Here is a 72,089-nt window from a genome sequence, read left to right as displayed (position 1 = left end):
TTGAGCATCTGTGATTAGATTGTGTTCCCTAGTATGCTTTGGGGACTGTAATTCAATCTGCAGTTTGAACTGATGACTTTTCTGTAGAGGTTTAGGGGGGGAAAAAATGGAATTCTTGTTCTTAATGTCTCAAGTTTGTCTTTAAATGGCCATTTATTCCATCTTGAAGTGGGAAAGGGGTTTTTACTTTAAGAAAAGGAAAAGTGAGATTATTTTGATGCCATCCTGGGAGGTGGGCAGAGAATGAGGCGGGAAGGGTAGCACTTAGAAACACATGGTCTTCATTCTGTCCTGTATCATGAAGATGGTGTAGGGTGACCAACCGTCTCCATTTATCTGGATTGTCAAGTAAATGTAGGGTCTACCACTTAAAACTCAGCATCCTGGAAATATTTTGGTTCTGGGTAAATCAGAAGAGTCAGCCACCCTGAGTCTGGCAGGTACACTTGTGTTCTTTATGTAATAACTTGAGCTTCCAAGGTGGCACATTGGTAAAGGATCTGCCTGCCAGTGAAGGAGAGGCAAGAGATACGGGTTCAATCCCTGTATCAGGAAGCTCCCCTGGAGGAGGAAATGACAGCCTGCTCTAGTATTCTTGCCTGGAGAATCCCATGGACAGAGGAGCCTGGTGGGCTTCTGTCCGTGGGGTCTCAAGAAATCAAATACGACCGAGCAGCTGAGCACATGTAATGACTTAGGGTAGTGGTTCTCATACTTAGTAGAGGGCTTCTCAAACTAGCGTGTCCTTAGATGTTACCTGGGGATCTTGTTCAACACAGATTCTGACTGAGGTCTGAGGGAAACCCAAGGATTCTGCATGTCTAGCAAGCTGCCATGTGATGCGAAAGTTACCCATCAACATATATATGGAAACATCTTCCAGAGGTCATAGTAATAACTATAGTAATAACCTGCCCATCAATGTATGTATGTATGGGGACATCTTCCAGAGGTCGTAGTTTTAACCGACTTGTTAAAAAGCAAATTCAGGATCCCCCACTTATTCTGATTCTTCCCAGCTCCTGCCCTTTCTCTCCCTAGAATCTTGCTTTTTAAACAAGCACCAGGGTTGGCCCTTAGACCATTCAGTTTTAACTAAAAGTACTCTCCTTACCTTTCGGATAAAGTAAGATGTTACAGGAAAACCCGAATGAACCTTTTGGCCAACCCAATACTACGTAAGGCTCTCCAGAAACTAGTAGATGACAAAGTGAAAGTGTTAGTCGCTTTGTATTTCCTTTTTACTTTTGGGTGCCCTGAGTCTCCGTTGCCGCACATGGGCTTTCCCTAGTTGCAGCAGGTGGGGACTCCTCTTTCTCATGGTGCCTGTGCTTCTCATTGTGGTGGCTTCTCTTGTTGTGGAGGACAGACTCTAGGGCGTGCCAATACTTATGGCACACCGGCTTGGTTGCCCCACGGCGTGTGCGATCGTCCCGGACCAGGGATCAAACTCGTGTCACTTGCCTTGGTGGGTGGATTCTTAACCACTGGACCATCAAGGAAGTCTAGAATAGGTTTCTAAACTAGTATCTCATGTGAGTGATTCTGTATAAGTGGAATACAAGATGGGGAATTTTTTTTTTTTTTTCATTTTCTTCTGGTTATTTTGCCATGGAGTTAAGAAATCATTTCAGTTCTTCAAGTGGAAATCCTGTAGATACCTCACTAGCAGTCTTACCCCGTATGAGTGTCTTTCCGTGGTATCTGATGACAGTGTGGGCAATCAATAAATAGTTGTTGAATCAATGAAAAAGTGAGAGGTTTATCTAGGGCAGGGCTTCTCAAATTTTAGTGTGCAGAGGAATCACATGGAGATCTTGTTAAAAGCACAGATTCTGAGTCAGTTGTTGTTGTTGCTCAGTAGCTAAGTCATGTCTGACTCTTTGTGATCCTGTGGACTGCAGCACACAAAGCTTCCTTGTCCTTCACCATCTCCCAGAGTTTGCTCAGACTCATGTCCGTTGAGTCAGTGATGCCATCCAATCATCTCATTCTCTGTTGCCCCGTTCTCCTCCTGCCCTCAATCTGAATCAGTAGATCTGGGGATTAACCTGAGGTTAGCCATTTCTAACACGCTCCTGGTCAATGCTGATGCCCTGGATGGTGCTTCTGGCAGAGAGAATCTGTATTAAACATGAAAGAAAAATGTAAAGGTGGTATTCATATATATTTCACCATACTGTTAAATTACTAAGTGTGATGGTACTTGCATATTCAGGATATACAAATAAGACCTAGCATTGAGATAAAACCATGCAAGTCTCTTGCAATATTGAGACTTGTATATTGAAAATACAATTGCATTTAACTTATGCAAGCTTGTTTCCACTGGGGATCTTCCAATTCAAGATAGTTATGCAAAGTGAGACATACATATATAGCCTGATAGTAAATTCAATGCAAAATAAGACACACATATATAGCCTGATAGTCAGTAAATTTAAAGATGTCCGAGCCAGTTCATGATGACCCAATAAAAATTCTGCTTATCATTTATTAATATAAATGAAAGTTAGTATTAGTGTTAGTTGCTCAGTTGTGTCCCACTCTTTGCAACCCCATGGACTGTAGCCTGTCAGGCTCCTCTGTCCATGGGATTCTCCAAGCAAGAATACTGGAGTGGGTAGCCATTTACTTCTCCTAGGGGATCTTTCAGAACAAGGGATTGAACCTGGGTCTCCCACACTGCAGGCAGACTCTTTATTGTCTCAACCACCAGGGAAGTCCCAAACGAAAGTTAATGCCCTTTAAATTAAGATTTTATTTTCTTGGGCTCCAAATCACTGAAGATGATAACTGAAGCCATGAAATTAAAAGACAATTGCTCTTTGGAAGGAAATGTATGGCACACCTAGACAGTGTATTAAAAAGCAGAGGCATCTCTTTGCTGACAGAGATCCATATCATCAAATATGGTTTTCCATCGTCAGAGTCATGGTTTTCCTGTAGTCATGTGTGGATTTGAGATTTAGACCATAAAAAAGGCTGAGCACCAAAAAATGGATGCTTTTGAATTGTGGTGCTGGAGAAGACTCTTGAGACTCCCTTGGAAAGGAGGGAGATCAAACCTATTAATCCTAAAATAAATCAACCCTGAACATTCATTGGAAGGACTGATGCTGAAATTGAAGCTCCAGTGCTTTGGCCACCTGATATGAAGAGCCAACTCATTGGAAAAGACCCTGATGCTGGGAAAGATTGAAGGCAAAAGGAAAAGGGGGCAGCAGAGGCCAAGATGGTTAAATGGCATCATGGACTCAATGAACATGAGTTTGAGCAAACTCTGGGAGACAGTTAAGGGCAGGGTAGCCTGGCATGCTGCAGTCACAAAGAGTTGGGCATGACTTAGCGACTGAACAACAGCAACGTTATTGAAAAGACAAGGAAAGAGGATTCTTAAACCAATAGGACTTTAGCCAAAGAATTATTCACCAATACTCATTTTCCCTCGTACAAATGTGCAGATGTTTTATCAGATAAGGACTAGAGACCTGGGCCTACTTTTTTTAAGAGTAATTATCAGAAAATTATTTCCCATAGTAAGGAGAAGTCATTGTATAATTACACAAGGAAGTTCAAGCCTATATTTTGAATTTTTTCTAAAGAACTCCCATTACAAAATAAGATGATGCTATAAGCTGTAAAATATTATTAACTAGTAAGCTGTTCCCATTAATATAGACCTGGGATATTGGTCAGAATCCAGAATCTCCTCACACCTCTGTGTTATATCCTACTTCTGACAAAATGTGTCTTTGGACTTCCCGAATGGCTCAGAGGGTAAAGAATCCACCTACAATGCAGGAGACACAGGAGACTAGAGATCAATCCCTGGGTCGGGAAGATCCCCTAGGAGGATATGGCAACCCACTCCAGTATTCTTGCCTGGGAAATCCCATGCAGAGAGGAGCCTGGTGGGCTACAGTCCGAAGGGTCACAGTCAGACACGACTGAGCGACTATAAACACACATGCACACAGGTTACACCTGAAGCTAACCTGTGTATGCAGATTTACACTCGAAAATATATTGATAAGATTTACCTTGGAGTGTGCCTTGATGTGATAAATTTAATGAAGTCAAGTAAAAATGCTTGTCATATCCCTATCATTTTAAGTACTTCGATCCACAGCAGTGGACAAAGATAAAATTTCCTTCCTTCATGAAGGTTGCATTCTAACCAGATCCACCCTTAGCCCCTCATCTAGCCCTGACACGTTACAGGTGAATATGTGTTAATTGAAGACTGACTGAATAGTCCATGCCCTGTAATAGAACTGACGATGTCAATAGCTCTAGACACATAAACAGTTTTCCTTCTACAGGTAAAGATTCCTAAACGGGACTCTAGACAGTGCAGGTGGTTACTCTGGAAGTTGCGAGATATCAATTGGATGAAAAATATCAGATTTCACCCTGTGTTTTTTCATGGGTGTGTCAATAATGAGAATGCACTGTTCATTAGAAGAGCTGGTTTCCTAAGGAGTACAAGCCTCAACGTTGCAGATGGCTGAGGCAGAGTGCTGTGTGCTCATTCACACACACACACACACACATATATATACTACATGTGTAAATTAGATAACTGCTGAGAAGTTGCTATATAGCACAGGGAGCCTAGCCGGGTGCTCTGTGATGACCTCAATGAGTGAGACTAGGGGGAGGGAGGCTCCAGAGGAAGGTAATGTATGTATAATTATGGCTGATTTGCATTGTTGTAGGTGGAAACCAACACAACATTGTAAAGAAGTTTCCCCCCAATTAAAGATAAATTTAAAAAAGAGGGGAACCTTGGCACCCAGGAAGCTAGGGTGAAGGTCCGTTCCCTTCCCTATTGCCAAGTATGTGCATTTGTCACTCTGACTCCTCCTAGATAAACTGTTCATTTCAGTTCAGTTCAGTCGCTCAGTCGTGTCCGACTCTGTGACCCCATGAATCGCAGCACGCCAGGCCTCCCTGTTCATCACCAACTCCCGAAATCCACCCAAACCCATATCCATCGAGTCAGTGATGCCATCCAGCCATCTCATCCTCTGTTGTCCCCTTCTCCTCCTGCCCCCAATCCTTCCCAGCATCAGGGTCTTTTCCAATGAGTCAATTCTTCACATGAGGTGGCCAAAGTATTGGAGTTTCAGCTTCAACATCAGTCCTTCCAATGAACACCCAGGACTGATCTCCTTTAGGATGGACTGGTTGGATCGCCTTGCAGTCCAAGGGACTCTCAAGAGTCTTCTCCAACACCACAGTTCAAAAGCATCAATTCTTCAGGGCTCAGCTTTCTTCACCATCCAACACTCACATCCATACATGACCACTGGAAAAACCATAGACTTGACTAGATGGACCTTTGTTGGCAAAGTAATGTCTCTGCTTTTTAATATGCTACCTAGGTTGGTCATAACTTTCCTGCCAAGGAATAAGCGTCTTTTAATTTCATGGCTGCAATCACCATCAGCAGTGATTTTGGAGCCCTAAAAAATAAAGTCTGACACTGTTTCCACTGTTTCTCCATCTATTTCCCATGAAGTGATGGGACCAGATGCCATGATCTTAGTTTTCTGAATGTTGAGCTTTAAGCCAACTTTTTCACCCTCCTCTTCCACTTCATCAAGAGGCTCTTTAGTTCTTCTTCAATTTCTGCCATAAGGGTGGTGTCATCTGTATATCTGAGGTTATTGATATTTCTTCCAGCAATCTTGATTCCAGCTTGTGTTTCTTCCAGCCCAGCGTTTCTCATGATGTACTCTGCATATAAGTTAAATAAGCAGGGTGACAATATACAGCCTTGACGTACTCCTTTTCCTATTTGGAACCAGTCTGTTGTTCCATGTCCAGTTCTAACTGTTGCTTCCTGACCTGCATACAGGTTTCTCAAGAGGCAGGTCAGGTGGTCTGGTATTCCCATCTCTTTCAGAATTTTCCACAGTTTGTTGTGATCCACACAGTCAAAGGCTTTGACGTAGTCAATAAAGCAGAAATAGATGTTTTTCTGGAACTCTCTTGCTTTTTTGATGATCCAGCAGATGTTGGAAATTTGATCTCTGGTTCCTCTGCCTTTTCTAAAACCAGCTTGAACATCTGGAAGTTCATTGTTCACGTATTGCTGAAACCTGGCTTGGAGAATTTTGAGCATTACTTTACTAGCATGTGAGATGAGTGCAATTGTGTGGTAGTCTGAGCATTCTTTGGCATTGCGTTTCTTTGGGATTGGAATGAAAACAGACCTTTTCCAGTCCTGTGGCCACTGCTGAGTTTTCCATATTTCCTGGCATATTGAGTGCAGCACTTTGACAGCATCATCTTTCAGGATTTGAAATAGCTCAACTAGAATAACATCACCTCCACTAGCTTTGTTCGTAGTGATGCTTTCTAAGGCCCACTTGACTTCACATTCCAGGATGTCTGGCTCTAGGTGAGTGATCACACCATCATGATTATCTGGGTCATGTTGATCTTTTTTGTCCAGTTTTTCTGTGTATCCTTGCCACCTCTTCTTAATATCTTCTGCTTCTGTTAGTTCCATCCCATTTCTGTCCTTTATCGAGCCCATCTTTGCATGGAATGTTCCCTTGGTATCTCTCATTTTCTTGAAGAGATCTCTAGTCTTTCCCATTCTGTTGTTTTCCTCTATTTCTTTGCACTGATCACTGAGGAAGGCTTTCTTATCTCTCTGCTATACTTTGGAACTCTGCATTCAGATGGGAATATCCTTCCTTTTCTCCTTTGCTTTTCATTTCTCTTCTTTTCACAGCTATTTGTAAGGCCTCCTCAGACAGCCATTTTGATTTTTTGCATTTCTTTTTCTTGGGGATGGTCTTGATCCCTGTCTCCTGTACAATGTCACAAACCTCTGTCCATAGTTCATCAGGCTCTCTGTCTATCAGATCTAGTTCCTTAAATCTATTTCTCACTTCCACTGTATAATCATAAGGGATTTGATTTAGGTCATACGTGAATGGTCTAGTGGTTTTCCCTACTTTCTTCAATTTAAGTCTGAATTTGGCAATAAGGAGTTCATGATCTGAGCCACAGTCCGCTCCCGGTCTTGTTTTTGCTGACTGTATAGAGCTTCTCCATCTTTGGTTGCAAAGAATATAATCAATTTGATTTCAGTGTTGACCATCTGGTGATGTCCATGTGTCTGTGATAAAGTGTAGGGACTGGAATTATGTTCTTCAGAGTCCATTTTATCCCAAACAGGGAAGTTTGGTTGTCACTGAAAAACAGAAAGTCAGATCCAATAATGACTTGCCTTGTTATGATAACACACAAATACAGACCATCTGACATTTTTAGTGCATCAGATTGTTCCTGGTGTCTCTTGAACGATGTTTACCAAGGGGAAGTCGACTATTAATTATGCTGAGAACATCTTTAATGCTGTCTTGACCCATCTTGTCCAGTCTTTTGCATCCTTCATGCAATGTACTTTGTTTCTCTCAGAAACATTTTTCCCTCCACTGTGTATTCCCAAGACTCCCACTGTTGCTGTTGTTTAGTCGCTAAGTCGTCTCCAGCTCTTTGTGACCCCATGGACTGTAGCCTGCAAGGCTCCTCTGCCCATGGCATTTCCCAGGCAAGAATGCCAGAGCAGATTGCCATTTTCTTCTCCAAAAAGATCCGCATACTCATGCCATCTGAAGCCCTTCCACACCCTCTTTTTCCTCATTGTCCAGACCTTCTCTCTTACCCTTTCTCTGATAATAAACTTGCCTCTTTGCAAATGAATCTTAGTCTTTTCTTCTCCCAGTCTATTTTTATTTTTTTTTTAAACCATTGAGGTAGTTCTGAGCAATGAAATTCCAAAAACAAAACTGGAAATGGAGGTATCTTTGGTAGACTGGGGAGAAGAAAGGCTGTAAATATCTTTATACTAATAATATTCCCTTGCTATGTCTACATAAGATATCATCTAGCATCTCGGAGATGTATATAGTTTGCAAAGATGACCCAGACAAACACCTATTAGAATATTTAGATGATTTAGAATAGAATTAATTGGAGTAGAAATCACCGTAGAATTGTCACAGGTCACAATATAAGAGAATAATTGGTAAACTAATTAACTGGATGCTCTTCCATAGCTAGTATTTGTTTAAAGATTTTCATGAGTACTCTTCTTTCCTGAAAATCATTACAAAGCTTTATATTAGTCTGATAATGTTGAATACTTAGTTTAATATCACCAGAAAATCAATGTTTCCAAAGATAGAAGGGGAAATTGTCCTTTATAATAAGAAAAATCTAGATCCAGAACAAATATAGTGTTCTAAGAAAGTGCATTTCCATTCTTTTCAAATTCATATACTACCTTCAGCTAATAACTGTTAAATGATTTCAGAAATAATTGTTGCTGGGCCTATTCTGAGGAGTAAATAAAACCATTTGTATGTATTCACCAGCTTAGGTGGATAGTATTTGAAAAAAAAAATACTTTTTATGGAATCTGGATTGCTCCCTGCAAATGTTATCATTTATTGCTTTTATATATGTATATGCATATATATATATATATATCCTTTACTTATATATAGTACTGAATTTGGATTATGACATATGCTAAAATAGTACAGTTTATATTAATGAGATAGTATTGTTTTGTGTTAGTAGTGTGTGTGTGTGTGTGTGTGTGTGTGCGCGCGCGTGCTCCGTCACTCAGTCATGTCCAACTCTTTGCAGCCCCAAGCCTGCCAGACTTCTCTGCCTAGGGATTTTCTAGGCAAGAATTATGGAGTGGGTTGCCATTTTCTCCTCCAGGGGATCTTCCTAACCCAGGGATTGAACCCACATCTCTTGAGGCTCCTGCATTGGCAGGCGGATTCTTTACCACTGAGCCACCTGGGAAGACCTATGTTACTAGAGGGCATTTTTCTAGCTTTGTGATTTCTTCAGCTCTTCCTCCCTGTCCTCCTCCTTCTACTTTAATGAAGCACTGGTTTCAATTTCAGAAATACGATAGATTCTAGAGTAAACAGAAAGACCAGTTAGTCTGTTGTTGTTGTTGTTCAGTCACTAAGTCGTGTCTGTTCCTCTGTCCTTCACTATCTGCTGTATTATATTAGTTCAAACAAGAAGTGATGTTGCCTTAGACTAAGATGTTGGGAGAGATGCAGAGAAGTAAATGTGTAAATATATGCAATAGACCTAAGGAATAACATTAATAGAATTTGGTATTGATTTGTAATAGCTATTTGGGGACAAAGATGAGTGAAAGACAGTTTATGCTTTCTGGTTTCTTTGGTGGATCATGGTTCCATTCACTGAGAAAGGAAATGCTAGAATAATGTTGGAATTGAGTAAAGGAATCGTGAATCCATGTGCTCATTCACTGTTGTGAACTTGCTTGATGTATGACATCAAGATGCTTATTCTAACCCTATGTGTCTATCTATCAATGGCTTCCCTGGTGGCTCAGATGATAAAGAATCCAGCTGCAATGCAGGAGACCTAGGTTCCAGTCAGGAAGATCTTCTGGAGGAGGAAATGGCAACTCACTCCAATATTCTTGGCTAGAGAATCCCATGGACCGAGGAGCCTGGTGGACTACAGTCCATGGGTCACAGAGAGTCAGACACGACCGAGCTTTCTTGTGTCTATCTTTCACATGACTAACACTTTCTTTCTTCCATGTGTCTATTAGTCCTATTGAGTTATCTAGCAGCTTCCAGCAGGTGGTGTCTATATTCTGCTGAGGTCTCAGACCTTTGGAATTGCCTCAGTTCTTCCCCCCTCCTTCCTTGCAGCTTCTCCTTCACTCTGATTTCCTTCTGATTATGCCCATGTTACTGAAGCAGCCTTTTAATTCTCCTCTGGCAGGGTTAGTTTTCTAAAAAGCCATCCAAGTAGAATTTCTTTTCTTTAAGTGAGTAAACTGTATTCTGATGAGCTTATCCCCACAGCTTCTTCAGTGAGTGACTGTTAGATGGAAAGAACAACAGCATCATTTTCTCTGATCATCTTGAGAGTGGCTGTTGTGGATACTCAATAAATATTGCTGATGGGCATTGTTCGCCAGATGTATCATCTCGTTTTTGGGTTTGGGGTGGTGGTTATTATTTTAAGTTAAACTTTAGTAGATAATGCATTCATGTGTATCTAATTTCACACTTTATAAAATAATACACAATGGATATCAATTCTTCTTCCAATCTCTGCCCCCAAATATCCCTATTTCTCTTTCCAGAGACAAAGTCTTTTTTTTTTTTTTTTTTAATTGGGGTATAGTTGCTTTACAATGTTGAGTTAGTTTCTGCTGTACAACAAAGTGAATCAGCTATATATAAATGTATATCCCCTACCTCTTGGGTCTCTCTCTCACTGCCCCATCTCCATCCCATCCCCTGGGTCACCACAGAGCACTGAGCTAAGTTCCCTGTGCTATACAGCAGCTTCCCACTATCAAATATTTAGAAACGAGTTAGAATTGCAGAGGAAGGAACATTCCTAAGCTCATTTTCCAGGCCACCATCACCCTGATACCAAAATAAGACAAAGATATTACACACAAAAAAGAGAATTGCAGACCAATATCAGAGATGAACATAGATGCAAAAATCTTCAATAAAATACTAGCAAACAGAATCCAGCAACACATGAAAAGGATCATACACCACGATCAAGTGGGATTTATCCCAGGGATGCGAGGATTCTTCAATATACACCAATCAGTCAATGTGAATGGATACAGAAATTGTAGTACATATATACAATGGAATGTTACTCAGCTTTAATAAAGAATGCATTTGAGACAGTCCTGATGAGGTGGATGAACCTAGAGTCTACTGTACAGAGTGAAGTAAATCAGAAAGAGAAAGACAAATATTGTGTATTCATGCATGTTTATAGACTCTAGAAAGATGGTACTGATGAACCTGTTTGCAGGTCAGCAATGGAGACAGACAGTCTAAACTCCCTGCCTCTGTCTCCAAGATACTGAAAATCGTCATGCCTTGCAAATATGTAGCCATCAGAGTCAATACTTCCTGTGACACCCTAAGTAGGAAACAGTGTCAGATAACCCCAAAGCATGGGTAGAAAGAAACTAATGTATGTTTCCCCTCCGCAACAGTAACTGCACCAAACTTTTCTATGTGCTCTTGCATTTAATTAGTAAGATAGATACTATTTTATAAAAGAGGAAACTGAGGTTCAGAGGTTAAAGACTCAGGGAGAAAGGAACGCAGTAAGCCAGGTCTATGTACTTCCAAACCCTTTGTCTTCCCCATCTTCACTGGAGAGCTATAATTCATTCTAGGAGGCAGAGTTTAGGAAGTTTCTAAGGACCCAAGACTTCATTCTGTTGTATATAAAATCAAACCAGAAGTGGCATGCACCTTGGGACAGAATCACTATCCCATCAGACATCTTTAGGAACAAACTGAAATCTGAGAAGTTTAGATGAGGTCTGTGGAGCTGTGGAAAGGAGTTTTTCGCTGTCTCTGAATTGGTCATTCTCAGCAGCAGAGTCATTTATAAGATGGGGGCAATCATAGAAAGCAGTGGCTTTTTAAAAAACACTTTAGCTGCCAAAAAATCTCATTCCAGTTCTCTGGAAGAGTGCTGTTGTACCAAGTATAATTCAGCAGCCCACTGCCTTTCTGGAAGTTGTGAAATTGGAGAGAGTTGCTTTTGTCCAAATGAATAAACACCACCGAGATGAGCCGACCCATTCGTTTTGAGTTGAGCTTGATATGATCAGACATCTAGAGCTGCTTCCCTGGCTAGGCTCCCTTGAGATTCTCTCTCTCCCTCTCCTTCTGCCTCCCTCCTTCTCTCTCCCTCCTTCCCTCCTTCTCTCTGTCTTCCTCCCTCTGTCTTTCTCTCCCTCCCTCTGCCTTTCTCTCCCTCTCTCCCCTTCCTCTCTCTCCCTCTCTCTCTCCTTCCCCGCATCTCTTTCGATAACCAAATAAGGTCAGCTCTGAAAGATCCCAGGAAAGAAATAGCTATCTTTTTCTTCCTTCACAGGTATTAATTTCCAGAGATGATAATTCATAGCAAATGCACCTTTATATATACATAATTAGGGATTAAGTCTCAATTACCTTCGTTGACTTGGATGTCTTTGTCCGTACAATCTGGAGTAAATTATGTTGTTTGGCCTTTGATTTTAGCTATCCAGAAAATAACCAGCCCTACTCTTTAATTTTTTTATTCTTATTATTTTGGAGAGATTACCTTTCTACCACACTGTGATCCAAATGGGTCTGACAATACAGATGTCCTAAAAACACGAAGTCCCCTAAGGACCATACAGACAGCTTCTATGAGTTCCTTCTCCTTCTTGACCAAGTATGGTGAAGAGATGAACACAGAATCTAAGCCTGGCCAGCTGTCCTCTCTCTCCTGGGACTCTGACTCTCTAGAAGAATGGCTGATGTGATGATGAACAATGGTATTTATTTCTGCATGAACAATACCCTTTTATGAGTCTTAATTCCATAAATACCCCATATTCTTCTATAAATCCCCCTTTTTTCTTAAGTTAGCCATAGGTTCTATTGCTTATAACTATAGAACTGCCAGATAATTCACTGTCTTGTTCCAAACTAATTGTAAACAATTTGTGGGAGCAATTATAAAATCTATACAGGAAAAACTAAGATCACAAAATAAATGAAAAACACCTGGCTACTTTTGTCTGCCAGAGAGACCTTTATTGGAAACTCAATTTTATGAGATAAATTTTAAGGCCTCCCAATTCACAGAAAAGTGATACTGGGGTTTGAAAAGAATTGTACTGAACTGGCTTTGCAGGAGTGGACTTAGGGAAGGGAAAGCCTGAGATGCCTTTAAAATGCACTGGAAAGAAAAAGGAATGAGAAGTAGAATTACCATTCAACTGTGCAACAATAGAATTGGACCCAATGATGTTGGCCAAGATGATAAATGGTATGGGATAAAATCACCTCTGTTAATATGGTAAGGTTTTCGCCAAGTAACATTTAACATTTTTATCTTTTCCCTGCATATTATAGGATATTTTTTTTCTCCATGAATGTCACAGAATTCTGGCTTGTTCAATTTAGGAGAAGAGAGTATTTAATGTAGCTAGTCCTCATATGATTCCAAAATTAGCTTGACTTTTTTACTGATTTGGGGAAGATTAACAACCTGAATGCTGATATTAAGACGAAGAGAAAAATACTGAAATATGTTGAAGACTAGAATTTCATGTATATATGTTAATTATTCTCAACAGGAGTGGGAATAGCCATGGCCATTTCTCCAAACACATAGTGCAATGCATGTTTGCTGGTTCAATTTTTTTGAATCAACCTATATACATATATATATATATATATATATATGTACATATATATATTTTTTCATCAGTCTCTATATGATGTAGCCTTTATAAGAAGCTTGCTGTTAAAGCAAAGTCATTTAAAATTAATTCATTAATGACTCTTTAAAGTAATGCCCCAAGGGATAAATTATTTTCCCTCCTGTTAGAATGAATGTCTGTGAATTTTAAGATGCTCTTTGCATTTCCTGTTTTGTTTGGGACTGCATTTCAATGGGTATTTCTCCCTGCAGACCAAGCAATGAGATTTTCCTGAGAGGACCTTAGAATGGCAGCGCAGAAAGCAAAGTGCTAATTTGCACTGCCAGGACTTGATTCCGTTTTAAATGCCCAGGTTTGCCCTGTATATTTGACGAACAAGAGTGGCCCTGAGCAAACTGGAGATTTGCCTGCTGGTCGCCCATTAGTGCAGAGGGCTGGCATTTTCCTTGTAGGTCCTTTGCTTTACCACACAGGGTTTCTAACTCAGCATCATGGAAGACAGAGCTTTACACAGTGGTGGGGAGTTCCTGAATCCTTGGGCAGTCATGTCAGAGTTAAGATGCTTCTAGAGGTTGTTGCTGTCTTTCTTTGGAGACCGGCAAAATAAGGAAGGAAAGGAGGAATTTTAAAAAGTTCCCTCCTTCTGTTTATTTTTGTCTTAGTGTTTACAAAATTGTATTTCAGGAAAATGACACATTGTCCTGGCAACCAGTTAAACAATGCTGAGCTATATGAAGAAAACCATGAATTTTTGTTTACTCTCATTAAAAAAAATACAACCTCTCTGTCCAGGGGACTTATTGTTTTGTGGCTGAAAAATTAGGTCACAGTTACTACATATGCCGAAATTATGACTGTAGGAAATAAAATAACTGGCTTATTACTAAAAATTGTGCTTCCACCATATCCTAGGGCGTATCTAAATTAGTTCTGGCAGAGAAAGACAAATATCACATGATATTACTTATAGGTGGAATCTAAAAAATATATACAAATGAACTTATTCACAAAACAGAAATAGATTTGCAGACATTGAAAATGAACTTATGGTTAACAAAGGGGGAAGGGGGAGGGGAGAAATAGATGAGGCATTTGGGATGAACATATACACATTGATATGGCATGGTGTGTGTGGGCTCAGTCATGTCCAAGTCTTTGTGACCCCATGGACTGTAGCCCACCAGGCTCCTCTGTTCATGGAATTTTCCAGGAAGGAATGCTAGAGTGGGTTTCCATTTCCTTCTCCAGAGGAATTTCTGGACACGGGGGTGGGGGGGGAGCAGGGATACATTAACAGTTTAGGATTAACCTCTACACATTACTATATATAAGATAGACAAGGATCTACGGTATAGCACAGAGAACTATATTCAACATCATATAATAACCGTATAATGGAAAGAATCTGAAAAAGAACTGAATCAGTTTGCTGTACACCTGAAACTAACACAACACTGGAAATCAAGTATAATTAGGATGGGGAGGGAGGTGGGAGGGAGGTTCAAGAAGGAGGGGACTTTTGTATACCTGTGGCTGATTCATGTTGATGTATGGCAGAAACCATCACAGTATTTTAAAGTAATTATCCTCCAGTTAGAAATAAATTTTTAAAAACTATAATTAAAAAAAAATTGGAGGAAAAAACAAATTATTTCTGGCCATCTTTCCCAGGTTGACACTGAAACCCACATTCCATGAATCGGACATCTGTCATTTCCAGCCCTGCACTGACCATGTAGCTGCTCCCAGGGGTCCACCATCATTACTTCTTATCTGGAGAGCTCTGACATCCGTTCCTAGACATCCCCTCTGGATGCTCCCATGGCTCTAGTTTTGGGATCCCAGACCATCCTTCTATTTCCTTTAGAGACAGGGCAGACGGCCCCCTTTCCAGCTCTGTGCTGTGATATGTCGCCTCCTCCCCAAAGGAGATCTCCTTATGTTGATACCAAGTCTCCCCCACCTTCTGCACCTAAACCCCCTCCATCCACAGGTGGCTCAGAATCAACCCCAGGAACCGAGCAGGGCACAGATGCCCTCCCATTCCATTTTGAGTTTTCTATCCCCTTTCTGAGTCCCAAACTCTCACCTCCTATCAAACTCTTCTTCTTCCTTCTCTAGTAATAAAATAAAACCTCCTGGGATTGTCAATAGCAGGAAGCACATGGAGTTTGGGAAAGGGTCCTTTGGGCATGAGTGGACTAGAACAGGAAGGTAGTGTTTACCCTCCCACTGCCTCCATTTCAGCTCAATCCCAAACGCCCTGTTACATAAAGGAAGAGAAATAATGGCCCAGACTGGGTGCAATTCCTCCCTTGCTGAATTACCAGCAAGTTATTAACCAGGCCTCCACCAACACTCTCAACTTGGCACCAGCAATAGCTGAGGTTCGGTTCAGTGATCTAGATGAAGGGAAATTAGATTCAGGCAAACATAACAACTTGTCCTGGAGTGAAGAGCGAATGTGTAATTTCTCTCATTTGTCCCCACTTTATTTAATAGCCCACATAGGGAGCTTATTTAAAACTACAAAACTACACCACACTAAACCAGCCAATGTCAGGAGATGGTCTCATTGAATCATCAATATTAGAATAGTAATTATTATTATTTTCTTCTGTCATATAGTAACATAAAGGGGAAGGCAGGGAGGGGATATGTAAAGGAGAGTCAGAAATACCCTTTTGTGCTGTTTAAACTGAAGGCAAGGAAGCTAATTAAGACAGAGCTCATGTGCTAGTCCTAAATGTTTTTATTTTTTTAATGAAATATAATTACTTTACCATGTTGTATTAGTTTCAGCTGTACAGTGGAGTGCATCAGTCATATGCAGACGTATATCCCCTCTCTCTTGGCTCTCCCGCCCACCACCCCCATCCCACCCCTCTAGGTCATCACAGAGCACCAGGCTGCATTCCCTTTACTTCTTTTCTGTGACATTGTTTTCCATCCATTCATTGAATCAATAACCATCAGATACCTACTATGTGTCTTTAATTGAATAACTAACTACTGGATACCTGCTAGGTGTCAGGCCTGATGCCAGGTCCTAGGAGCAAATTAGACTAGGTCTCCAGTTTCGCAGAGCTTATCCAGAGTGGAGCGACAGGCATAAATCAAAAAAAATGAAAAGTTACAATTTCTAATACGTGCTGTGAAGAGAAGTTACACTGGGGCCACAAGAGTAGAAAACAGAGATCGTGGCTGTAAATCCAGGGAGGCTTCTTCAAAGTGACATTTGAGAAGATGCTTGAAGTGTGGGTGGCATTTACCAGGCTGAATTGGGAGAAGAGAGAGCAGCAGAGAAGGTCTAGGGAACCTGAGGGAGTGAAGAGCAAAGTCCTTAAGAATGCAACACAGGAGGATGGATGGGGCTGGAGGCGAGGTTGGAGAGGAGAGAAGTACTGGCCATTGCAGGACCATGTCCGGTTCACGGGCTGTGCCCTATGAACAGGGAATCCACTGAAAGACATGATGTAAATGAGTGCTGTGATCTGTCTGTATTTTTCAGCTGTTATTCCAGCATTCTCAGTGGCAGACATTGCATACTGTCTATCCACACAGCATCTCATGGAATCAATCCTCCTACAGGGGAGTAAACTAAATATTGGAGACAGTACGTGACTTGCCCAAGGTTTTCCACTTGTAATTTGCCAGAGCCAGAATTCAAACTCAGATCTGCCTGACTCCAAAGTTCTTCCCTTTTTTTTTTTCAATCAGTTAATTTTGACTGCACTGCACCTTCGTTGCTGTGTGAAGGCTTTCTTCACTTGCTTTGAATGGGGCTATTCTTCATTGCAGTGCAAGGATTTCTCATTACAATAGCTTCTCTTGTTGCAGAGCACAGGCTCTAGAATGTGGGCCTCAGGATCTGTGGCTCCCCGACTTAGTTGCTCCAAGGCATGCAAAATCTTCCCGGACGAGGCTCAAACATGTGTCCCCTGCATTGGCAGGCAGATTCTCAACCACTGGACCACCAGAGAAGTCCTAGATCACTTACTCTTAACCACTGCACTCTGTTGCCTTGACTGCCAAGCAAACTCTCTCCCATTGTTTGCAGACAACCCTCATTCTAATTCTAATGATCTAATATTCTCTTCTTAATAATTAGGAGAAGAAAAAAAAATCAGCTCCTACCAAACATGTCAACACTGTGTCTATGCCTTTGGGTGCAATTAGAAAAGTAATTCCACTCCACTGATGCCAAGGGCAACATGGAGCTTTTAGAAGGTGCTTGAAGACCTTGAGATATAGAGTCTTAGCTGTAATAAGAAGGGGAAATACTTCAGGGAGAAGAGCTCCTTTCTGAGTGTTTACCATTTTAAAAGAATTGTGGCACCTCTGACTTACTGAAAAAGGCATCTGGATGAGAGTCAGTTGTGGGTTTTGTTCTTGTAAGACTGGCCCCAGTTTATCTTCACATGACTTTTGCACACCAACGAACTGGAATTCAAGTCTAGGTAGCTCATTGCGGGAAGACCCTCTGGAAGAAAACTTTGACATGGCAGCATGCATATTGCTGATTAGGGGTTCTGAGTTAGTGCTCACCCCTTAACTGGACCTATAATACATCAAATCATCCACACGATTGGAGACAAGGAACTTTGTTTCTGGAGATTTTAAAGTGAAAGCAGACACCCGGGTAATGCATTTCTGATCTCCTTAATCTGTCATAATTTCAAACGCACTTAACCAGAATGTGTCTTTCACGTAGGAGGATGTTGCTTAGCTGTCAGCTACAGGTGTCACCTTCTTTGAGTGTCTCATGATGGAAATGATTGTTTTAAAACTTATTTTGGGGATTTCCCTGTTGGTCTGGTGGTTAAGACCTCGCCTTCCCATGCAAGAGATATGGGTTCAATCCCTGGTCAGGAAGCTAAGATCCCACATGCCACACTGCCAAAAAACCAAAACAAAACAGAAGCAATATTGTAACAAATTCAATAAAGACTTAATTTGGGGGAGGGGGGGGAAGCTACTTTGGAGCAGACTTCCCTGAAGTTGGACAGAGGTCTGCTCCAAAGTAGGTCCCTTAAAGTAAGAAGTCCCTTTAATCACATTTCTACTGTATGAGGACTTTTCTTTCTTAAGTTCATGTCCAGCTACAGAAATCCTATTAATGGTAATAATTTGAGCATTTGTGAAACACCCTTGGAATGTCATTCATATCAGACAAGGAGGGTCATGACCTCCATGAAGTTTGCCTCATATCTTATTCCCACACTGTCTCCCCGGAATCTCACTGTGTCCCTTTATTGCACTTTAAAGTTAGATGACCTGGTTTTAAATCCAGCTCTGTCATTTTCAAGCTAAATGATCTTGGCACTGTTGCTACGTGTCTGGTTTCCTGTCTCTAAAACGGGAACACAAATATCTTGGGATGTCATGGTATATTTGTATTAACGTTTCACATTTGTTCATCTCCTCCCCCACTGTCTACATGTCCTTTGGTGTGTACCAGGTGGATATTTCCTGTCTCTTTTATGCTGGTCTTGGTCATGTGACTTCATCTGACCAATGGCATGTTAGTAGGCATGACGCCAGCAGAGGCATTAGAAGTACTTGTGGAGTTGGGATCACCCTCACGTGCTTCTGTTGTCAGCAGGAGAGTAATGGTCTCTACACAGTCCACTGGCCTCAGGAGGACATGTCTGGGTCTGACCTTTGTCATCCTTGGCAACCTTGACCACACATCCCATGCATGGTGATTGCATGATAATTAAAGCTGCCATTAGTTGAACACTTACTGTGTGTTACATGCAATGACTTACAATAGAGTTTTGCAATCGTTGTCATTGGACTCGTGAGGCAACCCACCAAAGAAGGTTCCCCATCTGTTTCCAGTATAGACAGCAAGGCTCATCAATGGTGAAGTCACCCGCATTACACAGCTAGAAAATAGTATTCATAGCTCTGAGATTCAATGTCAGGTCCCTGTGTCTGTGTTGAGACCTTTACTGTAAGTCCACACACGTGGACTGGACTCTTGCACCTGTTTCAGACTCAGTGTCACTTTACAGCTAAGCCTGACCATGACTTCTGTCTCTGGGTTTTTTTCCCCTCCAAAACTGGATCTTGGTACCTGACCTATTCTGTCCCAGAATTAGAAAACTGCTGTAGTCTTTGATATATATATTTTTTGGTTATTATTTGAGGTGAATTTCATATAATATAAACACACTGCTATATTTAAAATGGGTAACCAACAAGGACCTGCTGTACAGCACAGGGAACTCTGCTCAATTTTATGTGGCAACCTGGATAGGAAGGGAGTTTGGGGGAGAATGAATACACGTATATGTATGGCTGAGTCCCTTTGCTGTTCACCTGAAACTATTCGAACATTGTTAATTGGCCAATACAAAATTAAAAATAAATTAAAGAATATATATATGTGTGTGTATAACTAAGTCCCTTTGCAGTACAGCAGAATTTAGGACAATTATAAATCAACTATGCTCCAATAAAAAATAAAATCTTAAAAAAAGAAAATATATAACTGTGTTCCAGTGAACAATTTAGTGGCACATGGTACACTCAACCTATTGCACAACCATTTTTATCTAGTTCCAAAACACTTGTGTCACCCAAAAGAAAACCCCATACACATTAAAGTAGATTATCTTCATTTCTACTTTCCCGTATCCCTGGGCAACCATGAATCTGCTTTCTGTCCCTCGGAATTGTTCACAAACATGGAATCAGAGCCCATGATTTTTTGTCTTTAGGTTCTTAAACTCAGCGTAATATTTTTGATAGCATCTATTCATAATCTGTGTAGCATTATAATATCTATTTGGTATGTCATCCCTTTTTTTACAGGTGAATAACATTCCATTGTAATGCTATGCCATGATTTGTTTGATCCATTTATCCATTGATGGACATTGGGGTTGTTTCTACCTTTTGACTGTCATGAATAGTGCAGCTATGAACATGTGTGTACATGCGTTGTTTGAGCACCTGTTTGTGTTATTTTGAGTATGTACCTATGAATGGGATCTCTGAGTCATACAGTCACACTATGTTGAATTCTTTGAGGAAGTGTTGGACTGTTTTCCAGAGTGCTCATCTTTGATTTGCTTGTCTCTAGTATTGAACTTCTCAGGTGGTGCTAGTGGTAAAAGAACATGCCTGCCAATGCAGGTAGACATAAGAAACATTGGTTCGATCCCTGGGTCCAATCCCTGAGTTGGGAAGATCCCCTGGAGGAGGAAATGGCAACCCACTCCAGTTCTCTTGCCTGGAAAATCCCATGGACAGAGGATGCTGGCAGGCTACAGTCCATAGCATAGCAAAAAATCGGACACAACTGAAGCAACTTAGCATTTAGAGGTTAGTATTTCTTGACTACCATAACTTCTGCATGACCAAATATGGCAGCCTGGATGTATAGAACTGACAAATGGTCACTAAACGGAGGGCACTGCTAGCTAAATGGTTCTGGGGGCATTTTCTGCAGCCACTGGAGGAGATGGAATGAGAAGGTGCAGATGGAAATAGAAAGGAGTTCTTGACCTGCTCCAAGTCCAGGGGATGATGGAAGGGAAAAGCACCAATGGCTGAATGCACCCAGTTGAAGATGCTGGTACGATGGGCTAAGGATGAAGACCTTGCTCACCAGTTTTGCTTTCTGCCTGTTCCCTTCCATCACAATTATTCTTTCTTGGACACGGACATTCGTCAATGCCTGCTGACTCTCGCCCATCCTGTGCTCTGTTCCTGTCACTTGCAAGAATTTGGCTGTCAGAGGGGGATGCCAGCAGGCCTTTTAAAAGCCACTGCAAAGTTTCATTGCTAACTTGTAACTTGGAGGAACTTCGGGAGAAAGGGTTATAAATAAAACGCATGCATCAATCTGGGTTTCACAACAGGAATGCGATTCCACTCCGTGGCTGGAGATAAAACATGTCTTGCCGTGCACACTGAGCGCTTTGCCGTGCTTGCATTTTATTTCCCATCACAGTCTAAGTTATGGCAGATGAAGCCGCTCAGAAGGTATGAGGGGAGACAAACCCCATGCTAATTCGCACTTACGCATTATGGTGTGTTTTTCAAGGTCCAAGTCTTGGCTTTCCTGGGCAGCTTAGGCTTGGAGGAAGGGAGAGGGGTGGAAAAGACCCCATGGACAGGGCTGGGGCTGGTCTGACTCTGCAGCTAGGCTAAGCCTTTTGAGAGCAATGACTGAATCTCAGATCTCTTTATGCCTTAAAATACCCAGCAGAATCAGCCACATAAAGGGCATGGATTAGTATTAATGAGTATGTGCTGCTGGGAATTGTTCTGATCACCATTAGAATTCATCACCAAGAACAGCCACCCCTGATAGCTGCTCAACGTGTACACACTCTCCTTGGGTACTGTACATGTATGATTCCGATTTCGTGTTCCTCATCACACGACTTGACAACCGCTATTACTTCCCTTGCGCAAATGGGAAACTGAGTAGCCATTTTATCAAAGTCTGAGCTGGTCAAAGACGGGACCAGCATTGGACCCCTGGCAGGGAGGGGCCTGTGTTAACTATTCCTCCCCCCTATATTCACCACCCACCTCAGGTTACCAGTGAGGCTGCATGCCACCTCCCTCCTTCCTTAACTATACTCCTCCCTCTTCCCCTCTCCATCCCCCCCGCCACGTCTTTTCAATTTATTCGCATGTTTATTTGCTCTTTGGCTGGACTGGGTCTTAGTTCTGGCATGTGGGATCTTGATATTCATTGCAGCAGGCAAACTCTGAGTTGTGGCATACAGGATCTAGTGCCCCAGCCAGTGATCACACCCAGGCCTCCTGCATTGGGACTGTAGTCTTAGCCACTGGGTCACTAGGGAAGTAACCCCATCCCTTGCTTTTGCATTCCCCTATTCTTTTTTCTTGGAGTCAGTAGAAGCATATTCCTATTTTTTTCATCCTTGTGTCTGTTTTTATTTCATTCTTTGAATTAGTTCCATCCCATTGAAGTTTTGTATAACTATTAAGAATCACACAGTATCCTAGTTGCTGCAGAATCAAAGATCGATAATCAGATACCCCTGCCTTAGGGGAGCTAGACAGGTGACCAGAGACAATTAAGGTTCCATGCTGTGAGCTGGATGGAGGGAATCGCAGGGTGCTTCAGGAAAGAGCATGCTGAAGGTGTGCCGCACAAATCAGGGCAAGGAGCAGCTTCCTGGAAGAGGTGACATCCAGTCTGCATCTTGAATAATAAGGAGCTGGTGATGTGAATGAAGGCTTCCCTGGTGGCTCAGCAGTAAAGAATCTGCCTGCAATGCAGGAGACATGGGTTATATCCCTGGGTCGAGAAGATCCCCTGGAGTAGGAAATTGTAACCCACTCCAGTATTCTTATCTGAAAAACCCCATGGACAGAGGAGCCTGGTGGGGTACAGTCCAGAGGGTAGCAAAAGAGTCAGATGGGACTTAGTGACTAAACAACAACAACAACAACGTGAATGAAAGTGTGTACATAGCATACTGGGTTGTTTTTTTTTTTCCCCCGTGGACTTCAAAATCTTTGTCTACATTTTTCATCTTAAAGTTGTAGAATAGTTAAGAGAAATTTTAAGAATGTAAGTAGTTGTCTGTCCAACAAGACAACAACTCAAGATGTCACTTTGTTTTGAACACAAAGTGGTGATGTGCAATAAATTCTGGATTTCTTCTTTTTTTTTTCCATTAAAATGATGAGCAATCTCCAGGAGATGGTGAAGGACAGGGAAGCCTAGTGTGCTGCAGTCCATGGGGTCACAAAGAGTCAGGCACGACTGAGCAACTGAACAACAGCATAACACTTCAAAAATAATCCATGTGGGTTGTAAAGAAAACTGTTAACAGTTTAGAAGTGAAAGAATTAAAAAGTGATACTGTCTTCTTGGGGCTTCTCTGGAGGCCCTAGTGGTAGAGAACCTGCCTGCCAATGCAGGAGACTTAAGAGACATGAGTTCAATCCCTGGGTCAGGAAGATCTCCTGGAGAAGAGCATGGCAACCTACTCCAGTATTCTTGCCTACAGAATCCCATGGACAGAGGAGCCTGGCAGGCTACAGTCCTTAGGGTCACAAAGAGTCGGACATGGCTGAAGCGACTTAAACACTGTCTTCTTGTCCCCATCTCCTTTCTGGAGGCAGCCATTATCAACAGCTAGTGTGTCCTTCTAAGCTGGGGTTCTCAACCTCACTTCTGCACTGTTGACACTTGGGGTCAGATAATTTTTGTTGGGGGCAGGGACTGTTGTGTGTACTGTAGAATATTTAAGAGCATCTCTGACCTCTGCTCCCTGGTGGGCTACAGTCCATGGGATCACAAAGAGTTGTCCACGACTGAGCGTGCAGGTACTGACCTTGGCTCACTGGAGACCAGTAACACCACCCCTCCACCCAAGCTGTGACAGCCAACAAGGTCTCCAGGCATTTCCAAGTGTCCTCTGGGGGAAAAATCGCCCCAGTTGAAAATGGCTGTTCTAGATGTTTTAAAATTCACACAAGCAGTGCAAGAATCAATGGGAAAGTCAAAGATTATTGGGCTTTTGGGGGCTGATTTGGGAAGGATGAGGGAAATTCATTACAGGAGAAAAGGAGTTATGTGTCTAGAACAAGCAAGTTGAAAAGAGAAAAGAAAGCCTTACTCTGAAAACAGTATATTTGGATAGTGAAGGTCCAAAGACCCACCTATAGGAAGTGTTTTTGAGTTCCACTCTCTCTTCCTTTTTAAAACTACAATATCATTTCCCAGTTAGTGGGTCTTTATTCGCTGTATCACTGCAGGAAGCATGAGTCCTCGATCGATAGCAGAATGAAAGAAACTGGTTGGAGACGAAGAAAGCAATCAATATGGTGCAAATCGGAGAAGGCAATGGCAACCCGCTCCAGTACTCTTGCCTGGAAACTCCCATGGACGGAGGAGCCTGGTAGGCTGTAGTCCATGGGGTCGCGAAGAGTCAGACATGACTGAACGACTTCACTTTCACTTTTCACTTTCATGCATTGGAGAAGGAAATGGCAACCCACTCCAGTGTTCTTGCCTGGAAAATCCCAGGGATGGCAAAGCCTGACGGGCTGCCATCTATGGGGTTGCACAGAGTCGGGCATGACTGAAGCGACACAGCAGCAGCAGCAGCAGCATGGTGAAAATGGGGCTGGGATCTTGAAGACAGTGGCAGCAAATGGAAGGTTCCCAGATGGTGGGGAAGGAACCAGGGATCCTACTCAGGAACTTAGGTCTTTCATCTTGGGGAGGGGAGAGCATTACGATCCCTGGGAAGCTCTCTAATGTGACTGCAAGATTTTAGGAGTCTGGCAAATCTGAATTCAGATTTCCCCCATCTTTACAGGTGGGGTGAGCATAACGCATCATGGTTAAGATCATGGAGCCAGACCTGGCCTCTTCATCTGGATCCCCCTCTTACTACATATTTCACCTTGATCTTGTCATCTTACACCTCTCAATCTCATTTTTCTCACCTGGGGAGGACAGGCATCATCTCACCTATGTAGATTGTAAAGGTTGAGCCAGATTTCCCGTGCAACACTGCCTGACCCACAGGAAGTGCTCACTGTTAGCTGGTATTACTACCACTCTAGCAATCCTCGTTGCTTGTGCTGAGATTTCTGTTGTTGTTGTTTAGTCGCTAAGTCATGTCCAGCTCTTTGCGACCCCATGGACTGCAGCACACAAGGCTTCCCTGTCCTTCTCTATCCCCCTGAGTTTGTTCAAACTCATTCCCATTGACTGGGTGATGCCATCCAACCACCTCATCGCCCCCTTCTCCTTTGGCCTTCCGTCTTTCCCACTGTCAGGGTCTTTTCCAATGAGTGGGCTCTTCACATCAGGTGGCCAGAGTATTGGTGCTTCAGCAGCAGTCCTTCCAATGGATATTCAGGGTTGGTTTCCTTTAGAATTGAGTGGTTTGATCTCCTTGCTGTCCAAGGGATGCAAGAGTTTGAAGAAACCCTGAAACTGACTGGAACACAGCGCATCAGATAAGTGTTAGCACACGTGCTCATATGCACTCTCTCTCTCCGCCTCTGCTTTCATCCCTCCCTCGACTATTTTTTTCTCTTTTTTTCTTCCCTCTCACCTTCTTTGCTACAAGCCTCACAGCTCAGACACAAGAGAACTCACCCTCAGACCACACGATTTATTTTTCTCATGCTCATTTCTATTTTAATAATTATCATATTGACTCTGAATTTATTACACTACAAGGATGAGTCTAAGCAAAATCTCATGAATTTAAACATTAATGTAAGATAAATTAGTTTGAAATTGAATTCCTCAAATGCAATTGAATGTGTTTCCATATGATGAATAAAGAATTTTCCAAATAAAATCTAAATCACTGCTGTTCCATTTTTGAATAGGTAGCAGGAATACGTGGGGATATTTGATAAGGTGAAAATATGATTGCATCGCAATAGATTAGCCATGCTCTAAACTAACTTTTCAGTTTGGGGAGAAGGAAGCATGGGCACGAAGTTGAGTAGATGAAATGTGAAGGTTTTTGTGTACATGTTTATTAAGTCTCTTAGTTACCTCCAGTTTAACACCAGTTATTATAAGATATCATATTCTTCTAAAGAGGCGGCTCTATTTTTTTTTTTTTTTTTACATTTTTGAATTAATGAATTCCCTTGTTAGAGGCTAATTAAAGCAGATGCCAGTTTGTTGATTTTTTTAAAAATCCTGTTTTCTTCAAAAGCTCTTCCCTTCAATATGATCTCCAAAGGACTGAAAACGCTCTCCTCTAAAGCACACCAAAAAAACCAGTGGTCATGGATGAAGAAAGTAAACCCATTAAAGAAGAAATGGGCAGTGTATACATACAGCTGATTCAGTTTATTGTACTGTAGAAACTAACACAATATTGTGAAGCAATTATACTGCAATAATAAAAGATGATGGTACAAAATAATTAAAAATAAAAATAAAGATGCAATGATTAGTGTACCAAGACTATTTGGGAGAAAGCATGGGAAATCAAACCAGTCAATCCAAAGGAAATCAACCCTGAATATTCGTTGGAAGGACTGATGCTGAAGCTGAAGCTCCAATACTCTGGCCACGTGATGCGAAGAGCCGACTCATTGGAAAAGACCCCGATGCTGGGAAAGACTGAAGGCAAAAGGAGCAGGGTTGGCAGAGGATGAGGTGTTTAGGTAGCATCACCAGCTCACTGGACATGAATTTGAATAAGCTCCGAGAGATAGTGGAGGACAGAGGAACCTTGTAGGCTACAGTCCATGGGGTCGCAAAGAGTCAGACACAACTTAAGAGACTGAGCAACAACTACTGTAAATGGGAATTATACTAAATATCTCATGTTTTGTAATGGAAAAAATGAATTTCACTTAAATCAAGAAATACTCTGAGGGAAAAAAAAAAAAGAAGAAAAAAAATGGGAAGAGATGTTCAGCCCTTTATCAGACCCAGAATCATTCCTGGAGGCAAGGGGCTTACAGTAAGAAAGACAAGGTTTGCTTCTTTTGTGGAGGCCTCTGAGGGTGCCAGCTGGTGGCTTCTGTGTATTATCCATCACATGTCAGTAGTGTGATCTGTTCAAAGGCTAGGTGTGACCACGTCCCTTCTGCTGCTTTTCAGTGCTTTCCCAAAACCCAACTCCTCTCTCAGGCGGCCAAACCTACCTCTCAGCCTGCAAGTCTCAGAGCATCCTGCCTCCAGCCTCACCTTCCACTACAGGCCACCCTGCTCCTTCCCCTTCCCCTGTGCTGAGATCCCTTCTGCTCTCCAAGACCCCCTCTCCTCCCACCAGAGGTGTTTGCATAGGCCAAACTGGCACATAGACTCCACCACCTCTATCACCCTCCCTGGTTAATGCTTCCATAGACTTTGGAGCCACAGAAACTTCATCTTGTCCAGGAACCCCTGTCCCCAAATTCTCTGACTGTATCAGGCCTTATTCTTATCTGTCAGAGAACATGGGACTTCTCTCCTGGGCAGCAGAAATTCCAGCTGTAATTTTACATGTATTTCTAAGCAATTTTGATTAATATCTTTTTTTTAAACCACTGAACCCTATGGTCCTGAGGGGACCCATCCTACCTGCTTTGTGCTCATCAATTCCTCCCCAGCACTTAGCTCAGGGCTTGTGCAGAGTAGACCCTGGAGCAAATGAGCAAAAGGCTCCAAGCTTGGCAGACCCTAAGACCCAGCAGAGGAGAGGACAAGGTGCCTGTGATATGGGCCAGATGCCAGGGAGTAAGTGAGCTTCAGCAGGAAGGTCAGTGACTCATAACTGGGACCCCAGCCCAGTCAGTTGCTCCTTGCAGAGTCCCTGTTTGCGATTGTCTAATGAATGGAAGGTGAGAGCTCTAGCAAGACCAAAGAAATCTCGATGTCCTGCGTGACCCCAGAGGGGAAAGCATTTGAAAAGGAGTTAATGAAATGTAGTCAGAAAAAAAAATAGCATTAAAAAAAAAGAGAAAGCTAAGAAGTTCTAAATCTAGGAATTTAATCTACATGAATACAAATATATACCCAGAGGAATAAATATATATGAGGAACTAAATTCACTGCAGTTTTTATGAAGAACTAAATTCACTGCAGTTCTTATACATATACTTTGTATATATACGAAAAAAATGTATATGTATATACGCATATGTATATTGTGTATATAAGTATATTGCATGTGCTGTGCTAAGTTGCTTCAGTCACATCTGGTTCTTTGCAACCCCATGGACCATAACCCATCAGGCTCCTCTGTCCATAGGATTCTCTAGGCTAGAATACTGGAGTGGGTTGCCATGCCCTCCTCCAGGGGATCTTCTCAACCCAGGGATTGAAGCCACATCTCCTGTGTCTCCTGCATTGCAGGTGGATTCTTTACCACTGAGTCATCTGGGAAGCCCTTTGTACACAGACAAACACACCCATACATATATATGTCCCTGGAAGAGGGCACAACAACCCACTCTAGTATTCTTGCCTGGAGAATCCCATGAACAGAGGAGCCTGGTGGGTTACAGTTCATGGGATTGCAAAGAGTAAGACACAACTGAAGTGACTTAGCACACCTGCACACACACATTTATGTGTATACATGCATGCACACACATGTATATGTATGCATGCACACCTGCATGTATGTATGTACACGTACACAAAGTTTATCAAAACTTGCTTGGGTACATTTTGGCCCATTCATACAATGAAACACTACTCAACCATTAAAAAGAACAACATTAATTTATGGGTACTAGTGTGGAAAAGTGTGAGTATAATACTATCTATAAAATGGAAACAGAATATTTGCATAATGATGTGCATGATATAAACATATTTTCTTGAAGTGTGTAGAGACTTGGATTCCTAAGAGATACTATAAATTTCCCACAGTGGAAAGTCTAAAATGATACACAACTATTATTCTTGATTAGTTTATGGAATAAGTTTTATGAGGTGAAGTTTAACTCTTTTGTATCTGGATTTTAACAACTATCAAAGACACAACAGATGGGTAGAGAAAAATGTCACAGAAACCTAGAAGAAGAGCTTAGAAACAGAAAGAAGAAAATATCATCCTCTATGGCCATGGTTCTCAACCAAGACAATTTTGCACGCAGGGGTCATTTGGCAATCAGTGTCTGGGAGCATGTGGGTTTGTTACACTCTGGGGTGGAGCAGATGCACCTGGCATCTATTGGGTAGGGGCCGAAGAATCAATACTTCCAAACTGTGGTGCTGGAGAAGACTCCCTTGGACTGCAAGGAGATTCAACCAGTCAGTCCTAAAGGAAATCAACTCTGAATATTCATTGGAAGGACTGATGCTGAAGCTGAAACTCCAACACTTTGGCCATATGATGGAAACAGCTGAATTTGTTGGAAAAGACCCTGATGCTCAGAAAGATTGAAGGCAAAATAATAAGGAAATGGCAGAGGATGAGATGGTTATATAGCATCACCAAGTCAATGGACATGAATTTGAACAAACTCCATGAGATAGTGAAGGACCGGGAAGCCTCGTGTGCTGCAGTCCATGGAGTTGCAAAGAGTTGGACCTGACTTAGTGACTGAACAACAGCAAAAATGCCCTGAAACATATTTAATCATATAATAATAACACACAAACTTTCTTGACAAATGTCTTTTATATAATTTTTACTTGGCCCAATATGTTTCCCTCATCAGATCCAAGATATTTCCCCTTCTGATCATTACATCTAGATTAGGGTGAGTGTTTAACACAATAATTTGACTAACTCAGGGACATTATTTTTTACCCAGAGGCAGGGTTGTGAAGAGTTTCCTCAAATGGAAAAATATTAAGCATTGTTTGACGCAAGGATGATCTCTAGAAACTTAGTTTTGTTTTTCATAACTTTTATCCTGTTTGTTCATCTCTTGGGTAGGAAAAGAGCTGGTTCTTTGGGGAATGTTTTCATTTCATTGGCTCATATTTGGGAAGGAGAGACTGTTGCAAGCATAGAACCCAAAACTTGAGGGATTTTTATGATCATCCCAGCCGTGAATATCAAGGGAGTATCATTTAATAGAAAAGCAAAGTCTTCTAAAAGAGAACCTAGCATTCTCTAAGAGGGGGTGGAATTAAATTACTTTTATAAGAAATGGGAAGATATTGCTAATGGGAATATCCTGACTGGTGTCACTAATTAAAGAAGGCAGTTTGGAATTAATTGACAGCCTGCGCTTAAGAATATAATTGCCTAGTAATCAACCATTAGTAGACAAAACTTAATGCCATTTATTAGGTGAGGATAAAACTTTTTTCTGATATTTCAAAGCCAGGGATGTGACTCTGTTCCTAAATTCATCTCCAGAAATGAATTGACTGTATTTGTGTGTGAGGAACCCAAGTGAATAAACAAGTAGGATTTTCTGAGGGGAACCACACAATAGGATTTATCTTGAAAAGAGCAATTGCAGACATATGTCATATGTCATTACCGGAGAGCTGGTGACAGTATTATTCATTATATGGTTGCAGAGTGTTCTAAATTAGAGAAATGGATTATTGGAAGTAGATGATTTCCCCAGATTGCTACTTAATAGTGACTAAGGGGTCCACATTACTCATATTTGCAATGAAAATGGTGCCAAAATCCAGCAGTGGTTGACGGAAATGAAATGGAAGATCTATTAGATTTAATCTGGAGGTACTGCCTAATTTTAATGCCTCTGGCTTAGTATAAATGTCCTGGGGTCTCAGAGGTTGGATGCTTGCAGCAATCATAGATGGAAGTGAAGATTTCCAAGATATTTACCTCTTGTCTGTCCCTGCTTCCTTACTGCCATGTATGCACACAGCAGTCATCCTTTACCAACCAAGTTTCTCCCTTTGCTCTTTTCCATTATGGGAAAGTGGCTACCTTTACAGCTTTCCCTAACTGTTCTTACCTATTTTGAGCTGGCAAGCTTCCCATCTGAAGGGAGCAACCCAACTGCTGTGTTCATTCATTTATTCATTACACAGAGTCCCAACTGCACGACAAGTCCTGCTGGCTCAGCCGGTAAAGTGGTCACCTGCAATGCAGGAGACCCGGATTTGATCCCTGGGTTGGAAAGATCCCCTGGAGAAGGGAATGGCTACCCACTCCCAGAAGTCTTGCCTGGGAAATCCCATGGACAGAGGAGCCTGGCTGGCTATGGTATGTGGAGTCACAAAAAGTTGGATACAACTTAGCGACCGAATCACCACCACACCCAACTATGTGTCAAGTCCTGTACTAGCCTTTGTGGAATTATGGGAACACTAGTGTCCCTGTACCTCCAGCCCCTGAGCTTTCCATCTCCAGGTGTGTGTATGTGTGTGTGTGTATGTGCATATACTCAGTCATGCCACACTCTTTGCGACCCTGTGGACTATAGCCCACCAGGCTCCTCTGTCCATGGAATTTTTGAGGCAAGAATAATGGAGTGGATTGCCGTTTCCTTCTCCAGGGGACTCTTCACGGCCCAGGGATCGAACCCGCATCTCCTGCATTGGCAAGCAGATTCTTTATCAGTATATCACCTGTGAAGGAGGGTTAGGGACAGATATTAAATGTGTAGTCACACAAATTTTTATGTAATTTCTGCTTACTTCTTTACTGTTGTGATTATCACTTCAGGCTAAGCTCCAGGCACACCAGCCTCCTTTCCTTTAGTTGAATATTCTAAGCCATTTTGCACTGCAGGGCCTTTGCACTTACTCCTGTCTTCTTGGAAGGCTCTTCCCATGGCTGTCCCCTACTCATCCTTCAAAACTTATTTTAACCACCATCTTTCTTTTTTAGGGCTTCCCTGGTGGTTCAAATGGGAAAGAATCTGCCAGGTTTTATCCCTGGGTCGGGAAGATCCCTTGGAGGAGGAAATGGCAATGCACTCCAGTATTTTTGCATGGAGAATTCCATGCACAGAGGAGCCTGAAATCTTACAGTCCATGGGGTTGCAAAGACTTGGACACAACTGAGAAACTAACACTTCTCTTTTTGAAATTACTTATTTATTTAATTCTTGACTGCACTTTCCACAGGCTTTCCCTAGTTACAGTGAGTGGGAGCTACTGTCCCTTGAGGTGCTGAGGTGTGCGGGCTTCTCATTGCAGTGGTTTCTTTCGTTGAGGAGCACAGGCTTTAGGCATATGGGCTCAGTAGCTATGACTCTCCAGCTCTAGCTTGCAGACTCAGTAGATGTGGCACACCGGCTTAATTGCTCAGCAGCATAGTGGGATCTTTCCAGGTCAGAGACTGGACCCATGTCTGCTGCATTCCAGGTGGATTCCCAACCACTGGACTGGGGAAGTCCCTCCTAACTGCCACCTTTCTTGACTACCTCATCTAGAGTGGCATTCTGCCTGGTTTATTATCCAACAGTTACCCTGATCATTTCCTTACTGCACTCATACATCTATCAAGATCTTATTTGCTTACAAATAAATGTCTTGTGTATCTCTCCCTCAAAAAGCTATGTATCATTGAGGCATGCATTTTGTCTTCCTGGTGTTTTACCACCAGCACCTCTAATTGAGTGAGTACCCAATAAACATCAGTTGTTGACGGACATGGCTGCCAACCATGATCAGTGTCACAAAAGGAGAACATCAGATGCTACAGAGAATTATAGTGGAAAGACCTCATTTAGATGGGAGGTACAGGAGAGATCTCTGCGAAGGACTGACATTTCAGTTGATGGGTTTGTAGGATTAGATAGGAAGAGAGAGGAGGAAGGCACGTTTCCAGACCAAGGCAACAGTGTAGGGACAGCCTGAAGAGACAGAGAACTTGGCACATCCCGAGAACTGACAGATGAGGATGCCCAGAGTCCAGAGAGGGAGGGAGCAGCAGTGTGAGCAGGGGCTAGAGGAGCCTTGGAGGCTATGAGAGGGCTTGGACACTGCGAAGCCACTGGAGGCATTTAAAGGATTACAGGGACACGACCCTATAAATATTTTAATAAGATCTCATTGGCTGTTTTGAGCAGACTTGTTTGGACGAGAAAAAGTAAAAAGATGCCTGAAGCATTGCCCGGCACAGAGCAAGTGCTCACTAACTGTCTGTTATATAAGGACAGTAACTATCTCAATGGATGCTGAAAGGGGAGATCAGTAGGAGGGAATTTGGTTCTTAAAAGAAAGCTTGCTAAAACATGAAGTTTGGCAAGGGGAACACTTGATCATTCTAAACAGTTTCTAAAGTCAGGGGTCCTCTTTCCTTGATCTGAAACTACTGGCAAGATACAGTTGCATGTCACTTAGATGTCTCTGACTCTCAGAGTCATTCTTGCAGATTTTTTTCCCCTTGTCTCTGTGGATTTGTCCACCTGGAAGCCAAATTTCATCTTGATTGATTGACTTCAAAAGCCCAACCTCTCATGTAGAGATGGCTCCATCAGCAAGGACCATGGACCAACCTCCACAAACACAATCACCTGTGATGATCCACTTCTTTCCTTTCTGAGTTTCAGCCTCCAAAGAAAACCTGGATGTAGGCATTGATTCCTCTGTACTTTATCCTGCATAATCAGGACAAGAAATGAAGTAGCACTAGTATTCAAGTGATAACACACTTTAGTAATAAACTTCCAAGTCTCAGTGGCTTTATACTATTCAAGTTTACATCTTCTTACCCACCAGGTCAAAATGGGTGTTCCTGATGGGTGGCCAGCGATCCTCCAAGAAGCGATGCAGGGACCCAAGCTCCTCCTCTATGTGGCTCTGCCATGATGGTTGCCAAGGAGAGGGAGGATCACATGGGCCAAGCCTAACATGAAAACAGAACAGCACCCTCACTTACTTCCATTGGCTCAAAACAGTCACATGACCACACCTGGCTGCCAGGGAAGATGGGAAATGCAGTCTTTGTCCCTGGAGGAAAAATAAACCTGCTAATGAGCAGCCAGCCAAGCTTTGCCACTGAGCAACTTCCTTAGAAATTTGAGATGACTTTGCCCAGCCCAGCATTCTTGCCTGGAAAATTCCATGGACAGAAGTGCCTGGCAGGCTACAGTCCAGAGGGTTGCAAAGAGTTGGGCACAACCAACTGAACATGCATTGGGAGTTGCTATTATACAATTTACAATATTTAATGGCTTTGCTACTTTATTAATGTGGTAACATGTTACTGAGTATGCGAGGCAGTTTTTCATCATGAATTCTGGAAAATAAGAAGTTGCCCCACCGTTCTGCCTTCTCGTCCACTCCTTAAAATCTGTTTTGCAAAAAGTGATGTAGTTAAGGATTTCTCCTCTGCAGCTGAATTAAACTGCAGAAAGAAAGCAGCATTTGAAGTCAGGAACTGAAATACACAGTAACAGAGGCAACCAGAAACCCCATAGCGTTTTCGCCTTGTTTTGTCATATCTCCCAGCAAACTCATGGTTTTTTGAGGACTCTGCTACACTCCTTTCAGAGGTATCTTGACTTCCATAACATTTTAGATCTTCCTTCTGTGTGATTTAGAATGGCACCTCAAAACAGGAACCTTTTGTTTCTGGGGAAATCAGATCATCTTTCAGGATATGGGTGAAGGCATGTCTCATCCAGTCTTCCTCTCACCCTCGTACAGATGAAACATTATTTCTTTCTTGGGTTCCAGTTTATGCTGTATAGCCTCCTGTGATAGCTTGTCTATTACCATAATGCAGTTCTTTGTTTTCTTATTAAAATATAACCCCAGTTCATTGAAGAACACTTATAAATTACATATTGTTTTTTATTTTAAAAAAAAGCAAGTGAAAATCTTGCATTTCCACTCTGCAGTGCACTTACTGCTGTACTGCACTCTCCCTGTCATTAGACTGAGAGTGTGTTGAAGGCAGAGGCTGTGTCTCTGCCCTGCCTTTGTGGTTGAATTCCCCTTGCTGAGCAGAGAGCCTGACATACGTGAAACCTTCCATAAAAGCAGAAGAATGGAAATGTGGCTAGATGGATGGCTGAGGACCCATCTAGCTAGTCACAGATGGACACTCCTACTCTTTTTAGAGTAAACCAGGATCAGAGAAGGATGAGCTGTAGATGACATATATGGATTAGCCTCTGCCAAAGCAGTGCTGAGATGAGAATCCTGCAGCTTGCAAACTATTCAATTTTAAGTTCTTTGGGAAAGTTCATTTTCTGCATTGAAATAACTATAAAATAAGACTAGCTTGCACTAGGTAACTTACAAGCCGTCCATTTCAATGTTCTGACACTTTTGAGTATATCCTGAGCTCACACAGGTGTGCTGCAGGTGTCCATGATGTGTGTCAAGATCCAGGCTGCTTCCGTAGCTACATCACCCAAGGTGCGTTTGCATGGGAAGAGAGTGTCAGAGGGCTATTCTCAGATTGTCTGCAATGGAGGGGATGTCCATGTATGATCTCCTCGCCAGAATGTCACCCTACTTCACCCCAGTGCTAGAGTCTTTTAAATGACCAGGAATGATAGGAGAACTAGATATGAGGGAATACTAGGAATGTGGGCCAAAATAACCATGTCTTCAGTTCAGTTCAGTTCAGTGGCTCAGTCATGTCTGACTCTTTGTGACCCCATGGACTGCTGCATACCTTAGGAGGTGGTATAAGAATGCTTCAGAATTCAAATACAGGACTCAGACTGCCTGGGTCAGAGCTTTTACTGGGGGTGATTTGTATAATCTTGGATAAGTCATTCAATCTCTCTAAGCCTCACTCGCCTCATAGAAAATTGGGAAGAATAATAGTTTTAATTAAATACTATGCAGATCAGTGAACTTGGCATTGTACAATCTCACTAAATATTAATTATCTCATTTTTTTAAACATTTTTATTTTGTATTGGGGTATAGCCAATTAACAATGCTGTGGTAGTTTCAGATGAACAACAAAGGGACTCAGCCATACATATCCATGTATCCCACAAAATTCCCTCCCATCTAGGCTGCCACATAACATTGAACGGAGTTCCATGTACTATACAGTAGGTCCTTGTTGGCTATCCATTTTAAATATAGCAGTGTGTTATCTTTAAAGGCTAATACTTAAAAAAGTTATCATGATTACAATCCTATTATCATTATTGGTAGTAGTAGTAGTAGCAATCTGTTCGCTTTGCCCCTTCAGTTGCTCTCAGTTAGAGACACACACGGACATACCTTGACAGGGTATACCAGAAGGCTCAATGCTCAATTTTCCAAGGTGCTCCTATCTAACTCTGAAAATTGCCCTGAGGAGCCACTTGCCCATAAAGTGTTCATTATTGAAGACCGTGTAAGGTAGAGCACACTATTTTTTGAGGAATAAAGGGGGAGGTGTATCTATCATTTCCAACACAGCTGCCTCTGTCTGAAAATGATGACCCCACACACCACCATCAGCCCCACTGCCTCGGTCCCCACACAAAGCCTGATGAAGTGTTCTCAGCAGCAGTGCTGCTCAACCATCCACAGACTCAATAAACGCCCTGAAATTTAACATGCGTCTGCTGTCTGCCGAACAGCTCTGGGCACAAATAGGTTTCTTTTATTATGGACAGAAAGGCCAAGTGAAATTTTAATCAGACAGACAAGGAGGGTATCTGAGAACACTGAAATGCCAGACCTGCTGGTATTTCCACAATATTGAACTTGTCTTTTTGGGGGCCTCTGTAGCTATTTCAATTAGTTGTGAGACACACAGCCTGTGTTTTTTTTGCAAACTCTCTTCCTTTTAATTAAGCGGCTGTTCACTGGGATATTAGAGAGCACACATTTCTTCTTGTAATATGCAAACTATCGAAGAGAAAATTAAGCAGTTGAAACATTTGGGTTTAAAGAGTTCATGGTTATCTCAATATATGTAGGCATTGTACCGTTCTTACTGGATATTCTGGGTGTTTTCTCTCATCTCAAGTTGCTAGATTTCTAGGCCTCAGTTTGTTTATAGCATAAATTTGCTTCAATACGTAGTGCTATTGCTGTCTTTTTTTTCTTTTTAAAATTACATAATATTTGGTTGAAACAACAAAAAAAATACCTGTGACAAATACGGATACTGGGAAACACAGTCAAACTAAAATCCATGAACCTACCACAAATTTGAACGGTAAAACATTTATCAATATTATTAAAATGACTTGTTTCCTCCTTGGTGAGTTTATCTTTCATGATAATCATCAAACACCATTTTGTCAGTTAAGGTACATAAAAGCACTGCTAATCACTGGAAATGCTAGAAGAAAAAGAAAATTTTATTTCTTTAAAATGAAGCATTGTCAATGTATTAGTCCTCTGGAATACATTGGAAGTTAATCCTAAAAATAAGAAGCCAACTTTAGGGTGTGAGGAGAAATTGAGCCATCTCTGACATTGATTGATTGATTAATTTTTTCATTCATTCCCTCACTGGTTCCTTCCTTTATGGATTCCTGTTCATTCTGCCATTCCTTCATCAAATATTGAGCATAATAGCAGTCTTCTTTAACAGAGAATTAATATGATCATCATTATAGTGTTTAATTATAATATTATAATTATACCATTGTGACCATAATACAGGAGTTCTATTGACAATTCCTTGTGAGATGAAAGGAAGACATGAGGTTTAGTTTGCAAGCTCATGTTTTCAGAAACTGAAAGATATCTTTCTTTCCACCGTGTTAGACAGGGATCTACTTGAAATACCCTAATTACACCTAAAAAGCCAAAAAGCAACCACGAGGTGTTTTAATTGACACCTCGTTTTCCAGTTTTATTTTCCTTGTGTTTGCTTGAAGATAAAAGCCTCAGAGTATGCTTGGGAATGGAGAGTCAGTAATTCTATAGTTCTGGATGATTTTTCTGAGCTGTCTAACCTTGGGCCGATGAGACAGGTCTTACCAAGGGGCTCCTCTCCTGCAAGCTGTCCACCCACGGTTCCGGAGCTAATTTTACTCTTGAAACCCTCAGAAATGCTTTCGGTTGCTGCTGACTCTTGAGTAGTAAAGAGTGCCAAAGCCCTCTGGGGAAAACAATGGGGAAACCTCAGGGACTGAACCTTCCTGAAAGTGGATGGCAGCCCACCTACACCTGCAGTTTCTATGTTCTCTGTTAAGCCAATGAACTTCACTCTCTTCATTCAAATGTAGCTCAAGAACAGCTTTTTTAGCATGAAAAATACACCTGGATGCTAGCCATTTGAATAACTTCAGTAAGGAAATATGTAAGACATGGTATAGTTTCAGTAGCATACTTTTTTTCTTTAAATAAATAAAAGCATATATCATTCTTTTTTTTTTTTCCTAATTGGAGAAGCAACTCATGTCCACCTTTGCAAACACAAATACTTCCTGCTTACATAGAGAAAAAACACTTCCTCCTTAATTCAACCACCTGGAGATTGTTCACTACTTAGGGCAACTCTGCTGACCTAATTCTACATATATACCTGTGTGTGTGTTTAGAAAAAAAATAGATTATACATTTCTGTCCTGCACACTGGGTGCATATGAATGCATCTCCTTCTTTCCCATGGCTCTTCAACATTCCAGTGTATCAATGTGTGGCCATATCATAATCGATTTAACCAGTCTCCTTCCTGCTGATGGGTATTCAGGTTGCTTCTGGGTTTTTTTTTGTTGTTGTTGTTGTTGTTTTTTGTCTGGAAACACATTTTAAGGAAATGCTTTTCCAAGTGAAAGATTCTATGAAAGTGAATACCTCTTGGGTTTCAACAGTGGGTGACAGATCCTTCTCCTTCTCCTTGAGAACCTTTTGCCAAGTTTGATGGAAGTATCCAGTTCACCAAGAATGGGGTCAAGCAGAGTGGTTATGGTTGCTCTCATGGGGGAAGCAGTGGTTAGAAAAACACAAGTCCCAGGAAGAAAAAAAAAAAAAAAAATTCTTATCTTAGAGTGGCTTTACTGCTCTCAGATACCAGTGCTTTCCTGGTGGCTCCTCTTTGCAGAGAGACAAATAAGTGGATTTGGGAATATCTCCTTGACTCTTCTGCTCTGTGAGTAATCAATAATAGAAATAGGATTTGAACCCCAGGATAAAGCACTCCTGAACTGCTTGTTTCCCCAATGCCTTCATAACCTCTAGATGTGGCCCCAGTGTCTAAGAATAAGGAAGAAAATCACCCAAGTTTTAATCTGTCTCATTCAAATCACAGGGGTTGCTTGGATCATGATGGCTTGTGATGTGCTTAGTTGCTCAGTCATCCAACTCTTTGTGACCCCATGGACTATAGCCCCCACCAGGCTCCTCTGTCCATGGGATTCTCCAGGCAAGATTACTGAAGTGGATTGCCATGCCCTCCTTCAGGGGATCTTCCCAACCCAGGGATCGAACCCAGGTCTTCCACATTGTGGGTGAATTCTTTACCATCTGAGCCACGAGGAAGCCCAAGAATACTGGAATGGGTAGCCTATTCACCATCAAAAAATGCACCATTTTTGGCAGAGCTCTTTCTCAGTGATGTGTTCACTTTTTACTTGTTCTCTCCTCTACCCCCCTCATCATCTAAGCCATCATCACCTTATCCCTGAATGGCTGCAGTGACCTATTAACTGCTTTCCCTACCTACCCTGCTGCCCCTAAACCTACTCTCCCCATGGCTTCTGGAGGAATATTTTCTTTTTTTGGCAGCACCCTGTAGCATGCAGGATCTTAGTTCTCTGACCAGGGATCAAACCCTGCACCCCTGTCCTGAGGGCTTGAAGTCTTAACCACTGGAGAACCAGGGAAATCCCTGGAGGAATCTTCTTAATCATCAGATTACTCTTTGGCTTACAACCCTTCAGTGGTTTCCAGTTCCAGTTGGAGAAAATCTCAAGGATCACACTTATTTTTGGCAGCCCCTGTGTCTCCAACACAGCCCCCTGTACATCCTCCCCTGCCTTCAGCCCCTGTTCACACTGGCCTTTCATCAGGCCCTCTGACAAGGAGGGTTCTGTCGTGTTTCAAAGAGTCTGTGCTCTCCCTCCGTGCTGGGATAATCTCAGTCCCAGTTCCACATGGATCTTCCTTCTCATTCTTATATCTCAGCTTAAGTGTCACCTTCTCAGAGACCATCAGCAGGAGATGCTCCTTCCTCGGGTGTCACAGAGGTCAGGCTGTTTGCCTCCCACAGTACCCACATCACCACGTGTAATCTGTGCCCGTCCCTGTTACTCATCTGGCTCTACCACTGCAACGCAAGCTCCATCAAGGTGAAGGGCTGTATTTTTCATGCTTACGTTGCCTGGTCCAGTGCCTCCTACATAGTGGACCCTCTTTCTTTCTTTTTTAAAAATTTAATGACTTATGTGTCTTTGGCTGCACTGGGTCTTTGTGGCTGCGAGTGGGCTTTCTCTGGTTGTGGTGAGTGGGGGTTACTCTTCATCGTGGTGCGTGGGCTTCTCACTGCAGTGACTTCTCTTGTTGCAGAGCCTAGACTCTAGGTCCGAGTGGGCTCAGTAGCTATGGCGCACAGGCTTGGTTGCCCCTTGGCATGTGGGATCCTCCTGGACCAGGGATCGAACCCATGTCCCCTGCCTTGGCAGGTGGATTCTTAACCACTGGACCGCTGGGGAAGTCCAATACATCTCTCTTGGATTGAAGAATGGAGAGGAGAAATGAGATGCGCTTTTTTAAAAAAGTTTCTATGACACCTTTATCCCTTATTAGATGAGCAGTCTCAGTGAGCTCCAGTGTCATGTCTTCAGGAAAAGTGGATGCCCTGTAGGTCTTGACCCAGTTAACCAAGTAAAGATGACTCCTAAACAGCAAGTTGTGTTGCCTTAAACCCAGACTTCCTCAACCATTATCCATGGACAATGGGAAACAAGAGACAGCATTGTGTTCCAGCAGATGACAGCTGGGTAGTAATGAGAGAGAGAGAAAAATAAGCCCCCAGCAAATGAGAAATAAAACATGTGACACACCAGGTGGGGGAAGAAGCCGGGGAGCTGTTTGGAGAGCTTCCGAGAGGTAAGATCAGAGCTCTGATGTGGAAATGCTCAGAGACTTTGGCCCCTATGAATCATGTATTGGGGAAAGAGTTGGGCATCTACAGATGTCAAATAACCAATAAAATTTCATGAATGGTAATGCTCTCCGGGCTCCAGGAAAATAAAGCTGACCTTACAACATGATCCCGCTAACAAAATTAGGTCATTTGTCTTTGATGGGAGATAGCCACTTCCTTATTTTTTATTTATTCATTTGTAAGCAGCTGCTTTAATAAGCCTGCGTGGTCTTGGAAGGCACGCTCATAAGTTCTGGTAAAGCCTGGAAGAAAATTACAGAAGGAAAGGCTGTCTCTAAATTACCCCCCCGGAAAAAAAGGAAGAGAGGCGATGGCTAACACTTCCAAGAGATGCAGTTTTACTATGTCTGTGGAGCAAGATGATTTCCTTGTTTCTGTAGACTTTGTGCATATGGAAAGGGAGAAGGAAGGTCTCAAATCACAGAGCTGTAAAATAGGTTCATTTCTGCCTCTCTTGGGAAATGAAGTGTCTCTCCTGTGAGCTAAGAACTTTCTCTGTCCTTCCTCAGACAGCCCTGCTCACAGATGGTTTACCCATACCTGTCTCGCAGCTGGGGAACGTGACATCCTAAACCTCCAACTGCAGGGCCATGGTTTCCATCACCTAAGGGCTTCTCTGGTGGCTTGGATGGTAAAGAATCTGCTTGCAATGCAGGAGACATGGGTTTGATCCCTGGGTTGGGAAGATACCCTGGAGGAGGGCATGGCAACCCACTCCAGTACTCTTGCCTGGAGAATCCCGTGGACAGAGGAGCCTGGCAGGCCTTAGTCCATGAGGTCACAGAGAGTTAGACATAACTGAGCGACCAACACTTTCACTTCGAGGCTGCATCACATTTCACGTCAATTAACATGTATGTTAACATATGCGTCTCTGAGTTGGCTGAGAGTGGGCTGCTCCTGGAAGGGATCAGCTGGGCACCTCTACTTCACAAGGTGGGTCCAGCCCAACCCAGCTTTTCATCACAGGTGGCGGGGAGGAGGCACTGGAGTCAGCTCTAGTGTGCACCTTCTGGAGCCCACCTGGGGCAGCTGTGTTCTGGAAGGGCTGCCTTGTGCTCCATCATCATCTCCTTGTTGACAGCAGGGACGATGGGAGGATGAGCTGGAACCCTTTCACTGTGGCCCGTGTTTTTATGCCCAACACAGATCATGTGGCTGATACCAAAGTCTAAGCTCTAGGGCCGTGTACTCCACTGCCAATAGGGGGAGCTGTAAAGCTGATGACAAAGGTCATTGAATAGAAGGGGCATTCGGACCCAATTCAGATAATTCCATCAACCCCAACCTAACCTCAGGAGGCTGATGTCATTAGACAGTTGCAGTCATAGTTATTAGAGCATTTGTCTAACTGTAAATGCTCATGCATCTGTATTCTTTAAAGCAATCATGTATTGCTGCAGTGATTCACAAGACCTCACAATATCATTGCACAGAGAAAACAATGAAGAGACCAAGTTACTCCCCCAGGACTTTCTAATGCCAAGCAAACTCTGGATGATGGTAGCCTCCAAATGAAGTGACACAGCCAGTGACTGACACTGTGGTAACCTGTGGAGCCCATGGCCATTCAACAGAGGAGCCCCACATTGCAGTTGTTTGTGACCACCTGGAAGAGTCCATATTGTGTGTCCACACCTTCTCATTTGACTGAAGACACTTGGCATTGTATATTTGAAATTTCATTTTTTTTAAATGTTGGCCACTAATACAAATTATATAAAAACACTTTTCGTACCCACAAAAAAAAAAAAAAAAAAAAAAGAAAGACCCACACATTTGTTGATTACACATGGCCAGCAGACAACAGATAGCCAATTCTAGGTTGAAGGCAGTATCTGCGATTTTCATCACTGTTGGTCAAGTCTAGTTAAATAGATTGCTGAGAGAGAAATTGAAAGTCACTCAGTCGTGTCCAACTATTTGGGACCCCATGGACTATACAGTCCATGGAATTCCCCAGGCCAGAATACTGGAGTGGGTAGGCTTTCCTTTCTCCAAGGGGATCTTCCCAACCCAGGAATCGAACCCAGGTCTCGCACACTGCATGCGGATTCTTTACCAGCTGATCCACAAGGCAAGCACAAGAACACTGAAGTGGGTAGCCTATCCCTTCTCCAGTGGATCTTCCTGACCCAGAAACTGAACTGGGGTCTCCTGCATTGCAGGAGGATTCTTTACCAACTGAGTTATCAGGGTAGCCCAAGATAGAGATAAATAGAAAGGATGGTAAATAGGTAGTAGAAAGATCAGTTAATAGATAGAAGTGTGGAGTTGCATGTGATAACCTAAATAACATTGCAAAGTGGCAGAAACGCAATAGCCAGCATTTAAACAGCAAGTTTTAGACTCAGAGAAAGAGAGGGTCAGAGGTCCTTGTCAGAGACAATGACCTGAATTCACCAGTCTCATTCCCTTGCATGTGGAGAGGAACAGAAACAAGAGAATGGCAAGGAAAGGCCAAGGCATTGCCTCCCCTGGCTAACACCACCTTGCCCTGTGCACACATTTTAGGCATCTTGACTGCCCTGCTCTCAAACCACATTTAGACAGTCCCCACCTTGCTTAGGCTTGTGCCCTCCTGAACCTGTAGACTTAGGGAAAATTAAACAGCTGTCTTCTGGTATTTATGCGACCCTCGGCAGATTCTTCTTGTCTGGTTCAGATATAACTATCCTTAGAGGATGCAACAAAGGAACCCAGAAACTTACTGAAAATTCTGTAGGGGGAAAAATGTCCAAGTATCAGAGACATGTGTTGATAGCACTGAGGTTCAGTATTGAAGAATTCGTTTCTGTTGTACCTAAAGTCAGCTCCTGGAATACACTGCTCATTGCCAGGAATTAGTTTCATTTTTAAGAGAAATAGATTCTGACAAAAGAAGAAAAATGTATCCAAATTCTTTATATAGAACTGAAACGCTGCTTTGCCATGACTAAATGTCTAAATACCATGAATTCTTCAAATCCAGTTCAAATGCTACCTCCTCCAAGAAGCCACCCCAGTCTCTAGCACTAGAAGCCTTCACTGTCTCTCTTCTCTGACCATGGTTCTTTGTTTTTAGTCCTGTCTTGTATCTTAATTCTTAATGTGTGCATGTGCCACTAAGTCTCTTCAGTTGTGTCTGACTCTTTGTGACCCCATGGACTGTAGCCCACCAGGCTCTTCTGTTCATGAAATTTTCCAGGCAAGAATACTGGCGTGGGTTGCCATTTCCTACTCCAGAGGATTTTCCCGACTCAGGGTCTGAACCCACATCTCTTATGTTTCCTGCATTGGCAGGCAGGTTCTTTACCACTAGTGCTACCTGGGAAGCCCAATTCTCTCTACCTCATATTATAGTTACTCATTTTCCCACTAGAATAGGAAGTTGATTTATGTTAGGGACCTTGGGCTTTATTTTTATTAAAGATATGGATTTTAGAAGGTGAACGAAAGAGATGAATGACTTTTTAAAATCTCAAATGAACAGAGAAATCCATCCTCTACCTCCGCATACATACACACCTTCTAAACTGGGTTAACAGAAAAGGACCCTTTACACATTTGGTCTCTTGAATTGTAAAGTGAAATGCTAAGTTCCTCAATTTGGGGTGCCTGTCTCCCCATCATTCAATCATTCATTCAACAGTTGTTTGTTGAGGTCTTTTAGAAGCCAAGGACTGAGTTGGATTCTGATGATCTCTTGGGAATGAAGCCTGTTTTTAGGCTTGAAGCTTTTAAAAAGTAAATAAATTATTATGTACTTACAAATGGGGACAGACATGATGAAAGGATCAAATAGAGCATCCCACAAAAGAAGATAATGATGGGAGTGGGTGGAAGAATAATCTACTGAGATAAGTTAGCCCTGGAGGTCTTCTCTGAGGGGGTGATGAGTAAGCTAATAAGTAACAGATGGCAAAGAGCCAGGCTGTAAAGAACAGGTTTGAGTAGAGAACCAGAAATGAGGCCAGATATACTGAGTGAGAAAGAAGAGATGGGAGACATTGCAGGAATAAGCAATACCAGATCAATGCCCACCCAGTTGAAATTCTCTCCTTTGTTGAGGCATCCTTACTGGCCTCAACTAATCCATACCCTTCTTTCCATGTCTTCTATGAGTTTATCCCTTATTCACAATTTTGTATTATTTCCACCTTCCCTCATTCTGATACAACTATGCCCAGATAAAAATCATCTATTGGCAAAAAAAAAAAAAAATAGTGACAATACCAAGTGTTGGAAAGGATCCCTCATACATTGCTGATGGTAATTTAAAATGGTACAGCTATTCTGAATGATAGTTTGTCATTTTCTTGTAAAACTAAATGTGCTGCTACCATACAACTCAGCAATTGTGCTCTTGAGCGTTTATGCTAGGAAAATGAAAGGACGTTCACACAAAAGTTCATAACAATTTTATTTAATAGTGAAAAATGAGAAACAACCCAGAGGCCCTTCAATGGGTGAATGGTTAAATAAACCATGGTACATCCCCACCATGGAATACTATTCAGCAATGAAAAGTAACATATTATTGACACATGCAGCAACTTGACTGAAACTCTGAGGAATTATACTGAGTGAAATAAAAAAAAAAAGCCAGTCCCGAAGGGTTGCATACATGTGATCCTGTTTATATAGCATTCTTTACATGATGAAAGTATGGAAATGGAGAACAGATGCGTGGTTGCAGAAGTCAGGAGTAAGGTGTAGAGGTGGTTTTTTGTTGTTGTTTACTCACTAAGTCAGTTGTGTCTGACTCCTTTGCAACCTCACGGACTGTAGCCCACCAGGCTTGTCTGTCCATAGGATATCCCAGTAGAGTTGATAGGTATGGTTATAAAAGGGCAGTGCAAGAGATTCTTGAATTGATGGACTGTGTCTTGACTGTTTCAACATCACTCTCCTGGCTGTGATATCATCTACAGGCCTGCAAGATGTTACCATTGGGGCAATTAGGTTAGGAGTACGTGATATATCTCTGTATTCTTTCTTACAACTACATATGAATTTACAAAGATCTCAAAACAGGAAGCTTAATTTTAAAACTCCATCAGTATAACAAATTACTTTTCTGAGCTCTTTTTTTTTTATCTATTAGTATATTAAATGTTTTTATTTAAATGTCTAGCCCCTCTTTCAGACTGTGAGAGTTTTCACTCCAGAGATCTCGTCTTAATTACCTTTGCATACCCCCTCTCAACAATCCTCCTATTTATTGTTGAGGCAAGAAGAGAGCCCTGGGGTCAGGAAGACATGAGCAGAATCCCAGATCCAAGGTCAGGCACCAGGCTGTGGCAAACCGAGGGCATGACTGGATCTCACAGAGCAAAGAGCCAGTAGGCTGCACCCCACCAACACACCCCCGCTTCATCCCCAGGCTTCCTGTGAAGAAGCATCATGGACCAGGAGTGGATGGATGTTGGTGTCCTTGTGCTCTGTGAGAGGGACTTCACTACTCTCTCTTGCTTTCTGGTTTTTTTTATTTTGTTTTCTAGGAGAGGCAGGGTGAGTGTATTACTTTCCTGTAACTGCTATCAATGATTATCATCAACTTAGTGACTTTATTTAAAATAAAAAATTTTTTTGATATGGACTATTTTTTAAGTCTTTATTGAATTTGTTGGACTTCCCAAGTGGCAGTAGTGGCACCCGCTTGCCAATGTTGGAGCTGTAAGAGATGTGGGTATGGTCCTTGGGTCAGGAAGATCCCCTGGAGGAGGGCATGGCAACCCATTCTGGTATTCTTGCCTGGAGAATCCCATGGACAAAGGAGCCTGGCAGGGTACAGTCCATGGGGTCGCAAAGAGTCGGACATGACTGAAGTGACTTAGTATGCAAAACTGAATTTGCTACAATATCACTTCTGTTGTTTATGTTGCTGTTGTTGTTGTTGTTTTGGCCGGAAGGCATGTGGAATCTTAGCTTACTGATCAATGATGGAATCTGCACCCCCTGCATTGCAAGGTGAAATTGTAACCTCTGGGCCACCAGGGATGTCCCAAACTTGGCAACTTTAAACAACAGAAATTTATTCTCTCACAGTTCTGGGGGGCCAAAGTGTATGAATTAATGTCAAGGGGCTGAAAGCACTCTCTCCAGAGGGTCCAGGGGAGATTGTGTTCTTGCCTTTTCTAGCTTTGAGAGACTTCCTGCAGTCCCAGACAGGTGGCCACATGACTCCAGTCTCTGTCTCTGTAGGCACATGGTCTTCTCCTCTGCGTGTGTCTCTGCCCCTCCCTTAGAAGGACACTTGAGCTTGGATGTGGGGCTGCTCAGATAATTCAGATTCATCTCTCATCTCAAGATCCTTAATTTAGTCACATCTGCAAAGAATCTTTTCCCTCACATCATTTACAGCTTCCAGGAATTAGGACCTGATATATTTGAGTGACCAATCATCTAGCCTCCTGCAGTAAGTGTGAAGTCAGCCTTGCAAGCAGGGGACACATCCCTGTGTCTCAGGAACTAGCTGTCCAGGTGAAGTGCATGCTGGGAACAGTGTCGATGGATGACATCAGGAGATGGCATCACATGTAGTCTCTCCCACTGGAGGAAGGGAAACTGGCTAGCTTGTTGCCAAGCAACCCAGAAAAAGCCTGTGGGACCATCCCTCAGACAACCCTCTCCCTCTCAATCCATCACTTAATGATCATGTGAACTTGGGGAAATTGCTTAACTCCTTCTGAATCTCAGTTTCCTCCTTCCCCAAAGGAGAATACTTCTAGTATCCAACCCTTAGGGCTTTTGTGAGCCTTAGTGATCACATCTATAGTTTTTATCACAGCAACTGACAAACAAGTGTTGGCTATGTTATTCTTGATGTTGTTTTAATGACAGTAATGATGATGGTGATGATGATGTAACCATGCATGTTGAAGAAATACCTCAAGCATTGGCTGCAACAAATTGAGTTTTAGTTCAGGAAGGGAAAGTAGTTACTGATGTCGGTTCAGTTGCCCCTTTCTTTAACCATTGGACTTCTGACTTTTTAATTAAGTAATTTATGTTTTATTGGATTATAGTTGCTTTACAATGATGTATTCATTTCTACTGTACAACAAAATGAATCAGGTATATGTGTACATATATCCCCTCGCTCTTGGACCTCCCTCCCACCCCCACCCCACTATGGAGCATACACGCTAAGAAAGCCATAATTCAAAAAGACACATGGGCCCTAATGTTAATTGCATCACTATTTACAATAGCCAGGACATGGAAACAACCTAAGTGTCCATCAACAGGTGAATGTATAAAGAAGATGTGGACTTCCTAGTTTAAAAGGAAAATAGTTCTGATGGAGGAAAGTGTCCATGACATGGTACCTGAAGTCAGTCCCTACTTGAGAATCTGACAGTGGTGGATGCTCCCAGGTTTGAGTTAAGAATGATTGAGGGATGTTAGCACATTCATTCCTACCTGTTGCATGCTCAGTGGCTTCAGTTGTGTCTGGCTCCTTGCAACTCATTAACTGCAGCCTGCAGGCTCCTCTGTCCATGGAATTCTCCCGACAAGAATACTGGAGTGGATTGCCATACCCTCCTCCAGGGGATCTTCCCGACCCAGGGATCGAACCCACATCTCATGCCTTGGCAGGCGGATTCTTTACCCATGAGCCACCAGGGAAACTCACCTCTTAGTACTAGATGAAGCAACTGGATGGAATTAATTTGCACGGCCAGCAGAAAATGCTCTCAATTTGCACATTTGTGTTAATTGTAGACCTGTGGCAGCTTATTACCAGGACACATATCATTGGGACACTGGGTCTCACTGTGCAAAGAGAGGACCCGCATCTCAACCTCACTTGAAGAAATCTCTGTGGGGCGGTTTCCCCCCCAACTGAGACTGGCAATGTGGTGATAAATGCCCAGTACAGTAAATGGTTATGATATCCAGGGCCGGGATCCATAGGATTTATGCAGATAATTAGCTCTTCCTGGGTAGTGACCTGCATGTCTAGGTAACTTTTATTTTTTCAGACAGTCATCTCCATAATGAGCTATTAGTCTGCAGGCCAGAAAGAAAGAAAGGGAGAAAGAAGGAAAGACCTCAGGCAGTTAAGTCTTTGTTCCTTCCAGAAATCCTGATTTCTTTGAAGCCAAATGTGATCATGTTCCCTTTTACAAAAACTCTATTGCTCTGTACTGTAAAAGCAACTCGAAATACGAGAGTCTGACTTTTATTTGTTTCGATAATGGTTTCTGGGTTTCTGTGGAGCTTGCATTTGATGGTAGTCATATTATTCATCTTACTCATCTCCACTGGTTCCATTAATGCGAGGAGGGACATATACCATTAGCATCGTTTTCTAGTTAAAGAACTTAAGGATGATGGAAAATGGATATGTATAGTATAGGCAGGTGTCTTTGGGTACCAATGGCAGAACCTGTGTAGGAAAGGGGTTAGTTATTAAAAGGCTTATATAAATAAGGAATGTGTTACATAAATATGGGAAGATCTGAGGAGGCAAACTCTTGGAGACCCAAGGGTGTATCCAGACCTCTGAGACCATGAGACATAGGAAACTCAGTGAAGCTGGGACTTCCTCTCCCTTAATTTCTGACATAGCTTACCTTTTTTACCTGGCCACCAACATCCCCTGAAACTACCATCTCACCTTCCTGCCACCAAGAAAAAGCTTGGGTGGAGAGAGGAGTGGTCCTCAAAGAAGGGAAGAATGCTGTATAGACAAAACAACAGATTCCACTGCAGTCCTGAAGGCAGTAGCTATGCCTGTCGTGCTTAATCTGCAATCCCCAGGACGCAGCACAGAGCGTGATGGAAAAAGGAGCACACAGTGAACACGTGCAGGAGGGTGGGAGAGACGGGGAAGGGGGTTAACATTCTAGGCTTGGGTCTGATGTAGCCAAACCAAGGTAAGCAGGATTTGCAAGAAGCAATCACACAAAACGGAAAGAAGAATAAGAGATCTTTAAATCTGGAGAGAGATCTCAGTGATGGAAGCCCAGAATGCATCTTCTATACTGCTGGAGTCCTCTGATTCATTAGCTCTAGGGAACTCTCTCTTTAGAGGATATTGGGTGAGCAAAGAATTTCCTTCCATCCATCTTTCTTCCCTCCCTCCCTGTCTCTCTTCCCTTCCTTTCCTTCCCTCTTCCTTGCTTGCTTGCTTGCTTGCTTCCTTCCTCAGATATGCATTGGCAACCACCTACTATACTGGCCAGGAGAAACTTCTGAATGATCAAGACAGATTTTCTTTAGTTAGCTATTTTATTGTTGAGTGTGATGCTACAGGAGTTTTATTCCCAACATGTATTATTTTGAAATCATCATAACCCTTGTGATTATGGATGCTGAATCCTTAGGGTCATTATTTGAGGTTAGGATCTGGGTGAAAAAACCCTGATCCGACAAAGGTGACCACAGTGTCACCACTTGAACCACTGCCCTCTGTACCCAGGATATAAAGGTCATGAATGCCCCTGAAAATAACAGATGGGTTGTTGTTGTTCAGTCAGTCGTGTCCGTCTCTTTGCGACCCCATGGACTGCAGCACACCAGGCTTCCCTGTCCTTCACCATCTCCCGGAGTTTGCTCAAACTCATGTCTGTTGGGTTATTGATGCCACCCAACCATCTCATCCTCTGTTGCCCCTTCTCCTTTTGCCCTTCAATCTTTCTCAGCATCAGGGTCTTTTCCAATCAGTCGGCTCTTCGCGTCAGGTGGCCAAAGTATTGGAGCTTCAACTTCAGCCTCAGTCCTTCCAATGTAAGACAAAGAAATGTTCCCTTATGGATGTTCTTCAAAGACTGTTTCAAATCAAGGAGATGAGAATATTTGTATAATCCTGACTCTTCAAAACGTCGGACATGGTCACAAATTCCATTTAAAAAGCAAATAGTGATCTCAATAACTTACTACCATGAAGCAATTATAATGATTCTATCTGTCAAAAAACAAAACAGAACAGATCCCATCACCGACAGACAGCATTAGGGAGATATTTGTAACAGTTTGCATCTTAAGCATTTTGATTCTCAATCCATTAACTGACAGACACTTAAAGCAGTCAATTTGGATACTATTAATTAAGCTGCAAAATAGCCCTCAAAAAAGAAAGAAAAGAAGAAGGAAGAGGAGAAGGGAAAAGAGAAGAAAGGCGAAACGGAGGGAGGGATAAAGGGAGGAGATTGGATAGATATTGGGTATCTCCTACAGTTAGTTTTTGAATAAATCATTGCACATTGTCGTCAGTTGCATTTCTTTTTTGGCTGGTCACCTTATTTAGTTTGTTTGTGAAGTGGGTGCTGCAACAACCACAGGGACACAGATCCCTGTACAGTAGTTTTTGATGTGGTCAAGAGCATTAGGATTTTAAAAAGACTCTAGTTCTTGCTAATTCGGGACTCTGACTCTTCATAATGTTGATTTCCAGAGCTGTGTTCTGCCATATTGATGGCCCTCCAGTTCTCTAAATATGTTCAGATTTTATTAGGATGAGTACCAAAGAAGACGTCAACACCTTTACCGAAGCACTATTTAGAAAGATTTATCGGTCACTTCAAAATAATCACATTATTTGTATTGAATCAGAGAATCCACTCCCAGGAAGCATGGGGGAAAGCAAACACCATGTGTGCCGATGGAAAGAGTTAAGCCATTTTTCTATTTACATGGTTTATTTCACAAGTGTCTGACTCATTGGGCATAACCAGCACAGTTAAATTACAAAATTACTATTTGGTCCCTTTTTTATTGACTACAATTCAAGGCTGCTTCAAGCCTCCCAAATTTAATCCCCCTAGCTCTTTGCTGAGAACATTACCTTTTATTTTCGGTGTTAAACTGTGTAAGATACCCCTAAGGCTACATGGAAAGTTACTCCCAGTGATCGCAGCTAACGGAGTGTATCAATTGTTCATGATTTCCCATCTCCTGTAAATTGGGAGAGGCAGGGAGAGCAGTGGAATGCGAATTCTGTTCTGTCAGCACTTTCTTGCCCCAGCTTAGCCCAAGTAGAGCATGTTTGGGTAATTAATTATAGTGTGTTTGTAGCTCTTCATTCCGAGTTATCATTTAGCAACCTGTCAAAGTCCCCAGCTAATGAGCCTAGCCCATAGAATCTGATGCATTTATTTGATTTTATTTTTTAAGCATCAGGACGATCCTGGTTTTTCTTAGGTCAGATAAAGTTAGGAGGGAGGTTCTGCACCCCTTTATGGGGAACAAAATACTTTTATCCACTAGTCAAACATAGGCATGCCAAGAATGAGCTTACTTAGAGCTTCACATTGGCTTTTGTCTAATAAACCAGTGCAGGAGTATCTTGAAGACTGTTGTAATTATGATTTAATATTTGAAGGATGAGAGAGGTCCCTCATAAGTGCCCTTGTTAAAGGGGTGGTAACCATCATCTCTGGACTGGAATTTTCATCCAGATTATGGGAAAAACTAGAGTCAATCGAGGATGCGATTTTTTTTTTGCCTGTGCTAGGACTTTGTTGTGGTGTGCTGGCTTCCCTAGTTGCAGCTCCTGGGCTCTCTAGTGAGGCATGGGCTTAGTTGCTCTGCGGCAAGTGTGATCTTAGTTCCCCAACCAGGGATTGAACCCAAACCCCCTGCATTGGAAGGCAGATTCTTAATCACTGGACCACCAGGGAAGTCCCAGAATTCATTCTTTTGTGCTGTTAGTTTCTGTGTGGTTCTTTCTTTCATGGTGAGCTTGTAGTCACTCTACAATCTTTATTTGGGGAGGATTTAGGCATAGCAGTTTGGTTTCAGGGCAGAGGTAGAAGGAAAAAGTCTTGGAGGGACATTTGTATAACAGGCATCTTCCTTTCACTTGGACTTGTATGGTTACATCCTTTTCCAAGGAGGATTTCATTCACTTCATATGAGATTGAGAACCCATTAGGTATCTTTATCAAAGGAAAAGAACAGTGATTGTTTGGAATGGCATGTCAGAATAAGGCTTCTTATTGTCAGAATAACTCTTCCTATTCATGAAGTTTCTGAAGCATAGATGTAACTGCAATATCATGTGAGCGTTAACCCCTACAGTCACCAAAAGAAGATGTTTTTTTTTTCCTTATCAGTCAAAAGTGGGTGAAAACACATTCATACCTGATAGTTTAACTGAGTCACAATGATGCACATCCATTTATGCATGGGGTCACAAATGAGGTTGGGAGAAGGAAATAAATTATGCATCCTTAATACCACTGATGCTAGCAGGTCATTCTTTAAAAATGGTAGGAATACAAATGATTTCCTCTATATGATGAGAAGATGCTATTTCTTCTTCATAAAAATTCCATCTTCTGCATTTAATTTGTTCTCATCTCATCCACTGATCTGTTACCTGTTATCTTTTTTATAATAAAGGGTCAAGGATCCCATACACAATTCTCTCCTCCCCTCCTCAAACAAATGAGGGAACTTATATTTTATGACCCTTTAGCCCATCCTTGGGGTTTACGTTGACCCTAGGATCGTAATTTCTTGTACATGTCAGCCATCTCTTTGGCAGAAAACTGGGTGATTCTAACAATGGCTGTTCGTTCTTGTGCAGGTGTGTAGATCTAATGGCAATAGACCGGCAAATTTCCCAAATGTAAGTCTTTTTTCGAGCTGCCTGTAAAAATATGAATTAAAATGAGCTCCACTTTGTCAGATACATTTCAGACATCTTCCAAGGTGGGGGGATCGTCTCTCTGTGTTGATACCTCACCTCCACAGAATTGTCATTTTCTAGTCTCTAACTGTTGTAACCATTTCATTCAAATTTCCAAAGTGACTACAGCATCAGTAAAATGAGAAAGCGTCTTCCAGCCTTGACCTGATAATAGCAGACATGTTAACATGAAGTTATTTCAATCCCCCGAAAGACATTATACAAGTATTTCTTTTTTTTTGCTATCATTCTTGTTGCTTTATAGATTCACATTTTTGAGTATTCAGAGCTTGCTTTTCCTTTCAGTTAGAGGAATGCAGTGGAGAGAAGTGTTATTGATGAGGGCTGATTAAGCAAATTAATGAATTGAGACAGCTGAATAGTAAGTGAGCAGAATTTGAGCAGTGGAATTGGTTTTTGCTCATTGACTGTAAATGTATGAGTTAAAACCACAAGGGTGCCTGATAGAACAAGCTATATTGCTGAGGTAAGTGAAGAAAGAATATTTAGAATTGCATTATTTTGTCCTCTTTTAAAAGAATAGTCATATGCTGGCTATTCACTGCCTTTATTTTTGCACATGTTTTCTTTGCCTCATTTTCTGAGTCATCTGCAATGGCTCAGATGAATTCGTTTGACCAATGTGTATTGAATGTCCATTGTGTTCCAGACATAGCATTAGGCAGGTAAGGCTCCTAGTAGAAAGATATGACTTAATATGTCTGATTACTGAATATTCTCAATTCTAATAGAACCATGTGCCCTTTGCTAGATTTGCTAAATATTCATCTATGAAGAGTATCTCTGAAAAGCAGTTATTTGGCAAATACTAAAAGTTAAGACAATAGGCTTCCCATGTGGCTCAGATGGTAAAGAATCTACCTGCAATGTGAGAGACCTGGGTTTGATCCCTGGGTCAGGAAGATCCCCTGGAGGAGCAAATGGCTACCCACTCCAGTATTCTTGCCTGGAGAATCCCATGGACAGAGGAGCCTGGGGGGCTACAGTCCATCCAGTCATCAAAGAGTCAGACATGACTAAACAACAGCAATAACAAAAGTTAGTACACGTTTACCAGGATGTGGGATCAGTGGGCCCTCTAACTGGATATAACTGCTTTAGACGCTAATTCAGCAACATTATGAAAAGTTCAGATGCCCATAAAGTTCTCTTGCTTACTTTATCCCTAAGAGACCTACATGAAAATATCAATTTTACTATTGTGGAAGCGTGACGTTGGGAAAAGAACAGTCAACCATATGTACATTAATTGCCCATCAATAGAGAAAGAGTAAATAAACTGTAGCAAAATTAACCTCTGAAATGCCATGCTGTAGTTAAAATTAATACATTAGATCTCTATGTGTCAACATGGATTCATCTCAAAACCATAATACTGAACTACAACAAAAAGTAATCTGCAGACGGAGACATGCAGTGTGACCTCATTTATGTACAGTTTTTGAACATGGAAAATACAATGTATTTTCTTGGAATAGAGGTATGTCTAGGAAACCAGAGACATACAAATAGGAATTAGAAATACTGAGATCTGCAGTGTGGCCCTCTCTTTGGGGGAGTGGAGAAAAGAGTTGCAATCAGAAATGGCAGCTGAGAGAGATTCAATTATATGTGTTGTATTTATGATGCACACTGCAGAGTGGACATATGGCATGCATTTTAGCATCTTCTAAATTGTTGTATATGCCTTATGTATTATATAAGACAAAAGAGCACATTTAAGAAGTTACAACCATTGCTCTGTGTGCTGTGTTTTGAGCATCAGATTGCTTTTTTTTTAGATTATCATTCTCAGGTCTGCAAAAAAGCTTTGTCCAAAAGCAATACTCATTTTAAGTGTGATAGCTCATCGAGATTGTTGGGGACACACAAGCAAAAGTACAAAGTACTCTTGGTCCACAAGACAAAAGCTGGACAATGAAGCAGTTTCCTGATGTTTTTGATCAATGCAAACCACTAATTGAAAGGCATGATTCTCTTTTCCAAAAGGAATGAATCTCTCCCCCACTCAATTACTGGGATAATTGCTTCAGCTCTCAATATTCCTTTAACTGGGCAGATCCAATGTCAACACCTAAGGCTCTCATTTCACATTAAACTGCCCAGTCGTTCCAGTAAGCAGTCCGTCTGTTGGGACTTTCTGTTGCAATATTACTGAGTTGGCATGCACCCTCCCATATTCCTCAGTGTGCCTGATGAGGTCAGATGTGTTTTGGAAGGCCCTGAGGTCTTCCAGATTCGCAGCTAGTTGAAGAACACACATCGATAATAAATATTTGGCGAGAGCATTTTTCGCATTCACGCTCTCTCCCACTCTTCTAGCCAGAGACCTGTTTTTTGTCTAGCCTGCACTTTCTCTCTGCCCAGAAATGCCATTAAAATTAACAAGTGTTCCCCTTGGCACCAGCAGGGGGTCTGCCGAGGGAACAGTCTTGGAATGGGCAATGGTGAGACTTGAATCAGACAAGGGGCTGCGATGTAGATTGTGGAGTGTGTCAGGCAAACTCAATAAGCTCCAGTCAATACTGACGGGAAAAAGCAAGGCAAAACTAATTTTGATGAGAACGTGTCATTGAACTGCTGGGGAGGCTTGGAAAAGGATGCACTCAACAGAAAATAAAAGTGATTTTTAAATTTCACTTTCAGGTTTATCAAGGGCTTGCTTGCTGTGTGTGTGGCGTGATTAGGAACATAAAGTTAAATGAGTACTGGCCTCTGCTCTGGGCATAAGAATTCCCTTGAAATCTCATGAAGACACAGATTCCTGGACCACCCCCAGTGATTTTATTTCAGGAAGTCTAGAGTGGGGCTTAGAGTTTTTCTTGTCGCAAGCTCAAAGGTGATGGTGATCCTGCTGTTTCACAGAAGAGCGTTTTGAATAGCAAGACCTAAGAGTGGGTTTTGATGAAATGGAGGAAGAAAGTAACAAATGACAACAACAACACAAGACAAAACTGAAACACTTTCATTCAATGCTATCGGGAGATGCCATGGCAGACCTATTAGCAATACTGTAGGAACAAACAGCTCTGTCTTGCACAGGCAGCCTGCAGAAAGGAGGTGGTATTTAACCTGGACCTTCATTCTTGAAGAATGAAGAGATTTTGAGGCAGGAAAGAGCGCTAGTATCTCAGAAAATGAAATAAACATGAATAAGGTGCGACATACATTTGAGAATTAGGGAATAACTTAGGATGAACAGACGTGGAAGTGAAAGGGTGATCACAGATGGTGTTAAAAAAATGGCTGCAGCTGGCTTTGAGAGAATCTGTAGAATCCTTATAAAGGATTTGGTACCTTGTTCTCTAGTGGGGAGCAAAGGCATTTTCACAAGACTAGTTGTGATGAGTGGATGAAAAGGAAGCCAGTTAGCAAGGGATGAGGGTGGGGAGGGGTGCGTAAGGAGGACTCACCTGAATTTGTTCTTGGGGTAAGAAGCGCATTGCACAAAACATTCCAGCCTGGAGGCAAAGCCCTCAAGGTTGGAGACACAGCATCTGCTGGATATAAATTAGAGAAAATAGCCAAAAGCAAATGGTCAAGGTGAATTTATGAAAACACACACTGGCAACCAAGCAAGTAGGGACTCGCTAATCGTAAGACTCTATGACTAACATGTGCAAGTTTGTTACTGGAGTTTACGACTGACCCATCAGAGAAGATCCTGAGCTAGCTCTCCCTTCTACCACCTCTTGATTCATTATGTTACTTGTACAGTGGCTCAGTTTTAAAGAACCCACCTGCCAATGCAGGAGACAAGGGTATATGGGGAAGAGGGGCTTCCCAGCTGGTGCTAGAGGTGAAGAATCTGCCTGCCAATGCAGGAGATGCAAGAGACACAGGTTCAATCCCTGGGTTGGAAAGATCCCCTGGAGAAGGAAATGGCAACCTACTCCAGTATTCTTGCCTGGGAAATCCCATGGACAGAGGAGCCTGGTGGACTACATTCCATGGGGTGGGAAAGTGTTGGACACAATTTAGGGACTAAGCAACAACAACAGCAGGTAGAATACACAGCGAGGACTGTGTTTAAATATCTGTTACTATTATTTCTTAGTTGTGGAGATAAATATAATGGTCAATAAAGATGTAGCCTGGGGACTTCCCTGGCAGTCCAGTGGTTAAGAGGACACCCTCCAATGCAGGGGGTGAGGGTTTGATCCCTGGTTGGGAAGCTAAAGTCCCACATACCTTGCAGCCAAAAATCCAAAGCAGAAGCAATATAATAATGGATTCAATAAAGACTTTTAAATTGATCCATATCAAAAAAAAATCTTAGAAAAAGATGTAGCCTGTTTCTGGATGACCCTCGTCATCTTCTTTGTCAGATGAAGATAATGTTGGAGGCAGAGAGGATGGCGTCAAAATATCAATATTTGGGTTTAAAAAATGACTCTTGGCACAAATTGGAGGTCAGCTCCTCACTTTGTCAATGACAAATATAACCTTAGGGAGATAATGAGCCACGTGGTATAGTCTCAGGAGGGTGTGTAACAGAAGGAACTAAGTCTCATAACCAAAATGAAAAACCAAGTTCTTTACTGGTATTTTGAATATTTATTTAAAAATTGCCTATCCATTTCTATCTCTTTCCTTCATGCCTTGTGTTCCTCCATCCCCCTCTCTCTTGCAAAATGCTCACAGGTTCTGCTGTCTTTCTGTATCTCCTCCTCATGCCCAGATGTGTACCTTGCAAAGCCTCTAGTTAATTTCCCTCGCAAAGGCCGAACCTGCATCGGAGTGCAGGGTGGGTAAAAAACAAAACCAACAAACAAGAAAAGCCGGGATTGTCTTTACCAGATAGAGGCAGGGGTCATTTCGGGAAAATTATTTTAATAATGCTTATCCTATTTCATAAATAATTCATCATTTTTTTCTTTTCAAATTGCTAGATACCCAGAATTTTCTCCAAATATATAACTCTTCCACCCTTCCACTTTGAGATGCATTAAAAAATAAGAAAGTCGAATTTTTTTTTAAAAAAAGCTTATATGTATGTGTGTGTGTGTGTGTGTGTGTATATGGGGGATATATATATATATATATATATATATATAGGATATATATATCCCCATGGACAGAGGAGCCTGGTGGGCTCCTCATGGGGTCGCAAAGAGTTAGATACAACTGAGTGACTAAGCACAAGCAGCTTGCATGTGCCAGCGCGCACACACACACATATACGTATATAAAGAAAGTCAACAGGACCCTTCATTCTTTGCTCATCCAATTCAGTAATTTGAAGGCATGAGACATTTAAACAAACAAACAAATTATAATACAGTGATACTGTAAATACAAACAGAGCACACTATAGGGAGACTGTCTTACGTTATGAGGTTCAGATATTTTACAAAATCATCAGCATTTCAGAAAAGAAGTGACATGGTCATTGCTCAAAAGAGGAAAAATGATATAATCTCAGAATAAAAGGAAAATAAAAATCATTAAACATTTAGCCTTAGTTTTAAAATCCTGTATTCTCATATTTTTATCATGGACTCAAATACACATCATCACAGACTATATGGGTCAAAGGAACACATTACAGAATCAATGATCTAATTAATACACTTTAATTGCTCACAATGGAAAATTTCAACTGGCTTTAAAAACCTTTAGATAATACATGGAATCCTGAAGAAGAGGCTGCTTCCTAGCATATTTGCTATGTTCAACCTAACTTATTTATATATATATATATATATATATATATATACTTTTCCTGTAAGGCAAGGTTGAAAACAGTAGACAGAGGCATTTGGGACTCTGAGTCTGTTGTTGGGAGCTCATTGGTTTTTTTTTGATGCTGTGTAAAAAGATATTAATCAAAATAAAAGGGATATTTAGAGGGTTTTTTTAAATAAATTCAAAAAATTGCAGTCCAAAGTTAACCTTCTTCCTCAGCCTCAGTGAATGTTGATAGTGGGGATGAGTCTTACAAATACTTAAAATAATTAATTTAATATATGTTCATTGTAGATAATGTGAAAATCTCAGAAAAACACAATGAAGAAAAGGCACTTGTAATGTTATCAGTTTATGTTTAGTGTACACCGTTCTGATCTTTTCTTTGTATCTGCACATACCCTTTCTTGTTGTTGTTCAGTTGCTCAGTCGTGTCCACCTCTTTGGGACCCCATGGACTGCAGCACGCCAGGCTTCCCTGTCCTTCACTGTCTCCCAGGGTTTGCTTAAACTCATGTCCATTGAGTCGGTGATACCATCCAACCATCTCATCCTCTGCCACCTCCTTCTCCTCTTGTCCTCAATCTTTCTCAACATCAGGGTTTTTTCCAATGAGTCAGCTCTTGGCACATACCCTAGCATAGACCTATTTAGGTAACACATGCTTAGCAATCTACTATTACAATTGAGGAATTGTGTTAGGTGTTAGAGATACAATTTATATGATTCTGTAGATAGTATTTTGTATTCCAGTTTTTTTTTTTTTTCTTTTTTTAATTTAGCAAAATATGGGCTAGGAGATTTATTATTCTTCCTCATGCTGCACATCGACAGCAAAGTACTCCCTAATCTCTAATTCATAAGCTCACTCTTTCTTCTTGAAGTTTCCCTCTTATGTGTTATTTTATCAGTTTTCACAAATAAGTTTGTTTTGCTTGGTTAAGTGGTGCTGATCACGATGGTACACTGAAATTTTCAGGTACTATTAAGTTTTCCCTCTCTTGTGTGTAGTATTTCTGACTGTTCTGTTGCTCTCCTCAGTAACTTAGTATCAGTACACTGCTTGATAAAGCTCACTTATTTTGTTCTCCTCCAGAAATGTCTAAAATAAGGAAAACATTGAAAAAAAAAAAAAACAGGAATAAAAGGAAGCACTATTGACTAGCACAACATCTTTGGGTACATATGGCAATGGAAGAATTGAAATAGAAGCTAATGGGTGATATTTTTGTATAAAATAACCCATCCCTCCTTTTCTTTCCCCCAGTCTTTTTCTGTGTAATATGCATTTTTCTTTATCTTAAGATATGACTTTGCTCACCTTATCTCTGGTGGTTCTTTATGACTTCAATCTCTTCTCATTATTTTTTCATGTTTCATGAAATGTAAGCTACTTTCTACCACTTTGATTTTGTGCATGGGGTGGCTGATGCACTTTAGGTTTCAAGCTATGGTGAAACAATAATAAAATATATCAACAGTTGTTGTGTAATCATGGACAGCTATGGATGGATGTTAGAAGGAGGGAAAAAGAATCCAAACCCTGCCCATCACGTCCATGTCTGCTGGTGTCTTTCATCTGCATCTTTGGGTTAAAGAGAAAACAGATGAAGCCAAAAATGTCTTTTGTGAAGGGCTTTGTTAAGAGGCTAGGAATTTCTAAAGAGGTTGACTTTTATGTACATACTGCTTGGCATACAAACCGTCAAGATAAGGAAGGCCCTCAAAGATCATTAGCTTTAGGAAAATATCTAAAAGTCACACTATTCTAAAGTTACCAAAAAAAAGAAAAAGAAACAAAACAAAAGCCTTTAGAGGCTGTATTATCTAGCCTTAATTTTTTTTCTTTTTTTTTTTTTTATGACTTGCTCTTACTATGAACTTGTATTTAATAATTGCATTCTAACCAGCAGGGACAAGTCCAAAGGGAATTCCCCATAAAGCAGTCAGTTTCAACTCAAAAGATATATTCACTTAAAGAAGTTTTCTTGGTCTTGTGAAGAAGCTGTCTTCAGCTGCTTGAGCCTTTGTTTCCTGATGGGCTTTGAGCCTGGGGCGGGAGCTCCTTCTGAAATGTCATTGGCTCCAGGCTGTGTTTGTGTACAAGGAATTGCTCTCTTAAAGCAGTTATTTTCTTTCGTGAGTCCCACAATCCAGAGCTTTGGGCCAGCTTCCATGTTTCCATTTCTGAGAAATGACTGACCCCTAAAAGAAGGAAGGCGCTTACTGAGACTACCCTGGTGGTCCGGTGGTTAAGACTCCAAGCTTCCACTGAAGGGAGCAAGGGTCAGGGAACTAAGATCCTGCAGGCTGCATGGTGCATCAAAAGAAATAAATAAAAGAGGAGGAAGGAGCTATCAGGAAAGATATCCAATACATATTTATCAATGACCAGGATGTCATTACCTTTAAGCACACTCAGGACAGGTCCTATTTATACCTTTGGTGGTGGTGATTTAGTCGCTTAATCATGTCTGACTCTTGCAATCCCATGGACTGTAGCCTGCCAGGCTCCTCTGTCCATGGGATTCTCCAGGCAAGGAGAGTAGAGTGGGTAGCCATTCCCTTCTTCAGGGGACCTTCCCCACCCAGGGATCGAATCTGGGTCTCCTGCATTGCAGGTGAATTCTTTACCATCTGAGTCACCAGGGAAGCCCCAGATTGATATGTTCCCCTGAAAATTCACATGTTGAAACCCCCTGTATGATGATTTTCAGAAGTGGGCCTTTGGGAAGTAATTAGGTTTAGATGAGACCGTGAGGGTGGGCTTCTCCTGTAGCTCAGCAGTAAAGAATCCACCTGCAATGGAAGAGTCACAGGAGAAGCGAGTTCGATCCCTGGGTCAGGAAGATCCCCTGGAGGAAGGCATGGCAACCCACTCCAGTATTCTTGCCTGGAGAATTCCATGGACAAAGGAGTCTGGTGGGCTACAGTCCATGGGGTCCCAAAGAGTCAGACATGACTGATGAGTGCTCTTATAAGAGGAGGAAGAGACCGCAGAACTCTTTCTCTCTCTGTGATGTGAAGACACAACAAAGAGGGCTGTCTGTCTGTCTGCAGGCCAGTGAGAGATCTCTCTCTTGGAACTGATCTGCTGGCATGCATTGGGCCATATAAGAAAAGGAGATTATCATGGACTTTTGTGCACAGGCAAAGAAGGGCTTAGAAAACAGGTGAAGAGGAAAATTATCATCAGAGTCTCTTATCTTAATTCTCATTTCTTGGGATTAGGGTTTTATTGTGTCCAGCACATTGCGCTCCTCCTAAATATTTTTTGACTCTTAATACTTGTCCCCATTCTCCTTCCCCTTTTCTGGCTTCTTTCTTGGAGTTTTATGATCATATCCTAACTCTCCTTCCCTTCTCCAGCCTTACCTTCACAAGTCTTACTCAGATTCTAAAACAAATTCTAACACACACATTCATCAGATTATCAAAACTTTATGAATCTTTAGAGGTCCATCATGAATGCTTAGAAATGGAGAAAATTCTAAATAGCACCAGCTGTGTGTTGAATTTCCAACTATTTCATTCTGGTGTGTTTTGAAGACACATGAGCTGACTTCTCCATGGAAATCAGAGGAATTGGATTTCAGTCGGTTCTAAATGTGGCTGCTCCCCTGCCCCAACTAACAATCCAAAGCACACATTCACCCAGAAGTGACTTACGTCATCTCAGTATCTGGGAGTCTGCTCACTATTGCCAAGATCTGCAAAATAAGGGACAAAGAGAAACACTGAACAAGTTGAGGCTGTGAGATGTAGGTGTATCATTCTCTGAGTTAGCTCCACAAATTTGAAAATTGTTAAATGGATAATTTGCCTTTCTCTTTCTTTTTTAATTCTTGTTGGAGTATAGTTGCTTTACAATGTTGTGTTAGTTCCTTGTTGTTGTTCAGTCGCTCGGTCACGTCTGACTCTTTGTGACCCTATGGACTGCAGCACGCCAGGCATCCCTATTTTTCACTATCTCCCAGAGTGTGTTCACACTGACATGCATTGAATCGATGTGGTCATCCAACCAACTGTATAGCAAAATAAATCGGTCATACATATACATATATCCCCTCCCTTTTGGGGTCTCTTCCTGTTCAGGTCACCTCAGTGCAAAAAGAAAACCTTTTCTTTTTGGTGATGTTGCTGGGTTTTGTATGGGGCTCATGAACCACCCAGTCCTCTGTTCTCATAAGGTCCGAAGAAATGCATTCATGGTTTGGCTGGAATATATTGTTCTGTTCAGAATTTAACAGGCAAGACCAAGGGAGTTAGCAGCCTGGAATGGGGCAGTGAAGGAAAGAAGATGGTGTTCCCTTTGGTTGCTTGAAAGTATCCGCGCCTTTCCCTTGTCAGCACTACTGAGATTTAAGACTGTTAGGAAACAGAAATCTGACATTCCAAGATGCTCCCCTCGGACTCTCAGATATCTCCTTTGCATTTTGATTGTTTCAGCTAGTCATCCCTCACTTCAGATACCTATAACTATCTAAGATTTTAGTTGATGCTCATCCAGGTAGCTTTACAACGAGGATTTAAGAGCTCTGTGATGGTATTTGCCGTGAGTAATTGCTAGCGGAGCATATTGGATCACCTTGTATAACTTTTGCAGTCTGGTTTTAATTTCAGGTTTGACTGTTATATTGTAGCTTTGCAAAGCAATAACAAAAAAGTCATAATTTAGATTAGGAGAAACAAAACAAATGATGATGGGAATATTACCATAACCATAATTTTACAGCACAGTTTAATTATTTGGTTCAGTAATGTTCAATAATTATTTCAACACCAAAATCCCTCCCACCCCAGCCCCTCAACAAACTAAACAACTGTTTCACTACCAGCAGCTAATTTATAAGGCAATTTCAGAATCTCATGACTTCTTGTCTCTCTGAGATTTACAGTCACTAATAAAAGGCCCTAACTTTGAGAGGCATGAATTAAAACTCATTTATAAAAAGAGGAAAAACTTAGGATTTTTTTTCTACTTCTATTCAGAGAGGTCCATATGCTTATAAAGTTGGCTATAAGTGGGAAAAGCTCAGTATCAGGAACCTACTAAGTAATCTTGAAATGTTGGAAAAATAAATGAATGAATTAACATATGAAGAAGGCAGACACTTATGGGTAGACCAGTTGACTTTTTAATTTTTCTCCTTGTGTTCTTTTGACTGAGACTTTGAGGGAGCATTTTGTTTCTTTGCTTTTAATGAACCAGCCAAAGTTTTATTTTATGGATTTGGAAGTCACTCTTGACTCTCCCTTATGCTCATTCACCACAGCCAATGATTGTGTCCAGCAGATTGCCCTCGTCCTAAATATTTCTTGACTCTTTACACTTGTGTCCATTCTCCTTCCTTCTTTTCTGGCTTATTTCTTTGAGTTTTATGATCTCATCCTAACTGGCCTGCCTTTCTCCAGCCTTACCTTCACAGGTCTCTTCCCCATATATGTGCTCAGTCGATCAATCCTGTCTAACTCTTTGTGACCACATGGCCAGCAGCCCTCCAGGCTCCTCTGCCCATGGAATTTTCCAGGCAAGAATGCTGGAGTGGGTTGCCATTTTCTCCACCAGGGGCTCTTCCCTCCAACAGGGATCGAACCTGTGTCTTTTGCATCTTCTGCATTGGCAGGCAGATTTTTTACCTCTAGCACCACCTGAGAAGCCCCTCTTCCCCATATACCAGCCAGAATAATATTTTCTGAAACACGAAGCTGATCATTCTTCCCTCTTGCTGAAATTCCTGCCACCACTTCCACTGATTTTAGGATCAAGTCTAAAACTTCTATCACTGGCCCTTGAGTCCTCACTTGGTTTCCCCTGCCTTGTATCCCCACACCATACCACTCTCTCACACATCCATGCTCTGTGAGTGTTTGTGTGTGTGTGTTTGTGTGTGTTTCTCTCTGCATCACTGGAGGCTCTAAAACCACTTTGTGAAGTTATTCCCAATGTTCCTCAAGATTGTGGATGTCATTTCTTCTTGGAAACCTTCTCAGTTAAATATCCCTTATTTTATTGAGTTGGCCCAAAAGTTCTTTCTGGTTTTTCCATAACATGTCATGGGAAAACCAGAAGGTACTTTTTGGCCAACCTGATATTTTCATGGCCCTATTGGAGTGCCCCTTCAAAGCATCTGTTTTGTCTTAATATGATTTCCTAATTCCCCCACCAGATGACAAACTCTACTAGAACAGGATCAAGTCTATCTTGGTCACCATTTTATGCTCAACACTTAGCATGGTGACTAGCACATGGTAGGCACTTAATATTCATTGGATAAATGAATAAATCATCCCTATCCAGATAAATGCTGGCTTCCCTGGTGGTTCAGATGGTAAAGAATCTGCCTGCAATACAGGAGACCTGGGTTAGATCCCTGGATCGGGAAGATTCCCTGGAGAAGGGAATGGCTATCCACTTCAGTATTCTTGCCTGGAGAATTCCATGGACAGAGGAGCCTGGTGGGCTACAGTCCATGGGGTCACAAAGAGTCAGACACAACTGAATGACTAACACTTTCACTTTCATGAGCCGGATCTAGGGTTGTGTCTCAAAACCAAAGTTCTTTGTCTTTAAGGATTTAAAAGTACCCCACGAAATCGAGATTGAGTTGAATTCATTTCTTCAACCATAGTGGATGAATTCTGTTTGGGTCCTTAAAAGAGTTAACAGAATACGATGATTCAAAAACTCTCATGTTCCATAAAAATAGTGCTATTAAGAAGAAAGCTATACTTCTCGGTAACCTCAGCGACATTCTGCTCTGTTTGACTTCCCTGGCTGCAGCTGGTTTTGAGTATAATGCCATTGATTTTGAGAGATTTCATAAAGATAATTAGATATACTGGAGCGTGTTCTATATTCTCAGCATTTCAGAGGCTATGCAAAGCCACCCTAACTTTTGAAATATATACCTGGCATTACTTTCTTGAGAAACTTTTAGTTTTTTATGCAATGGAAAATATATTTATAATAGTAAGTCTACCTCCTGAAGCATGAAGAAGGAATAAACCACTGAAGAGTGGGGATTTTTGCCTCTTTTTTCATTTATGGAAATCAATGTATGAAATGTATGTTTAATTCATACATTAGTTAGCACGGTCCCAAAGCATAACTGTTTTAACACCTTGAGCTTTCTTACATTGGTGCAGGGAAAAGAGTGCAAAATCATTAGAAACATGATTATGTTTTAATTTAGGTCTTTTAGTTATGTAAGCAGAATGCAATTAAACAAGAAGTGCTCGCTATGTCTACATATTTCAAATAGGCTTTCAATTTATCACAGTTTTATGTGTATCTTCTTCAAATGCATGAGACTTCCTCAAGGCCATGACAGTGAATTATAACTATGTTCTTGTAATTATTTTCAGTTTACAAAAAAAAAAAAAAACAACTGCTTGTTGCACAAACTATTAAGTTAAATACATTAAACAGCTAGTTTGCATTGGGATTCTGTGAGAGTTGATGCCAGCTGTAGGATTCTCTCCAGTCCTAGACTGGGGTAGAAAATGTCTTGGATGTTATGACATCAACTCAGTCATTATCACCATCCTCATCATTATTGTCATTTTCACCATGAAAATTGGATGCAGGCATTTTGTTTATCTTAACAGTAACTCTGTGATCTTTATTAACCCCATTTTCCAGATGAGGGGACTTTGAAAGTTTCAGTGATTTGCAGAAAGCCACAGAGCTGGGAAGTATAGTAGCTAAGAGAGGAAACCAAGAAGACTGCCTTCCCAGCTCACTCTGTTAATTATAAGCGTGCTTCGGAGTTGGCCAGATAATGAGGAGGAATGATGAGTGGGAGTGAGAAGTAGTCAGAGAATTGAAAGAATGGAACAGAATGACTCAAAATCTAAGTTGTAATCTCATCATCAGTTGACAGTTTGACCCTGGGCAAGTGACTTATGAACACTTAATCATATAACGCCTACAATGCTTGCGCACATAATGGAATTCATCGGCAGTATTACTGTGTTGCTCAGGAAGCAAATCTTCCAAAATTAAACTAGAATACACAGGATTTACTATGTTGGAATTATATAAAATAATCAGATTTTATTTGTAAAAAAATAAATGTAAAAGAATAGGCAGGGACATTATGCAAAAGAATAGTGAAAGGACTTGCCTTATTGGATATCACTATATTATAACGCTAATATCATCGTGTGCGTGTGTGTGTGTGAGAGATAACGTAAAATAAAGGTGGTACTTGAAAAAAAAATTGTATTGTTGTCATGGTGGTAATGATGATGATGATGGTGCTACCATTATTGTTACTCAGAAACTCTCAACATCTCTGACCACTTTGGGATTGTCTAAGAGATGTAGTGCGTTGTGGAAGAAGAAGTTACCTAGAGAAGCTCATCTGTTGGGATTTGCCGTTTATACCGAGGGCTTTGACCTTTCCTGTCCAACAAGACCCGTGTCTCTCAAGTTGAAAGGGGTCCTTGAAGTGCCAGCTGTGTGCCTGGCCACTCCATATGACTCACATGAAAACCTAGAGCATCAAAATCCTTTGAGTCACCAGTAGCTACAGCATCCATCAAATCGGTGCTCTGACAAGGGCTGTGAATTATGTTTATGGCTAAAGCAAGGCTGTGGTTAAGGAAAATAGCCTTGTCAAGACCTTGCTGCTTTTCAGAAGATTGGAATCAGTCCACATCTGACTGATTCTAAGCACCATTTTTGATGATTATAAGCTCCCTGGTATGGATACCTTTAAAGAGCCACCAACACAATTCATCTTAGACTCTTCACCTTCAGCCTTCCTTATGTTCACAGAATCATCTGATTACTTCCTGGTCACCATATTCAATGCACAATGAACAATTTGTTGGCTCTTCCACCATTAAAGGAAAATGATATTAACACAATTCAGCCTCCCTGAATGAGTCTATATTCTCTGCAAAATTAACCAACTGGAATAAAGTCACTCTTCAGAAATTTCATGATATCAAGAATAACTATATTCTTCTTGGTCATTATTTTTATAAATTACATAGTGTAGTATGTAGAACATGTGTGTCTGTGTGTGTGTGTGTTTGTGTGCGTGGTAGTTGCTCAGTCATGTCTGACTCTTTGGGACATCATGGACTGTAGCCCGCCAGGGTCCTCTGTTCATGGAATTCTACAGGCAAGAATGCTGGAGTGGGTAGCCATTCCCTTCTCCAAGGGATCTTTCCAATCTGGAGATTGAACTCACATCTCTTATGTCTTATGTCTCCTACCACATGTGTGTGCTTAGTTGCTCAGTCATGTCCAACTCTTTGCAACGCCATGGACTGTAGCCCACCAGGCTCCTCTGTCCATGGGGATTCTCCAGGCAGGAATACTGGAGTGGTATTGCCATGCCCTCCTCTAGGGGATCTTCCCAACCCGGGAATCGAACCAGGGTCTCCTGCATTGCAGACAGATTCTTTACCAGCTGATTTACCAGGGAAACCCCTAACACACAGTAGGCACTTAATAAATATTTGTTGAATAGAATATAAATCACCCCTGATCATAGACTGAGGAGGCTTAGATTGAATAATGCACTATGCTAACATAAAAAGATGGCTTGCGATTTTTCTTCTTTCTCAAACTGCCTTTCCCAGTAAGAGTTCTGTTCCTTAAGGTTGGCTGGTACCAAGAAAGTCGTTGGTCTGCCATCTGATCAAGAAAAGACTCACAGCGCTTGCTTACTAATTGGTAATCTTTTCTTATTTATGTGTGCATTATGACAAACCATGAAATAACTCCATCTCCTAAAACCAACCCAAAGATGAATTTCAGACCTCCACAATGAAAGCTGTGTTGGAATTCATCATTGCACAAATGCGAAAGTGCTTTCAACCCTCCAAGCTCTGAGTACACTCTTCTAACCTTTTTTCCCCCAAGTTTCTGAAATATTTATGTGAGAATAATTTGTAGAATAATGAATATAGCTTTCCAGTGGAGCAACAAATGCACACTATATTTCTACTATAGTTTCTTATTAAATATTTATATGTATATTTTGTGCTTGCTTCATAACTGCCCATTTACTGATGCTTAACAAGCACAGATAGTCCAGTTGAGGAAAAATAATACCAACCAACAATAACTGAAAACAAACAGATGAACCAAGGGGAGCTTGTTTCTGCACTGGTTACATATAAAAAGTGCATTTAACATTTTTAATACAGTCCATGTTTCATAAATCCCACATGTTGACATATCCTAGAGGAAGATGGATGGGTCAACTTGAAGGTATGCCTTTATCTAGCTTTCTGTGTACATCTGCAGAGTTCATCTTTACTTCCCTTTAGCAGAACATAAAAATATGATTCTCTAATAACTGATATAACCGCATCATCTTCCAATACAGACTGCATTATTAAATCACAAAGAAAGAGAAAACCAGAGTAGTAGGGAAGCTTAACTTCCACTTGATATCAGACTGTAAAATGCCTACGTACTGTAACCAGAAGGAAATGAACAACAGAGCCCAGTGCCTGGAATTTGGAACAACTTCTAAACTGACTGCACCAGAGTCTTGTTTGTGTGCCATTATATTCATGCCTTATGTTTTTACACTGCTTTTTCATACCCAGGGCCACGGTGATATAATCAGAACAGGAATTGTTATTGCCTTTCTGCAATGAGAAAAGAAGGTTCAGAGAAGTCACGCAAATGGTACAAATTCTTTCCATAAGACTTCAAACAGTATAAATTGCTTTCATACACACAATCACATCACTTGTGTAAGGGGGAGAATAATCCACCTCGGTTTTCTTCCAGGTCTAGAGATACCCACTCCAAGAGCATAGGGAGAGGGTTGACTTCAGACTAGAAGCTTAAACAGGCTTTCACAAATGGTAGTTTCAAAATGTACACAGAGCCTTGGCTTAGCCAAGAGCAGTCGGGAGCTGAGTTGGAGGATCGGGGTTGCAGAGAGCTGAGTTGTTCTGTAGAAGCAAAGAGGAATTCAACAGTGCTTTTGTTTTTAAAAGGGATTAGGGCTCCAGGTCACTTCGGGGTGGGAGGGACGGGAGAGAAAAATGGCTGGATGGCAGTATGTGTGTCGACGTACTTCTAGAAGTGGTGATGCCTGATGTTTGAGATGTGTGTTTCTGCAGTGTCAACTCCTCACCCCCCCTTCTGCTTCCCCTCTCTGATGGGCACTTCCTGGTCTTCTTGGTTTGAGTGGAACCATCTGACTAGTTCTGGCCACTGAGCTATAAATAAAAGTGACCGATGGTGGGACATTTGGTTGTTGATAAAGTACTTTGTAAATGTACTTTTCCCTCTGACATGGTGACTAGAAACATTTGAGATCATGGCTCTTCCTAGGTCCCTGAGAGGTTTTGAGGACCACGCCCCACTCCATCGGACCACATCCATGATGGACCTGTCATATGAGTGAGAAACAAGCTTCTGTTATTCCTAAGCCCCTGTGATTTTTGGAGTCATTTGTTACTGCAGCATTCCTTGGCTCATCCTGACTGATACAATCTGCTATATATGAAAAACCCTTATGTGAACATTTTCTTTATATATTTGTTGTGAAGGAAAGGGACTGTATTTCACGTTTGGGTCAATTTTAATTCAAACATTACTTAATCATAGCAAGAGACAGAGGAAAAAACAAAGACACAGTGAGGACAAGAGATGGAACCCCACTAAGCCCCGCCACACCCTGGCAATCCACAGAAATCTTAAGAAAGATTTGGACTTTCACAAACTGTAAAATGAATGTTTAGACAGAGATCTTCCCTGATGATTCTGCAAGTAGAGAATCCACCTGTGATGTAGGAGACACAGGAGATGTGGATTCAATCCCTGGGTTTAAGTGTGAGCCAGGAAGATACCCTGGAGAAGAGAATGGCTACTCACTCCAGTATTCTTGCCTGGAGAATTCCATGGACAGAGGAGCCTGGCAGGCTGTAGTCCATGGGGTCACAGAGAGTCGAACAAGACTGAGCAACTAATTGTGCGCACACACACCCCATAGGTTTCCACTGTCATTTTTCTAATAGCTATTATGTACAAAGCAACGTGTTGTCAACAGTGGTTTTAGAAGCATAAAGTCAGGCCCAACTATAACACTGCGCTGATCCGCATTGTACATCTCAGTGTAATTATAACATGCTCTTCTGGGCAAGCAAATGCAGCCTCTGAATCCTTCTTAACACAGTGTTCCAGGCAACCACTAGCAATTTCTCAGTTGACTATGAAGTGGAAGCTTGTTTTCCCTCTCAGTTCTATTTAGTGTTGTGTTTGCAAAGAGACTTGAGACGTGTTAGATTCTCTGTAAATGTACAGTCCTGCCTCATACTCAAATCTGATGGTTTTCTAAAAGACTATCACTTCAAGTTTCATTGAATCAGTCCTCCTATCTGCCCAGTCCCATCTATAGTTCTTTCTACCTATATCTATTAATTTTCTAAAATATTCTTCATCTTTCATACTCAAAGTGCCTTTATCCCCCTCCAATCCTCTCAACTAAATTTTCCAGATCCAGCTCTTCCTAGACAGGGAATTTTGTGGTAGTGCCCTGAGCTATCCAGGTATTTCTTTAAATGCATATATATATTTCTCGGGGCTTCTTACTGGAGTGGCTTCTCTTGTTGTGGAACACAGGCTCCAGGCACACGGGCTCAGTAGTGGTGGTGCATGGACTTAGTTACCCTACAGAATGTGGAATCCTTCCGACCAGGGTTTGAACCCATGTGCCCTGTATTGGCGAGTGGATTCTTAACCACTGGACCACCAGGGAAGTCCTACCGAGCTATTTCTTGCCCGTGGTGTGTGGTAGGTTCACAGCTATCGGTCATGGGATGTTTCAGCTAAGCTTGCGTGGTCCGTTAGGGGATAAGAGAGGGCACATGTTCCCACCTGGGCCAACACCAAGACAATAAGGATAGGATGGAAGAGTGTAGGAAATTGGGAATAAACAGGACATAAGGTTGGCTGGGTAGTTAAAGGAGGAGAGAGAACCTCTGGTGTTTTTAACCGCCGTGGGATCTGCAGTCACATTCTTCCTGACTCCAGCCACTATGACCCACTGCTCTGGCTGCAGGGGTGAACACGTGACTCAGGCCCAGCCAA

This window comes from Giraffa tippelskirchi, chromosome 13 (assembly GCF_054371585.1).
Source record: "Giraffa tippelskirchi isolate mGirTip1 chromosome 13, T2T-mGirTip1v1.2.pri, whole genome shotgun sequence".
In the NCBI taxonomy this organism is placed as follows: Eukaryota; Metazoa; Chordata; class Mammalia; order Artiodactyla; family Giraffidae; genus Giraffa; species Giraffa tippelskirchi.
Note: the sequence above shows the minus strand (reverse complement) of the source record.